This window comes from Molossus molossus, unplaced genomic scaffold, assembly GCF_014108415.1.
Source record: "Molossus molossus isolate mMolMol1 unplaced genomic scaffold, mMolMol1.p scaffold_m16_p_6, whole genome shotgun sequence".
NCBI classification, from domain to species: Eukaryota; Metazoa; Chordata; class Mammalia; order Chiroptera; family Molossidae; genus Molossus; species Molossus molossus.
The window spans coordinates 99,812,926-99,885,014 of record NW_023425399.1 but is presented as its reverse complement, the minus strand read 5'-3'; the positions used below and the strand labels follow the sequence as shown (position 1 = coordinate 99,885,014).

The 72,089-nt window shown below is 38.0% G+C and overlaps 2 protein-coding genes across 5 annotated transcripts in view; both read right to left on the bottom strand.

Annotated features, from left to right (window-relative positions):
• ELAC1 (elaC ribonuclease Z 1) overlaps window positions 1-4,237 on the bottom strand; it is a 16,568-nt gene extending 12,331 nt beyond the window's left edge. For 2 of the 3 annotated variants that reach the window (XM_036244826.1, XM_036244824.1), the window contains exon 1: window positions 4,170-4,237. The gene's annotated coding sequence lies outside the window, so the exon portion shown is untranslated. Of the gene's footprint in view, window positions 1-3,606; window positions 4,036-4,169 lie in introns of those variants that run through there. The other variant, XM_036244825.1, reaches the window with a different exon arrangement.
• A 7,315-nt stretch (window positions 4,238-11,552) lies between these two features.
• ME2 (malic enzyme 2) lies at window positions 11,553-68,781 on the bottom strand. Of its 2 annotated transcripts, XM_036245550.1 has the most exons (16): window positions 68,641-68,781; window positions 57,571-57,689; window positions 49,710-49,843; window positions 37,732-37,881; window positions 35,483-35,558; window positions 34,206-34,367; window positions 33,803-33,906; window positions 30,784-30,893; window positions 30,605-30,702; window positions 30,181-30,294; window positions 27,672-27,786; window positions 22,737-22,879; window positions 16,719-16,821; window positions 15,416-15,486; window positions 14,663-14,761; window positions 11,553-12,286 (listed from the first exon to the last, which is right to left on the bottom strand). In XM_036245550.1, the coding sequence occupies exons 2-16, from the start codon at window positions 57,676-57,678 to the stop codon at window positions 12,119-12,121; spliced, it is 1,755 nt and encodes a 584-aa protein (XP_036101443.1). In that variant the 5' UTR covers window positions 57,679-57,689; window positions 68,641-68,781; the 3' UTR covers window positions 11,553-12,118. The 2 variants fall into 2 exon arrangements, with proteins under 2 accessions (XP_036101443.1, XP_036101444.1); XM_036245551.1 differs by lacking the exons at window positions 49,710-49,843; window positions 57,571-57,689; window positions 68,641-68,781 and adding an exon at window positions 39,160-39,387.
• Between the last annotated feature and the right edge of the window lie 3,308 nt (window positions 68,782-72,089).

Genomic DNA, 72,089 nt, shown 5'->3' with positions numbered 1-72,089 from the left:
ATGTAACATTTAATAAACAGCACTGACATAATTGGCTATTTTTGCAGAAAAAGTAAAGCAAGATTCTTACTTTGCATTGTATATAAAAATACATTCCACATGGCTTCAAAATTTAAATGTAAAAGATCCAATAAGACACATTTAAAAATATTAGAACATGTATATAATTTGGGGTTTGGGAAAAGCCTTATTAGCAAGACAGGAAACTCATAAATTTCAAAAGGAATAGATGTTTTCACTATATAAAAACTTTCACATATCAAGACTCAAAGTCAAAGGACCAAAAAAACAAAACAAAACAAAAAAAAACCTGGAGAAAACTATTTGCACTGTATGATAAAGAGTTAATGCCCCTAAAAACATGTTTCATGCAAGTGCATTCAAAATATAAAAACAAAAACAAAGAACCCTGATACAATAGAAAAATGGATAGAAACAGTAAATTCAGAGACAAAATCTGAACAGCCAATAAGCATGAAAAGTGCTCAGACTCCAGGTATAGGAAATGCAAATTAAAGAAATGAACACCATTTTCCACACATCCACTGACAAATATTAATGCTAGCCAGTGCTAACCAGAACAAGAGAATATGGGCACTCATATTACTAGTGGTGGGGGTGTGAATTGCTATTACGTTTTGGGGGAGTAATCTGGCAATATATATTACCAATAATAATGCTGCTGCTAATAACAACACACTCTAACTCAGCAGTCCCTTTTTTGGGAATCTACCCTATGCAAATACTCTGTGTACAATGGTGTTTATTGCGGTACTTTTAAGGTGGCTAAAATTTGGAAGCAATTTGAAAAAAAAAATCAATAGAGAAACAATTGAATATTTTATTATGCTTTCATACCATGGACTATTTATTCTGCAACTAAGTCAGTCTGTAACTCTTGTCCTGGAGGGATGACAGTGAAAAAATTTACAAATGGCTATGGCATGATCTCATTTTTATAATGATGTCCAAAACCCCTACATTTATATGAGACAGAGAAAGTCTGGTATGGAGGATACACACCATATTGTTAATACCGGTCATCTCAGGGGTGATTAAAATGGTGCGGGGGGCAAAGATTATTTTTTCTTTTAAATCTTTGAACTATTTTTGGTTTCAATAAACAGCATTTGATTTAATTTTATAATTTCTTTAATATTGAATATTATTTAAAATGTGTCATAAGGATGCCCAACCAGGTGGCTCAGTTGGTTGAGGTGTTGTCCAATACACCAAAAAGGTGCAGGTCCAATTCTCTGTCAGGGCACATGCCTAGGTTGCGGGTTCTATCCCCAGTTGGGGTGTGTGGGGGAGGCGATGTTTCTCTCTCTACCCTCCTTCCTCTCTAAAATCACTGAAATGTACCCTCCAGTGAGGACTAAAAAAAAAAAAAGATTAAAAAAACTGTGTCATAAGGCTGAACATTCACTGTTCATAATCTTACTTTCCACTGGGGATACAGTCAGCTCCCCACACTCTTTACCTCTCACACACACCTTACATACACAGATAGTACATCTCTCCACCCCACACACAAGCCTTTAGGTTACTGCTAGTGTTCCTTCCATGTGTTACTCCATATTTTCACTTCCAAGATCAAACCTTCCTTTTATAATTAATCTGCAGACTGTTCTTACTGGATTGGCAGTTCGCAAAACAGGTAAGAATAAACAGAAAGTTAAAAATATTAAAAGCTAATAAATGCAGAAGGAATAATAGAATATAATCACCTTGCAATCCCTAACAAATAATGGATCTAGGCCAGAGGTATGTAACCCTGGAGCATAATAGAATAAGCTTTTAAAACATATCAATGATTGGGCTCCATCCCAGAACTATTAAATAGGAAATTCTGCAAAGTGAGACACGTGTTTTAGTATTTTTTTTTTAATCCTTCCCCTATGGACCTGGCCAGTTTTGCTCAGTGGTTAGAGTGTCAGCCCGTGGACCAGAGAGTCTCAGGTTCAGTTCCCGCTAAGGGCACGTACCTCTGTTGCAGTTTGTCCCTGGCCCCGGTTGGGGCTGTGTAGGTGGCGACCACTCAATGTGTCTCTCTCACATCAATGTTTCTCTCTCTTCCTCCATCTCTCCCTCCCGCTCATCTGAAGATAAGTGCAAAAATGTCCTTAGGTGAGGATAATAAATAAATAAATAAATAAAATCCTCCCCCTGTGATTCTAATGTGCAGTCAGATTTGAGAACCACTTAGTGAAAGAATAATGGAGAACAGAACTATAATGGGCTGACTTGAACTCAATGTTTTAAAAAACGTTTTATTATAAAAAATGTCGAACACATACAAAAGTAGATATTAGTATACTATATTGCCACACACCCATCCCCAAGCTTCAATAATTATCAACTAACTCCTGGCCAATTTTATTTAATCTATATTTCCTACTAATCATCCAAGAATACATGTTAAGTATTCAACCAAAAATACTTCTTAACTGTCTGGCTGTCTCTCTTCTTCTGATATTAACAGCCACTAATGATCAGTGCCAGGATCCATTATTTCATTAGGGGCTGCCAAAGGTGGCATTCTCTCACTCCTTCAGCAGTTATTAGCTGGCACCCTTCTGTAACTCCCTGGTCAATTATTTAGTTACCCTGTGGTAAAATTTATTATTATTATTATTATTTTTTATGCTCACCCAAGGATATGTTTATTGATTTTAGAGAGGGCTGAACTCACAACCTTTGAGTGCATGGGACAACACCCCAACCAACTGAACCACCCTACCAGGGCACCCTGTGGTACAATTGTAAGGAAGCCGTCCATTGATCAATCTTAACGCCACAAGACAGACAATACCTTATTTAACTCCTGATGTGATATTATATGAAGGACACAGAAACCCTATCAGGCCTTCTTGCCAAAAAGTAGAACCTCAATCCTTTAAGGCTGTAATCTAAATATCAGTTTACTAAAGGACACCACAAGGAGGGGAAAAGCCAAATCTTATATGTAGGAAACTTTACCAGACAAATGAATTGATTTCTTCAACAAGTAAAGGGGGGGGGGGGGCGATAAAAAGGGAGGGGACAGAGATTTTAAAACATGTGTAAGAGATGTTTGGACCCTGATTTGCAGAAACTGATAATGGCAGGAGAAAAAATGAGAAATGGGGAAATGTAACTGCTGAGTGGATAGATGATAATATGAAATGCTTATTAGACTGACTGATAATGGTTTTATGTTTTAAAAAGTTCTGTTTTATAAACAAGTATTTAACTGATGTAATGCTACATTTAAATTTGCTTTAAATAAACCAGAGGGGGTGAGGGTAATAAATCAAAGAAGACTGATTATGAGTTGGGAGTTCAGTACACTATCTTATTTTCCTATATGCTTGAAAGTTTCCATGATAAAAAGTTACAAACCAAATAATAACAAACCAAATAAGCACAACCCCTCCACTAGGTCGGGAAGTACTCAGAAATTAATTTATTTAATCAACGGTGCATGTTTTGTGACATGTACCGTTCATTCTAGGCACTAGGAATTTAAAGTAACCAAACCAGATTTGGTCCCCGTCTTCTCGGACAAAAACCAAACCACACAAACTAAAAACAGCCGCTTGCTTTCTCGGGCCGGGGCTCCACCTTGGACCAAGTGCACCTTCTGCCGGGAACACAGCACACGACAGCAGTCCCTCTGGGTCAGTGGCTCTCGGTCCCCGCTGCCTATCACAACCGCCAGGTGCTTCTGGAGCCTTGGCAAGGCTCCCTGAAGGGCTCTACGGGCTGCCGGGTGAGAACCGGTGTCCAGGCAGGCAGGGCCCGCCCGCGACCCCCGTGGCGCAGGCCGGGCAGACGCCGCCACCTCCATTTTACAGCAGACAGACCGCGGCCTGGGGAGATGTGCGAGTGGCCACCGCAGAGTCAGGGCCAGAGGCCAGGTCTCGGGCCACTGGCAGCCCCGGCTCTCTTCCAAGTCGGCGTCGTCTCCCAAAAGGATGGGTGGGCGGCGGCTGGAGCGCGGGGCCGAGGAAGCTCCCGCCCGCGGGGGTGGAGGAGGCGCGTGTTCGCTCCTGGGCTCCCCGGGCCTGGGTACTCGGCGCGGGGCCCGGGCCGCGAGCCGGGAGGAGGCGCGCGCCTCGCGGCGGGGGAGCCGCGGCGGCGCAGACCCTGGCCCGATCCCCTCCGGCGCTCCCTGCCCCACTCACCCACTCCCCGGGGCCCGCGGCCGGAGCCAAGGGAGGCGCAGGCCCACAGCGAGACCCAGCTGTCGGCCGGGCGGCGTCGGGCGCGGACGGAAGTGCGCCGCCGGCTGTGTCCACGCGCGGCCGCTCTAGGACGCGCCGGAGGTCCACGCTCGGTGGTGCCCAACCGGCCCTTGGGCGCCGGGAGCCGAGGCACCGGCTTGAGACGCTTTACCTGGCCTCCCAGTAGGTCCCACTCTTCCTTCCCTGCCAGCACCAGCTCGCTGGGTAGGACGGTGGCGGGAACCCGTGAGGACCGGGGCGCCACGAATGAAAATATTTACTGTTCTGTGTTTTCTGTTTGTTTTGTTTTCTGTTTCTTATTTTCAAACGAGAGTGTGGTCCCTCCTACTTGACTCATGCACATGTTTGGGTAATTTCTGTTCTTTCGTTGGCATGAATCTTTCAGCCACTAAACCTAAAAATTTAAGCTTGAGGTGCCCTAAGGAGGATCAGCAGTGATGTGCCTTTGAATCGGACTTTACAGCAGCATTATTGTTGACCCTGAGCCTCGGCTCTTCATCTACTTCCCCATTCCAAGAATACACGGGAGTCTGCTTAAAGCCCGAAGCTGCCTGTGCTGTACTCGCCGCAAGCAAGCAAACGAGCTCTCTCGGCACCACACTGCGTGTGCAAGCCCGGGCCTGCTGTGCGCAGAAACTGCACGGGGTGACACAAACCACCAGGGGTAAAAATCTCATTCGGGTTACATTCTAACATTGGGAAGAAGTATTTCAAGCTCATACGCAGCGCCAAATGCACTGATTTTTGCTCAACATACTCGAGGTGGTCAAATTATGCAGGAGCCAAAGATAAGCAATAGAGGTGCTGTATCTGTGGGTTTTTTTGGAAACTATCAGGGAGAGGAATCAAGAACACTTGTGCCCCATCCTCAACCCCACTCTACCCCACTGCTTTGCTCAATAAACCATTAAGTAATCTACTTTTTGGGCTCTTCAAAGCCTTTGTTTCTTTGAGTATTAATAGAGCTCCAACTTTGTGGATGTTATTTTTGATGCTGAGAGTATTTTTAAAATATGTCTGTAGCCCCTGATTTTAGGAGCATACACTGAGGTCGGGAAAAGCTGTATCAGGACACAATAAACTAACAATATGAGGAATAAATGAGAAGGCAAAAGGAGTGATAAGATTATGGAAAAAGGGGGATCATAGCCATGAGATTAGTTAAGGTAGGACTTGAGCTGGGTCTTGTAGGATAGATGAGACTTAATGTTGTAGTAATGGAAAAATAAGGTGGATTTAGTCTGATTTAGAATAGTATTAAACACTGGATTTAGCAAAAAACTTGAACTTTATTTATCCTAATACTTGCTTAGCTAAGAAGTGCCCAAAAGGACATAGATCATTCTACAGCCAGGTTCTCATCACAACTCAGCTCTGGATCGCCCACAGCTGTACCATCCATAGACCTGCCCATTCCAGAGGTTCATGGCTTGTTCCTGTCCATTCATCAAAGTTTCCTACAACTCCTTAGAGTTTATTCTATCTTTAGAGAATAGTGGATAGAACATTTTGTTCATTTAAAAATCTTTCCATTATGGGAAACTTTATACATACACAAAAGTTGAAAACATGTTTGGTGAACCTTTATGTATAATTATCACTTTTAGCAGTTAGTAATATCTGGTCCATCTTCTTTTACCTATAACTCATGCACCTTTAAAAGCAACAACAAAACCCTGGATTTTTATTTTTATGATTGATTTTAGAGAGAGGATTAATAAAATTATATAGGTTTCAGGTGTACAATTCTATAATACATCATCTATATATTCTATTATGTTTTCACCACCATGACCTTGTTTTTAAAGGCTTTTATATATTGGGCACTTTTATTTTTTTATCCTCACCCGAGGACATTTTTCCACTTTTTGTTCAGATAGAGTGGGAGGGAGTGAAGGAGAGAGAGAGAGAGAAACATCGAGGTGAAAGGGACACCTCGAGTGGCTGCCACCCACATGACCAACCAGGGCCGGGGACAAACTGCAACCTAGGTACGTGCCCTTAGCGGGAACCGAACCCAGGTCTCTCTGGACCGCAGGCTGATGCTCTAATCGCTGGGCCAAACTGGCCAGAGCTGTATTGGGCACTTTTAAAACTTGGTATTATTAAACCTTAAAACACACACACACACACACACACACACACACACACACACACCAGCCTACTTGATCCCATGGTAATATAAATAAATTCAATAACAAAGCAAAAAAAAAAAAAAAAGTCAGTCACATTTTAGACAGTTAAAAACAAGAAAAATAAAGTCATACCACATTTTTTAATGTATAGGAACATTTTATTAAGAAAATACACACATCTCATTACAATATATCACACAACTATCAAAAGAGAAAAAACAATTCACACCATTGTGAGGTTTTAAGACTAATTCCTGGAACCAACAGTAACAAGTAGATCTATACTCTACACAAGGCATTCCCTTAGACTAGTATTCCCTTAAGCAATTACTGCAAGACTATTCCATCTCTTGATACCAAGGTGAGAAAGGCTAAGCAGTGACTTTTGCTACGTGTGGGTACCTTGAGGTCAACAATTAATGCTTGGGATGATATCAAAGGGAACACAATATCAATTGCAAAAATATGATTTTAATTTCAGTTAATTTTAAAGGTCATTAGATAATAAATTAGGCAAAAACTTTATTTTGTCAATTATTTAGCTAAAATAGGTCTCCTCAGAAATTCTTCATTCCACACATACATATTACTACTTTCTAGCTGTTCTCACCATTTAATGGAAAACGTTACATATATGCATATAATGCAATAGATATCATTTAAAATATATCTTACAATTAAAATCCATATTGACATTGGCAGATTCTTGAAACCAATTTGCCCAAAATGACAGCAGTTGGTGGATCTGTAAAGATGACCAAATCAAAAGATGATGTCCTGGCTGGTTTGGCTCATCGGTTAGAGCATTAGTCCTCTGACGGAAAGGTCTCGAGTTTGATTCCCAATCATGGGCAGATACCTGGGTTGTAGGTTTGATCCTCTGGCCTGGTCAGGGTCATGCAGGAGGCAACTAAACAATGTGTCTCTCTCACATTGATATCTCTCTCTCTTCCTCTCCCTCCCTGCCACTGTGTCTTAAAAAAAATGTTAGTGAACTGGCAACTGAAAATCTGTTGTAATTTATCATATTCAAAAACAAATCTTTTGTGTTTACATGTAATACCAAAGTGCTGAAGACTAATGTTTTATATTGTATTTGAATTATAAATGAAAACAAAGTAAAAATCAAATGAACTGGTAAAACGCATTAAAAAGAACCTAAGGCTAATTTTATAGGAATAGGTGAAGATTTTAATCTGCAATAACAATTCTTGAAGATAAAACATTTACGATTCAGATAATATCATCTATCACAGAGGCAATTCTTCCCGGGACTGGTGCTGAGGTTAGGAGCCTGTGCTTTGCCACTCACCAGCTGAGAGCTTGGGCAGGCGTTTAACCTGTGCCTGGAGGCCTTCTCTCTCAAACAGGTCGAGTGACAGAGGGTGATTGTGAAGATGAAAAGTAATGATGCATGTAGAATACTTAGAACAATGAATAGGTGCCATGCATAAAATGCATATTCACTAACTATACATACCTAACATGTTGGTGATATTTCAGTGATTATTTAGGAATCCATGATTTGCTAGAATATACACTTAAAATTAGGAAAGGGAAAACATTTTTCTGCAGTTGAATTATCTTGAATATTTTAAATATTAAGGTTGTTACTTTAACATTTAGACACACATCAATATGCAAATCACAAATTGGTCAAGAGCCAAAGTAGATAATAAATCTATTCCATTTTCTATGAAGTTGCAATGTGCCTGCACCGTAACAGGTATGATCTTGTCAGGGAAGGAAAAAAGATACTGGTTCTATTTCATTCTTTAGGACAGTTTCTTTAAATGGAATCCAAATAGAAAGCATTGAGATTTATATTAATGTTCTCAAGTACCACGCATTAATGTTCTCAACAGAGCTGATTCCATTTTAGTAAATTCAACAGAACACTAGAGCTGTTCAACTGTATGAAAAAAATTATCTTTGAGGGATAATGAGTGGGTTTAGGAATGAAGCTAAAGAAGCATTTAAAAGAAGTTTTTTGTTTTGTTTTTTCCTTCCCTAAAATAAGGCTTTTCTTACTCCCCTACCATCTCCTTTGGGCTTTCTTAATTATCTGAGAGCAGTAAATAATGCTCCACACCCCTTAATAATTATTACGCTTTGGTCTTAATTTGTTAGTAACTCCTTTGCAAAGGAGAATGTAGAATCTTATTTCTCTAGAGGCTGATAATTTAGAGAAAGGAAAGACAAAGGATAAGGTTAAGTCACATCATGAGACAACCAAGAATAGAACAGAAACAAATATCCATTTGATAGCTCATCTTTTATAAATGAAAACTGGTTGCTAGATTTTACTTAGTAAGTACATTTAAAATCAATAATTTAGACTTGAACAGTATTTTAGTTATGCATTTTCAGAAAATGAAAGTTCTGTATTAATTTTTCTTCTTATAGACATCTTTTTAAAACTATATATAACAAAAAGAGATGGAACCAATTCTTTGTAAGAACACAATTTCAGGTATCTTTTTTCATGTACAGTACATACTTTGTGAGCACTGAACTTAAATTGTGTACCATACTCAGGACTCTGGGGCAATGCCATTCAGTGTGTTCTCTGTGCCAGCAGCTTGGGCATCCCCAGGGAGCTTGTGAGAAATGCAGAATCTCGGGCCCTACCCTAGACCCACTGCATCAGCAGGAGGAAAGAGTTTGCTCTCCAGGTGATTTAGATACCTGCTTTAAGGCAGTGACTGGGAGGACATGGGAAGTGTGTGCTGAGAATACACCTGCTAGGGCTCTGCCCCAGGTGGTCCAGGGAGCCTGGAAGGAGAGGGTAGAAGCCTCCCCATTTTTAAGAAGCTTCACAGTGATTTGAGTTAACTTTCTGGTTAAGAATCCATCCTTTAGAAAGGCTTTCACCAAAATTTTCAACACTTTTCTCATTATAGTCAATAAACCTTATCCTATTTTATCCAATTTGTTTCACGCTACAGGTGGTAGTACCAGATTAGAAAACTGTGTAGTCTCACTTTTCCCTATTAAATAATTTCTGGCAGACTAATCCGACAGAATTTTCCTCTTTACTCAAAAGAATGAAAATGACTCTCCAGTTCCTGTTTTTCAAAATAATTATCTTCTTGCTAGGTGAACGTTTCCATAGAAATCCAAATGTTTCCGTCTCTTTTCCAATTTGAGGCCATTATTCCGCCCGCCTCCCACCATGCTGAAAACTCGTGCCTATATTCTTAGTTTTAATATTCAAAATTTTTTTTAAATTTACATCCAATAATTACTACTTATTAAAACACTGGTTGGCAAATAACACATAATGAGAATAAGTAGCTTTTAACAGTATACATATAAAATTTATCTTATTTAAATAAGCTATAGGCTATTTAGCCTTGTTTTCCTTCCTTGAAATATTTTAATTTCCATAAGGACTATACTAGACATATTAATAAGTAAACATCTTAGTCAAATTACTAAGTAAAATTCGGCATATGTTCCTACCTTCAATAAGCATTAAGCAAAAATCAGGTTCGTATTTATTATACTTATAACGACAAAATAAAAATCATGATTTCATAGAGAATATTTTTGGGAATGATTGTGTTTTGACAAAGGCAATATGAAAAACATAAACCTTTAATATTTAATTAAAAGAAACAAATTGTGACCTAGTTGCTTATTTTATGAAGCAGATTTATAGAACAGACTTTGACTTTTACTCATCTGTTAAATGAATTAAGCAACTGCATCTTCCCACACTCTGAATGGCAATGCTATTTTGAGCATTCATATTTATTTATTTATTTTCTAATCCTCACCTGAGGACATTTTTGCATTCATCTTTAGATAGAGTGGGAGGGAAATGGTGAGGAAGAGAGAGAGAGAAACATGGATGTGAGAGTGAAGATCAACTGGTTGCCACCCACACAACCCCAACCAGGGCTGAGGACAAACTGCAACCGAGGTACGTGCCCTTAGGGGTAACCAAACCCGGGTCTCTCTGGTCCACAGGCCGACGCTCTAACTGCTGAGCCAAACTGGCCAGGGCATTTTTTGAGCATTCTTAAAATGCTGAATTATACTCAAAATTATTGTGAATTAATCTCTACCTAAAGGTAGAAGAAAAGATAAAAATAAAAACAAAGCCCTGCCCAGCCAGTGTGGCTCAGTGGTTGAGTGTTGACACATGCACCAAGAGGTTACCAGTTCAATTCCTGGTCAGGGCACATGCCCAGGTTGTGGGCCTGATCCCCAGAGGAGGGCATGCAGGAGGTGGCCAATTGATGTTCTCTGTCTTTCTTTCCCTTCCTCTCTCTCTAAAAATCAATAAAGAAATAAAAAATAAAAACACAAAGTCCTTTCTTTTTCTCCATAGAATATTATATTTAACATATCAAGGGCTGTGGGGAGAAATGTCAAATAATGTACATACTGATATGTAGCTGTGAATAATTTTTTGCTGTTAATATTCGAGAATAAGCATTTAAAATTTTTGTTTCTTCAAAGCAACCAAGTTAGATACATATATAGCAATACAACTACTTCTCAAATTGATTTGGGATTTCCTTTAGAACTCTCCAATATGCAAGCCACATAAAAAGCTGGTCTCACTAGCCAATTATTACCCATTTTACTGGGTTGAAAAATGGCATGAAAATGAACTATTCAAAATGGTCTGAACACCACCTTATTCATCCCCACTTAGCTCTAAATTAATTTTGGTGGTTTCAAAAAATTAAATCCATTTTTAATGGAGAAAGAATTGTCACTAATGATATTCAAAGGAATATCTTGTACGGCATTCCAAAATTATCTCAAATAAAAGAGCATTACTATTAGAATATGGGTACAACCTCTTCAGTTAAATATGACCCATTTAGATGTGAAACATAAGACTTATTTGTTAAAAGTCATATGATGTCAGTCATAATTTATGCATTAGGTATCCTATACCCTTTTCTTAAAATCATCTAGAAATTAAGAAGATGAAAGTATGTGTTTTTCATAATAAGAAAAGCTAAATTTCTACTTGGGCAATAAAATAGCATAATTGAAGCAATTAAACTTGTTATTACCTTTATTAAATAAAAAAGTTACACTATCATTTTTATACACTGTTAAAAACAATGACTTTTTTAATTAAAAAATTTTTAATGTTGACATTATTGCAGACTCGGCAACTATTTTTTTTTTTTTATTTGTCTAAAGGCAACGGTAGTTCTCACTTCTCTCTTACAATGTTATAATCAAGTCTTTAATTCCAGGAAATAAATAATATGGTAGATTTTTCATATTTCTCTAATGTATATACTAGAAAGGAATTTCAGAGCATGAAGAAGAAATAAAAGAATATTTTAAATAGACAGTTTGTCCTTAGAATTTGTTTAAATTTGGCTTTTTCCTCAAAATTCTGTGCTCATCTCCACAGAAGTCAGTTTGTATTTTAGCAGCCCTAAAAGGGCTGGGTGAGAGATATTACCAAACACCTTGGCAAGTGTTCATAAGAGCATCGGAGAAGACACTTACAAATGCATTTTTAACATCTCTTTGATGTGGTATGAGCTACAAAATGAAAGCATTATGGTTATTTGACAGCAGGGTGCTAGTGGCCATTAACAATGTCGCCAACACATCTACCCCAGACAGAAGTGTAGATTCACGGGGAAAAATAAGTCAAGCAGAGCAGTGAGAGAGGATAAAACTCAGAAAAAAAAACATAAATTTGAGAACATTATTTTTGTCTGAAAAAGGGTTCCCTGAAATATAGAAAGTATTTATTGGAGGGCGCTTCTACTCAGGTAGTGGGGGAGGGCTCGTTGCAGATTCTGGCCATTCATACATATCTGGCAGCAGCGAGTCATATTCACTTCGCCATATTCTTTCTCTAACATACTTGGCCTTGTCCTCAGGCTCTGGGTATCGAAAAGCCATTTTATTGGCATACAGGTATTCTGTAACCTGAAAAGTAAATAAGATTACTGTGTAGGCTCTGAGTATTAACCTATTTGAGAGAAAAAGTACTATTAAAACAGAAATGAATTTTTAAAATGGCATTTTTCTTTTTTTCAAAATAAAACATACCATTATTTTGACTCATTTCAAAACATTTTGAAATTATTGAAAGTTTTTAAAAGATGAAATAAAAATTATCTGCAATATTACCATAAATTTGACATGTTTAAAGCATCTCCTTGCCCTGAATTACTGGCATTTCCTTAACAGTTCAATCCAACAAACAATTTCAAGCTAAGTAGACCTACTTAGGTAACCTCCAGTCCATGTCCTTTCCCTCATAGTCCTACTGAAACTGTGTGTAGAAGATGCTACTTCTTAGTCATAGCCGACTGGAGTGGAGTGAAAACCTAACCCAAAGTGAGTCCAATGTTTTTGCTCCAGAATTAGGAGTAAGAGACATAAAAACTATTATAAAACAGTACCTAATCATAGACAAATATGGTCAGGAACATACTACAACTAATAGACTAAAATATTTTGTGCTAATAAAAAGAGTATTCTCAATCAACTGGTGGTGAGGCAACTGGTTAATTACTCAGAAAAAAGTTTCTCTGTCTCACACCATACACTAAAATAAATCTCAAAGGGATAACAAAGTTTTATGTTATTAGAAAACACAGGTAGATATTTATAAAATTTTGGAGTGGAAGAAGGCATTAACACTCATAAAAGGTGAGAAACAATCCATAAAATTAACAAATAATTTCTTGAAAATGGCACATCAAACACTTCCAAAAGTTAAAATTATTGACAAATGGGACAATACCTGCACCACAGCAAACAGAAGGATCACTACCCTTAATAAAGAGCTCTTTTAAATTAGTATTAGAAAGTAGATAGACAGATATAATATACAAACAAGCACAGGTCATGAAGAGGCAGTTCATGAAAAAAATATGGTTGTTCAATAAACACAAAATATTTTTCAACTATTAATAAAAGAAGTACTTAATCCTGGCCAGTGTGGTTCAGTGGTTGAGCATCGACCCATGCACCAAGAGGTCACTGGTTCGATTCCCAGTTAGGGCACATGCCCAGGTTGTGAGACCAATCCCCAGTGTGGGGCGGGGGAGCATGCAGGAGGCGGCCAATCGATGTTCTCATTCATTGATGTTTCTCTCTCTCTCTCCCTCTCCCTTCCTCTCACTCTGATATCAATAAAGAAAAAAATCATTTTAAAAAAAGTGCTTTAAATAAAAATAGATATAATTTTCTTTTTTTAAAATTGATTTTAGAGAGAGAGGAAGGGAGAGGGAGAGGGAGAAAGAGACAGAAACACTGAGGAGAGAGAACATCAATTGGCTGCCTCCTGCATGCCCCCGACTGGGGATTTGGCCTACAACCTGGGCATGTGCCCTGACCAGGAATCAAACCAGCGACGCTCAACCACTGAGCCACACCAGCTGGGCAATTTTCACCTATTAAATACACAAGATTTAAAAAATAATTCTAAGTATTGGCAAAGGTGTAGGAAAACAAATATACTCATATCTAACAGATACAATGTAAATCAGTACTTTTTTCTGAAGAAATATTTGGCAATATGTACCAGCAGCTTCAGCATGTTAATACCTTTCATCCTTATGATTAGAAATTCATCTTAAGGAAAAACAATCACAAATGCATATAAAGACTTATCTAAAGATATTCACTACAATATTATTTGTACCAAAATAAAAAAAACTTAAGGCCTGGGCAGTGTGGCTCAGCAGTAGAGCATCGACCGGTGGATCAATGAGTCACGGGTTCGATTCTGGCCAAGGGCAGGTACCTTGGTTGCAGTTTGTCCCTGGCCCTGGTTGGGGTCATGCGGGAGGCAACCAGTTGCTATGTCCCTCTCACGTTGATGTTTCTCTCCCTTTCTCTCCCTCCCACTCATCCGAAGATAGATAGAAAAATATCCTCAGGTGAGGATTAAAAACACAACAAAACAAAAAACACTTAAATGTCCAAAGAGAAATGATTAAACTAATTATGATATAATAACAAAAAGAATTTCATGTAGCATTAATGATCACACATGAGAATTACTATTGATTTACATGGGAAAAGGCTTACAATACATTAAGTGGAAAAAAACGCAGTGAGAAATCAATTATGAAAACAGGCACAGGGCATGTGTGTGCATGTGTTTGGAAGAAAAATGACAAGAAGGCAACAAACCCAAAATAATAGTGTGGGTTATATTCTGTTAGAATATGGGTGACCTAAAATATCTTCTTTGTACTAAATACTAAAAAAATTTCTCTAATAAACTTGTGTTACTTACACAAAAAAATGCCATTAAATTTATGTGAAGAGGTATAAACTATTACTTACTTTAATAGCAATGTTAATGGAAACTTCCTGAATATCATCAAGAGGTGGGTAAAGCCTCCCTTGAGCTAGCTCTTTCTCCGTCAATTGACTTGTCAGTGCCTAAAGAGAAAAATAGAACCTTATTTTTGTTTGTTTAAATAACACAATAATAAAGACCCAATGAAACAGAAAAAGGGTTGGGGAGCAGAAAATAATACAGGTACTATAATTTTCCTATTTCTAGCAGGAATACGCTTAAACTACTGCATAAATTAATTAAAACTACTAAACAATAAAGAAATAACCAGATTTAAAGATTCATTGACATATTCTACATAAATGTGGTATTGACATAATTACAACAGCTATTATGAAAATAGACATTAATATTTGTATTAATGTGAGCTTTTCAAAACTCATACTGCTAAACTTGGGGCTCCAATTATTCCAAATAAATCAGTAACTGTCATTACCAACTCACAAGGAGTTATAATTTATCTATGCTGCCACAATATGTTGCTTTCAGATACATATAATATAGGTACCATAGATGTGTTATAAATATGAAAGGATTCATAGCTTACTATCAAACATTTGAAAAATCATGATAAAAATAATTTTATGCAAAAGTAGATGGGCAAATCAAATGAGCAATGGATGAGTAATTTCTTTTACATTCATAAGGCAGAAATAATCCATTCTCTTTTTCTTTCTGCTTTTAATCTTTCTAATTCATCCTTTATAAAATAACCAAACAATATTAAAAACATTTACCTTTGCAGCTTCTAGGAAAACATGGTCACTAATATGCCGGGTGTTACAGAGAATAACAGCTAAAGCCACACCTAGAATACATTTTAAACAGTTTATTTAGTCAGGTCACTTTTCAAATTGTGAGCCAAATAAATTCCCAGATTTAAAGCAAGTCAATGGTAACCATGCCCCCCCAAACTTCGCCCGCCCCCAAAACCCCAAAGCAGCCAAGAAAAAAAAAGATATCTGAGAGTTAAAATCAAATGATTTTTGTTAACCATTATTATTCTTATTTACTAGAAAAAAATATTTTAAGGAATATCAAATAGCTTTTCCCAATTTAGTTTTTACATTTATCAGAATTACAAATGCATACAAGTCATTGACACTCATTATAAAAACTAATTCCCAGCACACCTCTAACCCTCCATTTCTTGCTCTATAGAGACAACTACTTTTAATTCTTTTAGCTGATTGTTTCAATTTATTTCTCTCTTAAATAGCTTGTTTATAGTTCTAACTGACTTCTGAGTTTTATTTTTTATTTATTTATTTTTTGACTTTTGAGTTTTAAGTATCACTGATTCCTTCCTGTAGGAAATAGTATTTCGCTTTCTTTCACATTTCCAGCCTCCTTTCCCTCCTTCCCAATATAGTTAGAGCATAATTTTGGTTGAATGAACATTCAGTGTTTATTATGACTTCATAAATACTATTCGCAGCTGAGATATCCATTAATACTACAGGGGTGGGCAGAAGTACATTTACAGTTGTGAGTATGCGAAACAGAGTTCATTCTTGTATTATTATTTATTTTGTTTGTTTGTTTGTTTGTTTTTTTATCCTCACCCGAGGACATTTTTCCATTTTTTTGTACAGATAGAGTGGGAGGGAGAGAGAGGAAGAGAGAGAAGGGAAACATCGACGTGAAGGGACACATCGAGTGGCTGCCACCCGCACGACCAACCAGGGCCGGGGACAAACTGCAACCGAGGTACATGCCCTTAGCGAACCCGGGTCTCTCCGGACCGCAGGCAGACGCTCCAACTGCTGAGCCAAACCGGCCAGGGCTATTTATTAATTATTGTATTACTTATTTGTAGCAAAACTGTAAACCTACGTTTGCGCTCCCCTGTGTGAATAAATAAATTTTCAGGGGAAATAGAGCAAGTTGGATCTGCTGAATTCCTTGAGTTTTCCTGTACATTTAAATCAAATCCTGTGAATTCTAGTGTTCATTTTAATCTTAAACTCTAAAGAATTTCATGAAGTATTTACATGTCATTAATTATTACCCTAAAACATAAATATCGGAAAGATTTACCTGGAAAAATATATACATTGTTTCCTTGACCTGGCGTGAACAGTCGCCCGTCACTTAGTTTCACTGGCCCGAATGGACTGCCACTGGCGAACAAACACCTTCCCTGTTAAGAAATGAAATAACTTCAATCTTGTTACTTTATGTGGACTAGAAAATTGAGGTAAACTCAAACAAGATTAAATCCTATAGTAAAGCAGACCAACATATTATTTGCAAACAGGAATAATTTACTATATATATAATCCTGTCATTAAAATCCTTATTAGAATAAAGTTTGTTTTATGCATGACATACATTCAAATAAAGTTGAAAAATGTCCATTAATAATTTTTTAAAAACCTTCCACTTCCACTTCCTTTAAAATTTTTTAAAAACTTAGATGGCGAATAAATACTATCCCAAATATTAAACATTGGTATAAACATCTGTGAATGAAGGGGAAAACATCAAAAATTAAACTGCTATCATTTACTGTATACCTGCTGACTCTGACTTGTTACCAGGGGCTCTCTAAGTGTTAACACAGTGAATTTAGCCTGCATAAAAACCTTATGAGGTTATCGTCATCTTGACTTCACTGATAAAATAAAGTGAGAAAACTAAGGTGTAGATATCTTGAAGTACACACACATCATGATCCAGATATTTAGAACTCCAAAGCCTATGGTCTTTTTCTGTTTTGCCATAATGCCTCCCTCCCAGTGAGGCAGTTTAGAAAGACGCACTGATACAATCACATTATCAATCCCAGGGAAAAAAAAATGGCACGTTGCCTTGTTAAAAAAAAAAAAAGTCTCCAAATTTGTTGTAATCATTAATTTTAGTACCATGTTCCATAATGGCATATAATAAATGTTCCTGGCATATTCTATAGTTCTAAGAGAAGTAGATGCCTGTGAAATTGAAAAGTATCTGAACATTAATTTATACAACACAAACCTTTACATATAATTTCCCCCCAACAAATACCATCCCTCTACCTTTCAAAGAGCAAGAAGAAAACAATAGTTGTCTAACGGGATAACCTATATTGCAATAATCAAGACATATATATGTATATATATCTATCTCCATCTCCTGTTTTACACAGCTCCTTGGATTAAGTTAAAAGACAATTTACAGAAAACTAAACAGCAGGATGAACAAACTGATATGGATACCGGACAGAATTATGTCTAATAATCTAAAATCCAAATTATACCAAGAGTGTAATATCCAAGTGTTATTCTTTGAAGTATAGCAGACCCTTGGCATTAGTGGATTTAACACTCAAGAATTTGACCCTTTGGATGATCTGAATCAGGTCCAGGATGTATATAATTACTACTTTTATAAGACATACTTTCAATTTCAAAATGATATAAGGTTTAAGTGTTGAAGCAAGTTAGCTACATGCTTAGTGGTGGGCTCACGTGACTAGCTTGGACCTACAACTACAACATTTTCTACAGATAGCTGTTATCATTCTCATCCTGCTCTAGGCATAACTCTGCTTGTGACAAGACTTTTGTTTCTTTGAACATTAACATTAGTTCCTGGTTAATGCCATACATGTTACCACAATAATAATGTGTATAATAATAAAGATTTAATGGGGGCACCATTAATTTAAATAGCTTCATAAAGTGGATTATATAATATAGTACTTTGTGGGAAAAGTGTTATGCCCTCATGATACCAGTACATTCGGAGATTTAGAAAGATCTTGGGAACGTTCACTAGAATAGCAACATTCTACAGCAGTTCATCTTCTCCAAGCCATCTTTTTTGTTCCCCTTTCATAATCTACCTATTGCTTAAATGTGGCCAGATCTTAATGATAACAAGCTTGTCATTCTGAAGTCCAAGTTGGCCTATTTTCAATCTATGGGATGGTGCTCAGTCCACTGAGCCACACTGGTTGTGCTTAGATGGCCTGTTCTTTGTTCTATAAGCAACTACTGCTTTCTCACTAAGCAGCAAGGGGGTCATCTCTCCACTGAAAACAAAAGGAGACTAACAATTTAAAGAGGTGACTGCAAATACATAAATATATGTCATTATTTTATGTAACACTAAGAAAGAAATTATATTAAACTATGATGCAATGCTTTTTATTTAAGATATAACACAATTTCAAAGTTATAAAAATTATGAAAAAAGTTTTATCTCAAAACTGGTGGAATACAGTAAATGAAACTAGATTCCTTGAGGAGTTTTTATTCATTCCAATAATGTACATCTATTACAATAATATTTATTCTTTCAAAAAATAAAATTCTTAAATGTTTGAGCAGTCTTCTAGTGACATACTACCACTGTTCAAAACATTAAACATTTTTCTGTATGTTGGAAATGCCAAAGTCATGATACATTGAGCATATTTATCCAATAGTTGTTGCATATGACTAAGATTTAATTCGGGGGGGGGGGGCAATTACCATTAGTTTTAAGTAGTAAAGACTGGTGAATAGGATGATCAATCAAGTTAAAAGCAATACCATGCTTTCGTACAAGGTAAGACAGTATACAAGAGATTGATTTTTATTTTAATATCCAAATGCTGGTTTTGAGGATGATTTCAAAAGAAAAGATTTCAATGATTATTATAATTGTTGGAAACCAATATTCCAGAGACTTTATTTTTACTAACACAGGGTGGCAACAGAGAAGCAAAAGGAAGTTTGAGAGACTATATGGCAAACTAAAAATTTTAACAATGAGAACAAGAGTGCATGCATGTTACATTCAACAGGCTCTGAGAGAGTTCTGCTTTGGCAATGCTCTTCTAGGCTGCTTCACACCAATTCTCCCTCAGACAACAATGAGAAAAACCAAATAAAATTTATTTAAAATAACTGGAAAGTATTATCCTAAGTGAAATAAGCCAGGCAGAAAAAGACAAATACCACATGATCTCACTTATATACGGAATATAATGAACATAACAGTCTGAGGAATACAGTAGACCCAGAAACATGGAAGTAGGGCACAGACTGACATCCCTCAGAAGAGGGGGTGGGGGGGTGGGAAGAGATAAACCACAGAACTTATATGCATGTATGCATGACCAATGGACATGGACAACTAAGCTGGGGACGGGGTGGGGCGGGGGTGGAGAGGGGGTGCCAATGGGGTAAAAAAGGTAAAATATCTGTAACAAAAAAAATAAATAAAAAATTTTATAAAAAAAAAAATTTTATTTAAAATATTTTTCAAAGAAGTAGGAGTGCTAACAAGATAGTGAGAGTTTGGAGGTGGGAGACATTTAAGATCCAAAAGAAGTTAAAAGTAAGATATGCCCCATTTGAAGCTTTCCCCATCAAAGTGACTGCTGATTTAAAAAATGAAATCTATGGCTGAAAGTCTAGCAACAAAGCTATCAGGAGTCTCACGATGTCAGAGAGAGAAAAGTAAAGTTCAGGGATGACTGTGGACGAGGGGTGCTGATAAACACGCCAAGGCTTTTGATTCATACCCAAAGAAGTGCACATCAGGAGAAAGGGCAAATGCTGGAAACAGACTAGGCCTCACGTGGACTGCATCCTGATTAGATTAGGACGAGCTAACCCCAGACTAAAAGCCACCAGAGGAAAAGGGAAAGCCCCTTTGGAGGAAGATAACTTCAGTCAGAGACTCAAATTATTGCTACAATTCTTCATCCACACTATCTAGAACTCAAAGAAATAAAAAATAAAACTAGGTTTACAAAAAGACAAGAACTGAATAACCGAGAAAAGAGAAAGGCAGATAATACAAATGAACTGACAGAGGATTAGATATTTGTTACTATTAGGCACTAACTTTAATTATGATTCATATATTCAAGAAATTAAATGACAAGATAGAAAATTTCAGCATGGAACTGCAATTCAAACAAAAGGATCAAACAAGTATTTAAAGATTATTGTTAAAATTGTTAATGATACGTGATTATGGCTTTTAAAAAAATCCTTAACTTTTGAGAGATACATTATAATATTTATAATGAAATGATCTGATGTCCTGTGATCTACTTCAAAATAATCTGGGGTGGGTAGAATGTAGAAAAAACAGATTGTTGAAGAGTTGACTTTTTTTTCAATCCTCACCCGAGGACATTTTTCTATTTATCTTCAGGTAGAGTGGGAGGGAGGGAGAGAGAGAAACATCTACATGAGAGGGACACATTAAGTGGTTGCCTCCCGCATGATCCTGACCAGGGCCAGGGACAAACCACAACCAAGATATGTGCCCTTGACCGGAATCAAACCCATGACTCTTTGGTCCATGTGCCAACACTCTAACCACTGAGCCAAACCAGCCAGGGCAAGAGTTGACTATTTTTGGAGCTAGGTATTGGTACATGAGAACTAATTATACTATTCTCTCTACTTTTATATATCTTTGAAATTTTTTTATAATAAAAAACATTTTTAATAGAGTGTAAACAAAAACATTTATCTCAGATTTATTAATTATTCTCAACGGCATTGCCTAACAATGATTATTGCTGGATACCACCATAAACAAGCCTTTAAAAATTACTTCCTAGAGCCACTTAAAGTTCACTAACAAGAACAATACAGAAAGTGGTTTCATTGTAGAGGTTACAAACTTATCCTACAGAAGAGTAGAGAAAAAGCCACTGTCCTAATCGTATATAAGCAGATACTCTGTAAGTAGCAGTGTCAAAGAATTTGAAAGAACTAAATCTTAAACAACTTGGATGAAAGTAAAACTTTGTTCCAGACAGCTGTCAGATGACTCAAAAAAAAAAAAAAAGGCTATTGTAAAGACAAAACTAGTAAAGACATCTTTAAAATAGTTCATAAGAATTATTTCATGAGATGGGTGGGTAAGAAAGATGTATTTATAACTGTTTATTTCTATAATATACAATTGTAATAAATTATTATAAAAAGAATCAAATCGAAATTCTACAAACAAAAATACAATAAAATTAAGAAACTAACAATGGATTAGCATAGCTAAAATGAAAATATACAAACTGGGAGATAAGTACAAAGAAAATCACCAGGCTGAAACACAATGAGCAAACAGGATGGTAGACATAGAAAACAGTGTAAGAGATATATGACATATGGTAAAAAGTCTAACATTCATATTATCGGAGTACTACAAGAGAAAAGAAAGAATGTGGTCAGGTCAAATCAGAGATATTGCCAAAATAACACCCCACCTCACCAAAGGACACAGATACAGAAGCTCTATAATCCTCAGATGGAATAAATACAAAGAAAACCACACCTAGTCCACTGTAGTAAAACTGCTTAAACCCAAGACAAAATGATAAATCAAAAGGAAAACAGAGGTCAGAAAATAATAGAATGATATCTTCAAAGTGCTGAAATAAAGTATTTACCAGATTTTATTTCTAGGCACAGTGAAAATATCCTTCAAAATGAAGGCAAAATAAAGACATTATCATGCAAATTCATCAGACAAATATTAAGGAAATTTCTTCTGGTAGAAAGTTCTTCTATTGATGATCCTAGACAGAGGCACAGAAATGCAGGACAAACGAATAGCAAAAGAAAATATTAAAATGTAGGTAAATCTAAATAAATAACTTTTGTTTAAAACATCATCTTTTGGGATTTAAAATAGACAATTAATATGTACAATAACTGCCCTGGATGGGCGGTTCAGTTGGATGGAGCATCGTCCCGTACACCAAAAGGTTATAGTTTTGATTCCCGGTCAGGAAGAGTACAGGAGGCAACTGCTAGATGTTTCTCTCTCACATCAATGTTTCTATTTCTCTCTCTCTAAAAATCAATAAACATATCCTTGGGTGAAGATTTTTTTAAAAAGTACAATAGCACAAAAGGCATAAAGGTGCTAAAAAATGAAATTATGAGGTCATTTCTTTCCAGAATTGTTACAAGCAATAATTAATACCAGAATTTGATGATCCATGGACACATGTTGTAGTCTCCAGAGTAACCATGAACATTATGCAAGAATGTATAACTAACAGACTAATAGAGGGAAAATAACAGACAACCAATTCATTCAATTATTACTGATTAATACCTGTGTAAGTGTATATGCTTCTTCAGCTGTGCACTCAGCCTTTGCTGTAGGATTACTTAATGCAAATATTATAGGCCTTTCATTGTTTTCAGCCATGGCTTTGATTACATTAGGAGTGAAAAGTCGGCCAGCTCCTGCAACTCCTGTAATAAGAAAGAGGAAAAACAGCCAACTTCATTACAGGTAAAATAAAGCAATTCTTATCAACAGCATTTCTACAATAGGCTTAACAACAAAAGTGAAGATTAACTGCATTACAACGATAGATTTTGCCTTGCTGAAAAAATGCTATCAGAACACAATCTCAAATATGAAAAGAAAAACAATAAAATCCTAAGTTTTCACTTAAAATATTTATTTTCCACCCCATGGACAGTAAATTGTGTATGGTGGGGGAGTATAAGACTATCTCCATCACTATGTCTAATTCAGATAAAACTTGCTACAATATGGATGAACCTTTAGGATATTATGATAAATAAAATAAGCCAATCATAAAAAGACAAATACTGCATGATTCCACTTATATGAATAACTAAAGTAGTCAAATTCATAGTATAGGAAGAAGAATGGTGCTTGGCAGGGGCTGGGGTAGGTAGCTGTTGGTTAATGGGGTAGAGAGTTTCCATTTTGCAAGATGATAAGAGTTCTGGAGATCGGTTGCACAACAATGTAAATGCACTAAATACTATTAAACTGTACACTTAGAAATGGTTATGATGACCAATTTTAAGTTATGTGCATTTTACCACAATTAAAACACTTTTTAAAGATGATAAAAACTTGCAACTCAAATGTTAAACCATTAAAGTCTATGGTACTTGTTACAAAATAATAGAAATTCAGAAGAAAAAAAAGATTTCTTTCTTGACTAGAGAAATCCACTTTCCTGATATAGTTCAATTTAATGAGTTTATTAAGCACCTACAATGTCTCAGACACTGTATTAGGCCATTAGGACATAAAAATGAGTATAATGCAGGCAACTTATAATTGAGTGAAAAACAACAAAGTAAACAAAAATAAAAAAACCTGTAACATGTGCTAAGTGTGCAGTGTTAAAGGAAGCACACCATGGAGGAAGAATACTTGGTCTATGGTGGGAATCTGGAGATAATTAAGTGAATCCTCCATAAAGTTTTTATCTAGTTCATCCAGTAAGAAGATTTATATTCAGCCCTGGCCAGGGTGGTTCAATGGTTAAGAGTGTCGGCCTGCGCACCAAAGGGTTGCAGGTTCAATTCCTAGTTAAGGGCACATACAGTCTGCCCTTGTTTATTGCAGTTAATCAGTTCCAGACTCTATAGTGATAAATAAATTTCCACGAAGTAGGATTTTTTATTTATATACAGGATCCTTTATATATATTCTTTATTTATATTTGAAAAAACCGCAATAGAGTGAAGCTGCGAAAGTTGAAGCACGAAGTGGCGAGGTATCTGGGTTGCAGGGTGCATGTAGAAGACAACCAACTGCTGTGTTTCTCTCACATTGATGTTTCTCTCTCTCCCTCTCCCTCCCTCCCTTCTACTCTCTCTAAAAATCAATGAAAAAAATATCTTATGTGAGGATTAGCCAAAAAATAGTTATATTTAATAGTCAAGATAGTTAATTTTTAATTCTGTTTTATAAACTGTTATGTAATATAGAAAGATACTGGACTTCTGGTCAAGGTGGCTGCGTAGGTAAACATGGTATCGGGTCCTCCCACAACCACATTAAAGTTACAACTAAACTACAGAACAACCATCATTCAAAACCACCTGAAATCGAGTTGAATGGAAGTCCTACAACTACGGGATTAAAGCAGCAGCCACATCGAGACTGGTAGGAGGGGCGGAGGGGCGGGTCCCACACCCACGTGTGGCAGATAAATATCAGGAGGACACCTCGGCTGGGAAGGTCCTCCCTGAGGACTGAGGGGTCCCCATCCCACACCAGATGCCCCGCTCAGGGTTCCAGTGCCAGGAAGAGAATCCCCATAACTTCTGGCTGGAAAACCAGCGGGAACTGAGGCCCAGGCAGCTCCTTAAAGGGCCTGCGCACGGACTTATCGGACTCTCTCCCTCTAAGCTTGGAGGGGAGGCAGCTCCAGGGGCCCAGAGACATACAGGGAAGAACTGAGCTGTTTGGCACTGGAGCGAGGGCTGGAGATGGGGGCTTTCTCCGGGAGAGACGTGCAGTCAGAGGCCTTTGTTCCTTTGGTGAGGCCTTCCCTGGGGCGGCAGACAGCCACCATATCTGGGACTCCAGCAACCTGGCTCACACTGGTAGCCCCGCCCTGGTGATTCCCTGAGGCCCCGCCCCACCCAACTTTCAGGCCCACCCAAGCTGTTGTCAGTTGCTTAACCATGGGATTGGCCTGTCTTGGATCCTGTTTCAGGTTTTCCTAAATTCTTTCAAACAAGCAGCATCTGGTCTCAGCTAGCCCCATACCTCTCGTTATGTAATACACAGAAAGAAACACAAGGAGGCAGCCAAAATGAGGAGACAAAGAAACAGGTCCCAGATGAAAAAACAGAACAAAACCCCAGGAAAAGAACTAGGTGAAATGGAGATAAGCAACCTAACAGATGCTGAGTTCAAAATACTGCTTATAAGGATGCTCAATGGACTTAGTGAGAACCTCAGCGAACTTAGTGAGGGCCTCAAGAGCATAAAATCGGACCAGTCAGAAATGAAGGAGGCACTAACTAAAGAATAATTTACACAGATTCAATAGTAGAGTAAGGTAAAGTTAAGAAGCAAACCGTCGATTTGGAATATAAGGAAGCAAAAAATACCCAATCAGAACAGCAAAAAGAAAAAAGAATCCAAAAAAATGAGGATAGTGTAAGGAGTGTCTGGGACAACTTCAAGTGTGCCAACATTCACATCTTGAGGGTGCCAGAAGGAGAAGAGAGAACAAGAAATCGAAAATATATTTGAAACAATAATGACAGAAAACTTCCCTAACTTGGTGAAGGAAACAGACATACAAGTCCAGGAAGCACAGAGTTCCAAACAAGATGAACTCAAAGAGGCCCACACCAAGACACATCATCATCAAAATGCAAAAGGTTCAAGACAAAGAGAGAATCTTAAAAGCAGCAAGAGAAAAGCAGTTAGTTACCTACAAGAAAGTTCCCATAAGACTGTCAGCTGGTTTCTCAAAAGAAACTTTGCAGGCCAGAAGGGAGTGGCAAGAAATATTCAGAGTGATGAAAAGCAAAAACCTACAACCAAGATTACACTATCCTGCAAAGCTATCATTCAGAATCGATGGACATATACAGTTTCCCAGATAAGAAAAAGCTAAAGGAGTTCATCACCATTAAACTAGTATCATATGAAATGTTGAAGGGTCTTCTTGAAGGTCAAAAATATGAACAATAAAATGGCAATAAATACATATCTATCAACAACTGAATCTACAAAGCAAATGAATAAGCAGAACAGAAACACTCAGATACAAAGAACTTTTTGTTGGTTGCCTGATGGGAGGGCATTTGGGGGGATGGGTGAAAAAGATGACGGGATTAAGAAGTACAAATTGGCTGTTAGACTGAGGAACCTCAAAGGGAAGGGGAGATAAGGGGGCAGGAAGAGATAAACCAAAGAACTTATATGCATATATGCATAACCAATGGACACAGACAACAGTGTGGGGAAAGGCAGGAGGGGGACGGGAGTGGGGAGGAGGGCGTCAATGGGGGAAAAATGAGGAACATCTGTAATACATTCAACAATGAAGATTAAAAAAAAAAGAAAAATACTGATTGGGCTGAAGACCAGTTTTAAAGCTAGCTATCACTCCTAGCTATATGAAATATTTACAAATATTGAGCAAGTTGCTTAACAACCCTGTGCCTGTTTTTTCTTACGTGAAAAAGGAAGTTATACTCAGCATTTCTCCATGTGGAGGTTCAGACATATTTTGAGGAGTACATGAATTCTAAAACAATTTAATTTTTTCTTTTTGTTTCCTTGACCCTACAGGGATGGAGTTAATGGACAGATTCTTAGACTAGATAATCTTTAAGATTTTTTCTTTCTCTAAAAATTATGAGTTCTAATCAATGAAGAAGCTAATAAAGAAATACTTTTCCTGACCATAGAAACTTACTGTTCGTGACTGTTTTTGCTATTTAGCATTCAATAGGGCCCCAATATGAAACAGATAAAATTAAAATTGTAGATTCAAATCTTACAGCTACATGGGAAATAAAACAGCTCCTCTTTTAAAGACTGCTACATTTTCTGCTGTGAACTGAATGCTATGTTGTCGTAGTCTCATGTCAGCTATGCAATGCCTGACTCAAAACAGACCAAAAGCTTTCAGCTTTGTTGTCAATGAAAATGTTTTCTTTTTTTGTTTGTTTGTTTGTTAATCCTCACCTGAGGATATTTTCCCATTGATTTTTAGATAGAGTGGACGGGAGGGAGGGATAGAGAAAGAGAAACATCCATGTGAGAGAGACACATCGATTGGTTGCCTCCCGTACAACCTCTACCAGGGCTGGGCAGCAAACCTACAACCCAGGTATGTGCCCTTGACCAGGAATCGAACCCATGACTCTCCCATTCCCAGGCCAATGCTCTAACCACTGATCTAAACCGGCCAGGGTGCCAATGAAGATCTTTGACTCTGCATAGGTTTTTCTTGGTATAATATGTCAAATGACCTTGGTCCTTTTTAGGTTTTGAGCCCAATAGTCATAACAACTCTAAAATCAAAGCATGATCAATCCCACAGCTTCTAGCACTTTAAAATACAAGCAACATACATTAACTGAATTATCTTTACACACTGTAATCAAAAAGCTATTACAAAAAAAATCATACATGCTAAAAGCTAGGTAATATATATTATTTCATTTTTAGTAATCCTGCATGTGAGTTATTACTGGCAACATACAGTTAAGTAAGAAAATGATCTGCAACAACTTTACTTACCAATTATAGCTGAAGGTTTAAGTATATTTACTGCATCTTCAAAACTATCAGGTATGTTCTCTGGGGCTGAGTGAGCAAATGGTTCCTGATGACTGTCTATTTTAGCTTTCCGCCCCTGAATTTTTACATAAAATACAGTATTTTTGGTAAATGCTTATTGAGGAGCAACTGAAAAGACATCATTATGAGTCACATATTGCTTCTACAATAGGAATTTATTTACATTTACTTTTCTCTTCAACCCATATCTTCTAATTCTATCTTCATAGTATCCACAAACCCAAGTATAAAACATAAATCAAATCTCCTTATAACCAGAAACTTTGTAATCCTTCTCAAAATCTCATTTACTCTGTGAAGTCTTCCTAAATTCATTATGGCATAAAGTGCTACAATCCCTTTTCTGGGCTTGATGCATTAAGGAATTCAGAATTTTTCATATTTTATAAATGTATTATGGCAATATGTGAAATATTACACATACCTCCCAATGGGTACCTCACAACTGGACAAAACTTATGAAAATTCACACCAAGTACAAAAGGTTGAGACTACAAGTAGCCTCTACGGTTTTGCTGCCAGGTAAGTTCAGGTCAGTCAGATCTGTTACAAAATGTATTTCAGAAAAAACTTTGGGATTTCAGAGCTTTTAGAATTTCAGAATTGCACTTGGACTACTAAGAGTTCATTAACAAGAGCAAGGAATTCTGGTTCAAGATGGCTGAAGGAACATGCTTTCCTCTCCAAATCCCCAGTCAAAAACTATATAAAGCAATTCCTTAGTAGTGTCACAGGAGAGGGACCAGTGACAAATGAGAACAACAATTTAAAGCAGGCAAAACATTGGACGAAAAACTAACCAGGCTGAGAAATCCATATTCTTATTTTAGCAAAAGAGAAGACATCCCCTACAAAGGTGAACTTTTCCATCAGAGCTCCAATATAACCCCAGATAAAACCAGCAAGGGCTGGGAAAAGCTGCGCACCATCATACGTTGGCTGGGAAGTTAACTAAAGGACTGAAATACAGCCTCACCAGACCAAGGCTCTCAGAATAATGGCTTCTTATGCTTGTCTGCAGGTGGTTCAACAGGAAAGTCTCAAAAAGGAGGGCAGTGTTTTGGGTCACCAGGAGAGACTAGAAGCTTAAAATCTGTAGGTCAAGCTACTTATAGACTAACAGGAAAATCCACTCTGCACCTGCAGATGAACAGGGGGCTAACTAATACTGTATTCATTCTAGACATGACTTATTACAAACATGATAAGCACAAATTTGACCAACATCACAAAAAGAAACACCAATCTATTGTGCACCAGTAAAAATACATATCCTCTCACCAGCCATCTAAATGTATGTCTTATATACCTTGCATCTTATATACAAACAAATACGGCAGAAATAGGTTACGTGAGAGGGAACGCAGTCAAATTTTTAAGAGCACAGGCTTCACAGGCTACTTGAGTATGAATCCTAATTCCATCACTTATAAGCTGATGACCTTGAAAGAGTCACCTGACCTTTATAAAGCTCAGTTTCCTCACTTGTAAAATTCCATAGGGTTTTTGAGAAGATTAAATGAAATAAAAAATGTAAAGTTTTAGCACAATGTCCTATATATTTTAAACAACTATTTTAAATTATGTATAAATGAAGCACTCAAGATTTTTTACTCACACACTTTAATTTTCCATTTTATCTTTTGATAAAATGTACCAATAGAATATTGGAATATTGGTACTAATTAAGAAGAAAAGATTGCAGAACTGTAGCAAAATTCATTGAGATAAGCTTGTTCCAAAGATGTAAATGACAAGTAACTGCTGTTATCATTATACAAGGCAAAACTACAACAGCACTGTGTACAGGGATAGGTTAAATTATGAAACAGTTTGCCTACATTTCAATGTGTTACAGAGTATAAGCTCTAAGGCATTTCTGAAGCTAATAAAATGACAATCAATGCTAGGAAGGAAGGCATGTCCAAAGGACACTAACTCAATCTGAGATAGAAGTTCTTGTTGTTCATGAATTGGCCTTAAGAATATGTGCCTTTTTCTGGGAAAAGGATCCATAGATTTCTATTAGATTGCTAAGGGGATTATGATCACCAAAGGGTTAATAAATTTTTGCTCAAATGTCAGATGTCCTGCTAACTATTTAATTAGAATATTCTGAGTTCCAATTAAAAACCTAGTCTTAGAAGGGGTAAGTACAATATTATTTGCATGATTATTTGATCCCTTAAGAGTCAGAGATCGAAGCAAGAAATAAATCTGGTGCCGAACATAGAGATTATGATTTGAATATGAAGCAAGAGTCTTTATAAAAGACAACAATTTTTAGACTGGAGGATTTCTGTTAAGAACTGTTGTAAGGTCCCCAACTAGTGCAATCTGGATAGTCCAGTGAGACACAAAGTTTTAAAAATCGGTAACATTTTTAAAATTAAACTAAAATATCATTATAACAACATTCTTCTGGTTCTTCAAATTTTAAATACTTTACCTTAAATAATAAACCAAACTTGTCAAGCATCCAAATTTTCTTTTGTGCCTCTTCTTCTGAGAGGCCACTTTCCACCATAGCCATAACTATAAGATTTGCAATTCCAAGAGCAGCCTGTCCAACAGAAAAAAATGTAAAAAGTAAAGACTAGAGTATAATGCAATGCGTGATTACTTTATATATTATTATTATTATTATATGTTAAGAGGAATATTTGGTTTATTCTTCCCTTACAAACCACACAAAAGTTGACTCTTTGTTGATATTCTCTAAGCATATTTTAAATCACCTATTTTACAATAGAAATCCTGAATTACAAGATTTCCCTATCTATCTCAACAAAAGCATAAGCTCTTTATGTCCCATTTTCCAATTCTAAAGAAGAATGTTGGTTTTAAAGTCAAAATAGCTTACGAAAACTTACCTCTCCTGCTCCAAGAAATAAGATTTTGTGTTCTGAGAGTGATTTGCCAATAACTTTTTGTGCAGCAAGAAGACCTGCGAGAGCTACTGCAGCTGTCCCTGCAAGAAAAAAAAAAAGGTCACATAAAAAAGGGTTTTAAAAGTAGAAATTAAAATCCTAAACTTCTCTTTTTGCTTTACCTTGAATATCATCATTGAAGGTACAGTATTTTTCTCGATATTTTCTCAAGAACCTGAATGCATTATGATTTCCAAAGTCTTCAAACTGAATAAGTGTGTTCCGTCCATATCTAAAAAACAGCAAAATCCATAATTGTTGTGTTGAAAAACCGCTACTAAACAGCTTTCCGGTCTAATATTCCTTATGAGAGCATTAAAAAAATAATATATTGTTAGTTCATTTAAGGCCTTCTGGCAATTTTCAGAGTCTGTGAAAGACTAGACTCAAAATGTAGAAATCGATTTCTCATTCCAAAAAATGTACAGGGTGCTTAAAATGAATGTAGTACCATGGTGCATGTATGGGACATCAATCTGCATAAACTATTTCCAAGTGCCTAGGAGGGTGCCCAGCACATATAAGCACTAAGTAACTTTCTAAAAATAAGAGATTTTGTCTCAGTCTCAAAAAGTATATATTGGTTATGTATATTCCCATTACATTAGCAGTTAAACAGCAACACAGGAAGTATATAAATAAAAGGTTAAAAAATAAGTGCCATATGAGTTCATGGGCATTCAGAAAGTTCATGGGCATTCAGAAAAATATGTCAATCATCTTGGTGAGTGAGATAATAAGGAACGATTTGAAAAGGATTTAGGACTTTATTTAGTCCCTGAAAGAACAACAAAAGAGATAAGAGGTAGGAAGCAAGATGTATTTTGGTGACCCTAGATTTTCAACAGTTTGGCTACATATTTCAGGGTTTATATGAAAAGATAAGGGAGAGCCCTGGCCAGTTTGGCTCAGCGGTTAGAGTGTCGGCCTGCGGTCTGGAGAGACCCGGGTTCGGTTCCCGCTAAGGGCACGTACTTCGGTTGCACTTTGCCCCCGGCCCTGGTTGGTCATGCGGGTGGCAGCCACTCGATGTGTCCCTTCACGTCGATGTTTCTGTCTGTCTCTCCCTTCCTCTCTCTCCCTCCCACTCTATCTGTACAAAAAATGGAAAAATATCCTTGGGTGAGGATAAAAAAAATAAAAATAAATAAAAAAAAAAGATAAGGGAGAAACTGGTTAAGGTCAGTGGGGCCAGATAAGGGAGAATCTGGAATGCCATCTTAGGGAATCGGGACTTTATTCAGTATCTGGTGTAGAATCACTGAAGGCTTCGGAGAAGAATTCATGTACGACTCCCCTGAGGAAGCACAGACTGCTGTGGGGGGAGATGAGAAAGGCAGGAGAAGCAGCTAGGAGGCTACTAGGGCATGACGACAAAAAGACCTGAAGCGAGCTACAGGAAGTAACAGGGACAATTATGAGACATTAGAATAAACAAACAGAATTTGACGACGAGGGCCAACTGGGATGGAAGGAAGAAGTTTGTGAAAACATCAAGGCAACCTGGATCACTAAGAAGGTACCATTTGATTGTCTAAGGTAGAAAAGTGGGGGAGATGGCAATTTCTACAATGATGAAAAGTTTGGTTTTGGATATGCCAATTTCGACTCTGAAAAGCAGTTCATTTTTTAATATATTCTATGTACCAGTAATTTATTATTATTATTACTATTTTTTCTTTATTAATTTTTAGAGAGGAAGGAAGAGGGAGAGAGAGATAGAAACATCGATGAGAGAGAACACTGACTGGCCGCCTCCTGCACGCCCTCCCACTGGGAATTGGGCCCACAACCTGGGCATGTGCCCTGACCAGGAATCAAACTGGCAACCTCTTAGTGCATGGGTCAACACTCAACTACGGAGCCACACTGGCCGGGCTACTATTATTTTTTTAAATATGTTTTTATTGATTTTTTAGAGAGAGAGGAAGAGAGGGAGAGAGAAAAAGAAACATCGATTTGAGAGAGAAATATCGATCAACTGCCTCCTGCACGCCCCCTTACTGGGTATTGGAGCCTGTAACCTGGGCAAGTACCCTGACCGGGAATCGAACGGGGACCTCTCAGTCCATAGGATGATGCTCATAGGATGACACTCAATCTACTAAGCTACACTGGCCAGACAATGTACCATTAATATAAAAGGTAGGGCAGGGCTAGGTTATAAAAGTAAAGAGTTTGGACTTTGTCATAAAAGTAAAAAGTTTAGACTTTACCCTATGTCAATAGAAAACCAATTAGAGATTTCAAACAAAAGAATAACATAATGAAGTACACATTTAAAAATAATTAATCTGGTTATAATGTAGAGATGAACTGGAAAGGAGAGAAAGGTTTAGAAAAATCCAGAAGAGAGATGAGAATCTGCAGAAAGCCTGTGGCAATGGAAAAGAGATCTATTTTGGAAGCATTTAAGTGGTACTACCAATTGGATTTGAGGACTGGAAAGGGAGAAAGAGTCAAAGATAACACCAAGATCAAAGGTTTGGCAATAGGGTGAAGGTTACTGCCATTAATAGAGGCTAAATACACAGATCAGCATTTTGGGAAGGGAAGGAGTTGTTTTGGACATGAATATGAAAGAGCAACAGGATGTCTGGATGGAGAATTACAGGTGTTAGGTATACAGGCCTCAGAGGGAGATGGGACTACACAGATGGGTTTTTATGGAAGTAGGAGTCACATGCCTAAGGATCACAGCTTACATGATTCAAAAAACAAAAATGTGAGCAAGAACCAGTGAAGATGACTAAAGGAAGAAAAAGGTGGGTGAAAGACCAAGTTGAGAAAATCTTAGTAGTTAAGAGAAGAGAGAATTTTGAGGGCGTAGGATTGGAAAACCTGGTCAGATGCTGCAGACAGATGGAGAAAGAGGAGGACCAAATGGTCAGCAAATTTAAAACATCAAAGTGACACAAGAGTTTCACTGGAATGATGGAAGTGAGCCTGGATGCCGGACAACTCAGGAAAGCAAGGCAGAGTAGGTGGGGCAGAACAATATCAGCACATCTGATCAGCAGGAAAGAACTCAAAATTTAAAATCCTACATATCTTCCTAAGAGATAAAGGAACAAATCAAAACTGATTTATTTTTTTCTTTAATTAAAGATGCTTTTATATACTCAAACTTTAAAAAAATACCTGTCAGTAATGGCCTTCATAAACTCATCAATCAGATCATCATAACGTTGTGATCGATCTCTTTTCTGATATAAGCCCATGTAAAATGGATCTTTTAACAGTGCCTATAAAATAGACCAAATGCAAAAATAAAATTGTTACATAACCAATTTAAATATATTCTTTAAAACAAAAATTGCAAGATAAATTACTAATATAGTTTTTTAAACCTTATTGCTCTACTTCAACTTTTAATAAGATAATTTACTATTACTTGTATGTATATTAAAAGCTGAGCTTAAGACAAAGAGTAACATCTAATCGCAAAAATTTCCCTTCTTATATTATCTTCAAAAGAGGAATGTAATAAAACATACTTTTTAATATGAAAGAAGGATCAGAGGAGGAAAATGGTTTTACTCACTGGATTATCAGTTCCTACGTCAATACACACAGGCAGGCATCTGTCAGGTCGTATCCCTGCACAAGCTGTATACAAACAAAGTTTTCCTACTGGAATTCCCATTCCATAGACACCCAGATCTCCAAGACCCAGAATTCTCTCTCCATCAGTCACCACAACAGCCTTAATTACAAAAAAAAAAAAAAAATTCAATTAATTAAAAGTTGTTAAAAATGGGACATTAAAGAAAAGTATTTTAAAAAGATTTTCTTGATATTTTTACACGCATTTTTAAAAATAAAATTGCTTCCTGACTAACTTCCAAAGTAAACCAACCAAGCATACTTAAAATTCTAGTATTTGTAGAATCTAGACACCAAAAAGAGAATTAATTAGATTTAATTTCCTGTCTTTAGTTTAGGAACAGACTGCTTCTGACTGGAGGATCAACTAAACATCTTCACAAAGATAAACGGGGAGTGGAGAACAAACATCTGATAAAGAGATTAACCATAAGAGCACAGTAAGAGTTTAGAAATAAACAATATAATACTCCAATATAATAACCTAGGCCAAACAAGACAAACCTTAGCAATGATGAAAGAGAAAAAGATCTAGAATAACAAATATATATACCTATAAGGTTTTAAGATAATACTGTGAGATTAATTATCTGATCAAATTTTTTTCTAGATCATTAGAATTACTGATTATTCAAAGATTTTTGTGAGGAAGATGTAATAAACACAAGATTACTGAACGTACTGAACACTAAAGCCTAACAGAAGATGTTAAGTCAGATTTTATTTTATGAGAGGCAGCCAGACTGACCAATGTTTGCTAAATTTGAAACTTTAAGAGTTTTATATTTGCTTAAGGATCTAAATCTATCTTAGATTCAGAAGGAAAAAGGCATAATAAATCTTCCCCACTGCTCACCAAATAAAAGTTTTTGTCATTTTAATGATATAGTATTATTAATTGGTTAATATTAAGTAAAATATAAAATATTAATACTAACTGAAATAGAAATCTAGAGAAGGCAGAAGACACCACTGGTACTGACAGTGAGCAAGCTCACCTTGTGTACTAGCTCTAATTTCTTTCCCAAAGTTGAACTTTACACCAGTAACCCATTTTGTAGTTATTACTATCATGATCTCCTCAGAGCACTAAATCTGCATGTATGTAAATGCAAAATAAATCAGAACAACAATGAAAAAATGTTCTTTGAAATTTAGAGGTAACTTACAAGGAAAGAAATAACATTGTGAAAAGGAAGGTTGTGCTATTAGTACCTTAACATGATTTTCTGGCCAGTTATCCACAATTGATCTAACATGACCTCTGTCTGAGATTGAAATAAATAATCCCCTGCAACAGAACAAAAACACCTTTGCATTTCACAACAGTTTTTTGTTTTTTTCTAAGTTTTGTTCATAATTGGAATATTTAGATATTTTAATAAAACAATAAGACACAGTATAATTTCAAAATAGATTTAGCTAAGTCACACTGGTTTATTTTCAAACATTTTCATCTACTTCAAACTGCAACTGCATTGCTCACATAGTAGTTGCAACAAAGATTATTATTAAATGATGTGACCATTTTTTGGAAGAAGAAAGGTATCCACATACCATTTTCAAATAAACCCAATGAGCCTCCAGTAAAAAGCAATATAAATATAAACCACCAATGCAGAAGAGCATAACAAGGCCAAATAAACTGCTAAAACTTACTGAAACTGAAAAATTAAAATTTGGAACAGTAAAGAAGAGAACTACAGTAGTTTCACATAAAAGATGTCATCCTATAGGTATTAGGAAAAAGTGAAAAGTTATTTCAAACATACAGTATACTGCTATCCAACTGAGATAATTAATCCAGATTTCAAAAAAGGAAGAGAGGAAGGAAAGAAGGAAGAAAGGGAGGAAGAAAGGAAGGAAAGAAAGGAAGGAAAATAAAAACAAAACATAGGTTTTACAGAATAGGTCAGGCAGAGATGAGGGCCAACAGGTCCCCAAGTGTCTTCAAACTGATTCTTACCTCTAAGCTTCTCACTGGTATCTTAACTTTGGCATTACTATTCTAGCTCAAACCAATTTAGTTAAACAGTTTTTTGACCATAAATGCATAATAGACTCATCTGATGAGCTTTTTAAAAATGCCCCATAGATTCTGATTTGACTGGCCTGGAGTTTAGATCAGATTTACTGACCATCTTCTATGTGAAAAACAAACAAAAAACCACTGCAGCAGTACACTACATAAATGATACACCGTATCTGCCCTCGCCCAAAAACCACATTCTTTATGTTTCACGTCTGTTCTCAACTCTGGGTACATGTCAGAATCACACCAGAAGCTTTTACGAAAACCAACACTTAGAACTCCAAACTAACTGAGTCAGGATCTTCACAGGTGGCCCAGGCATCAGTACTTTTTATGTTTCTCTTTGTCCTTTAATCTGGATTGAGAACCTCTGTTCTACATAAAAAAGAAACCAAGAAAGAGCTGAACAGTTGGATAATGTCACAGAAATGTTTCAGACACATTAACTGATGGAGCACATGGGATAGATCAGACAGTGTTCTCAAAGTGTCTTCCAGGGAATACCTGCAACACCACCACCAATGATGTTCATTAAATCTAGACCTCCAGACCTTTCTCTTTTTCATCGGAAGCTTGGGAATGAACAGGAGAGAAAAGTTGGCTGGGATCAACAGGTTAGGTGAGCCCCACAGGTGTTCCATATGCACATTAATGTTTTAAAGCCACTAGGCTAGATGAGGAGAGATTGAAGATAAATGCTATCATACATTGTTTGAATTTCTACATTTGTGTCAATTTGCAAGTAAAACATGGGAATTATATAAAGATTGAGAAAAATGGTAGATTAGAAGTAAAAATAGCATTTTCATAATGCATTTATACATTTACAAATAGTTGTCAGTCCTATCAGTTTCCTCATCTGATCTTTTCAGCAGCTCTTTCATAGGTACTGGTATTTTATGATGAGAAAACAGATTTAAAGGGATAAAGTAACTTATTCAAAGTCTTGAGTCAATGCCCATTCCAGTCTCTTCCCACTTGAAACATTTGGAGGTGCAAGAACTATGTGAAATTAAAATTTATAAAAGTTCATAAAAACAACAAACAACAGAAATGAAAGCTGACCAAAAATGAGAATCAATCTCTTAATTTGGCCAGATTGTCAAAACCATTAATGATAATTCTTGAGAATCTGCTACCAGGAGAAAAAAAAGAGTACTTTTTCTTTTGGTACAAAAACGTACAGTTCCTGTAACAATAATAATTTAAAGAAAGTTAAGAAAGAATGATGCTATTTTTACAAAAATAAAATATATGAAGGTGCTGGGTTTTTATGAACCCCTTTTTGTCCAAATTAAGCTTTTGTGAGGTAGGAAATGTGGTTGAGATAAGACTACCACAAATAAAATAGATATGTAATAAGTATCACGGAGTGATATTTTTCCCATGTACTAATTATCTTCAAATATATTTTTTTAAAAATAAGCCTTACTTAGGTCTTCTAAAGATGTGTCCATATTGGGAGCAGGCAAGACCAACTGTTGGTGTATATACAATTGGCAACAAATTTTCGATATCATCTTGCAGTATTCTGTAAAACAACTTCTCATTTCTTTCTTGTATTCCCATTATATAGATGTACCTGAAATAAGCATAGTAAATAATATCGACATGAGCCAGTATTACATTCAAAGTTTTGTTCTTTGAAAGTAAAATGTAACCATCTAAAATTGAGGACCACCCACATCCTGAAAAGCAAAACCCTAATTTATCATTATTTAACTCCTAGAGTAAAAACAAACAAAAATTAAAATGTATTTAAGTGATAGGTGATCATCATCATGATTAACATAATAACAACAGAAACAACTGCTAATTTTTACTGAGCCCTTAGTGAGGAAATGCAAAAATTACCATGAAGAACCCAACCTTAAGGAAATAATCTTCAAAGTGACTGACATTTAAATAAGGAAACAAAACAAAGTGGCACTCATTCAGATATTTCCTAAATACTATGTGCCAGGCACTATTCTAAACTCCAGGGATGTAAGAAGCAACTTCTTCCTCATGGAGTTTAAACATTATAAGGTCTATGAAGAACACAAAAGTAGCACAACAGAGACAATGATCAATTCATAAATACATACATAATGGCTTTTCAAGAATAAAGTTTATAAAACGGAAATGTTGGCTTGGATTAAAGCCAACATTTCCGTTTTTTATATATATATAAATAATATATATATATAACAGACACATTATTCTTTTCCCCAAACATGATTCTCCTACTGTTATCATATCAACAAATGGGCATTGCAGAGTCCATTCTTGATTTCTTTCTCTCCCACCCTCCCCAATCCCAATCTAGTAAATCATCAAGTTCTAAAGTCTATCTGCTAAGTATCTTTCAAATATATCTACTTCCTTCCTCCACCCCACCCAGTCCAAGGCACAACCATTTCTCACCGAGGCTATCATGAGAACTTTCTAACTAGTCTTTATACATGCAATCTATTCTTGTGCCCTAATCTATTCTTCTCTTAAAATCATAACTCTGAGCCCTGGCCAGTGTGGCTCAGTTGGTTGAGCATCATCCCATGCACCAAGAAGTCACAGGTTCAATTCCAGTTCAGGGCACATGCCCAGGTTGTGGTCTTGATTCCTAGTAAGGGGTGTGCAGGAGGAAGCAGATCGATATTACGCTCTTATTGATGATTCTATCTATCTCCCCCTTTCCCTTCCTTTCTCTAAAATCAATAAAAACATATTAAAAACAACTCTGACCATTTCTATTCTCCTTGAATCACTTCCAATCACCAGTTAAATAGGCTTATGCTCCTAAAATAGTTATCAAGACCTCGTTTCACCCTTGTCTTCATAATAAATTTACTTCAGTTCCTCAGTGCATCACAACTCTTACCTTGGGGTTGGTACTGATGAGGCACCCTTTGCCCGGAACACCCTATGCTCCTGCACACACAGTCCTATACTCATGCTCTCCGAAAGCAGCTCAGGGTGGAATGCTCTCTGGGTTCTTCTGCCCATTACCAATTCCTACCACATGTACAGGTATGTTAGGTTTCCTGCTTCCAGGTCCCATAACATCCTACTCCTCTTCTGTAACTCTCACTCCACTCCCTGACTTTCCGTCTTCCCTCCAGCCTAGACAAGATCATGAGTTAGGAACTATTACCTTATATACTTCCACAATTCCAGGAACTAACAAAGTACGTAGAATACAACTGATGTGCCAATATTCAGTAAATAAACAAGGAGAATGATTCTATTTAGAAGAGGAATAACAAGCATGCTCTTTCTCTCTCTTGAGCATGCCGTGCCTTTCCCCACCCCCTGCTTTCCCCAGGGCAACCTCCCTCTTTGGAGCACACCTACCCCCTTCCTCTTCTTTCCCCAGGTGCGTTCTCTCTGCCTTTCTTTTTCCTAAGGTCCAAGGGACCTTCTTTTGCCTCTGTTAACTCCTTTTCTGAGCTCATGCAGCCCATCTGGCTTACCTTTTCTATGCATGTGACTTTCAAAATAAACTTTCTTTTATAATTTGAGATCCTTGCAGACGAGGGAGAGGGAGAGGGAGAGGAAGGAGGAGAAGAAGGTTTTCTATATAGCTACCACAGGCAGAAATAATACCAATAGGTAGAAATTAAAGGGAAGGAGATTTCTCTTCAACATAGGGAAGAAAACTAACAATTAAGATTGAAAAGCTTTATGAAACAAATGTTAAGGAAAGAACAGATGATCTAACAGGCATGTGACAGACAGAAAGTTGGACCATTCCTGGATCTCCTTAATATTATCACTTTCGCTTTCATTTCACTTTAGTCACTCTCCTGAGTACCTCACATTGGATCCTGTGTCCTCAGTGAGGATTGTTATAGCTCAGAGATCTTGAACGCCATTATTTCACTCTGTGATCCTCTACCCTTTGACTCGATATACAGTGTCTTACTTCAATTCAGTTCTTCGAGAGTTCTCTAGCTCCATGGCCACTTCATTTTTTCCTATGCTGTTAGCCCCCTTCTGACTTCTCTTCTTTCCCCACTCTGGAGCCCATAATCAAGTCTCATTCTGAACAAATCTCTTACCATAATTATTATTTAGAAACAACGCTCCCCCCCACCCCCGTCTTTATCACTGCACTACTCTTCCTCAGTGTCTGTCTTTTCTACCTGTGAACTCCCTGAAGGCAAGAACTGGAATTTTTCAATTTTATATTTTCACAGCTTAGAACAGTGCCTGGCACATAACAGCCCTGAATTAATATTAGCTGAATGAATTAATGTAGCATCCCTGTCAGCCCAGCAGACCCCAAACCTAAAACAATGTTACATTTCTCCTTTTCTGTGGAAAAATAACATTGCTGGGAAGAATGACAGTAATATAAACAAGATCATGCCACTAGGCCTTCAGGGCCAACTCTCCTCTCATCCCTTTAACCTGTTCTTGTTCACCTTCACCTTGTGGGTAAATTGGCTCTTCCAAATATTTATCATTCTCCTTCACCAGCTCTCTTACAATGTTAGCCCTCTAAATCTTAACCACGACCTTCATGTTCAACATCATAAAAAAAAAATCAAGGTCATCAGGTATGATAAGATCCCACAACCTGTGCTCCATCACCTGTGTAGTTTATCCTTACTTATTCCTGTACTCTTTGCTCTAGCCTCAGAGAATGAGCTCTTCCTTTTTCCCTTCTTCAAGGCCAGCCTTTCTACCTCTGCACTTGACCCTAAGCCCTTTTCCTTTCTGTGGGGTCTTGTTCCATCAATTACACTTTCTCCTGGGCTCATTATATTCACACAGTGTGTTCAACTTCCTTCCAGCCTGAAATATACACACCTAAACTTGAGTCCTGCTTTACTTACTGTTCAAGACAAGTAATAAAAGGTGTTGGAGAGTTTGTGGAGAAAAAGTAACCCTCATACACTGCTGATGGGATTGTAAATTGGTACAGCTGCTATGAGAACAGTAAGTTCTCCCTCTTACCTAAACTCCTTGAAAGAGTCTGCCACTTCTTCCCCTCCCATTCATTTCCCAATTTATTACAGTCTCCTATTTGCCCCATCACAAAGAAATCACCAATAATCAATAATCTCCTATACTTAACAAACCCAAGAGATATACAATACAAGGTGGGGCAAAAGTAGGTTTACAGCTGTTCATATGGAAAATAATACAATAATAAATACAAGAATAAAGTGTTTTGCATACTCAAAACAGTAAACCTACTTTTAGCCCACCCTATATTTTTTAATTTTTATCAAATTTATTGTGGTGACATTAGTTAATAAAATTACACAGGTTTCAAGTGTACAATTTAATAACAAACCATCGGTATATTGCAGCGTATGTTCACCACTCAAACTCAAATTTCCTTGTCACCTTATATTGGACCCACTTTGCCCTTCCCATATTCCCCAACCTCTCTTTCCCTCTGGTAACCACTATACCATTTTCTGTATCTACGAGTTTTTGTTTGTTTGTTTGTTTGTTTGTTTGTCTTGTTTGTTCTTATGTTGCTTTCAGTTTTATAGCCCACATGAGTGAAATCATATGGTTCCTGACCTTTTCTGTCTGACTTATTTTGCTTTCTTAGCATAATATTCTCAAAATCCACCCATGCTGTCACAAATGGCAGTATTTTATCATTTTTTGGCTCAGTAATATTCTACTGTATATATGTACTACATCTGCTTTATACAATCATCTAGCAAAAACACTTCAGTTATGTCCATGTCTTGGCCACCATGAATAATGCTGCGATGCACATAAATGAGTACATATATCTTTATGAAAGTTTCAAACTTTGGAGTTAAAAGGATTGCTGGAGCATATGGTCATTCTACTCTTAATTTTTTTTTGAGAACCCTTCTTACAGTTTTCATAGCGGCTGTACCAATTTACAATCCCATCAGCAGTTTATGAGGGTTACTTTTTCTCCACAAACTCTCCAACACTTGTTTTTACTTGTCTTGTTGAATAGCAATTCTAACAGGTATGAGTTGGTACCTCATTGTGGTTTTTTGATTTGTATTTCCTAATAGTAAGTAAAGTTGAGCATCTTTTCATATATCTGTTGGACATTTCTATGTCTTCTTGAGAGAAGTTTCTGCCCATTTTTAATTAGTTTGTTTTTCTTTGTTGTTGAATTGTAGGAGTTTTTAAAATATACTTTGGAATATTAACACTTTATCATAGGTGTTTGCAAACATCTTCTCCCATTCAGTTGTCTTTCTGTTTTGTTGATGGGTTTATTTTGCTGTGCAGCTTTTTAGTTTGATATAGTCCCATTCATTTATTTTGCTTTTATTGCCCCTGCCTTTGAGGTCAAGTTCATAAAATCCTCCCTAAAACCAAAGTCTATAAGTTTAGTGCCTATGTTTTCTTCTATGTATTTTATTGTCTCAGGTCTTATATTTAAGTTTTTGGTTCATTTTTCCGTATGGTGCCAAATAGCAGTTTAATTTCATTCTTTTGCATGTGGCTGTCCAATTTTCCTAGCACTATTTATTAAAGAGGCTTTCTTTTCTTCATTGCATGTTTTTGGCTTCTTTGCCAAAAATTATTCGCCCATTTTTTTGTGGGTTTATTTCTGAGCTCTCAATTCTGTTCCACTGGCCTGTGTGTCTGTTTTTCTGCCAATACCATGGTGTTCTAATTACTGTCACTTTGTAATATAATTTGAAGTTAGGGACTGTCATACCTCTTGCTTTGTTTTTTCCTCTTAGGATTGCTTTGGCTATTTGGGATCTTTTGTGGATCCATATAAATCTGATGATTTTTTTGTTCTATTAGTTTTGAAAATCCCATTGCATTTTAAAATCCTTTGTATTTCTGTGGCAACTTCCATAGTAACTTCTTTTTCATTTCTCATTAAACCTGTACATTGCATTAAATCTGTATATTGCTTTAGGTAATAAGGCCACTTTAAGTATGCTGATTCTTCCAATCCAAGAATACAAAATATCTCTCCATTTCTTTGTGTCTTCTTCAATTTTTTAAAATAATGTCTTCTAGTTTTCAGTGTACAGGCTTGTCATATCCTTTGTTTATTCCTTGACATTTTATTATTTTTCTTGCAATTGCAAAAGGGATTTTTTTCATCCCTCCCCACCTTGAAATCTCATTGTTCATATATAGGAATACAATGGATTTTTGTACATCTGATTTTGTATCCTAAAACTTTGTGTTTATTGTTTCTAATAGTTTTTGGTGGAGTCTTTAGGGTTTATATATAAAGAATCACGTCGTCGCCCTGGCCGGTTTGGCTCAGCGGTTGGAGCGTCGGCCTGCGGTACAGAGAGACCAGGGTTCGGTTCCCGCTAAGGGTACGTACCTCGGTTGCAGTTTGTCCCCGGCCCTGGTTGGTCGTGCGGGTGGCAGCCACTCGATGTGTCCCTTCACATCGATGTTTCTCTCTCTCTCTCTTCCTCTCTCTCCCTCCCACTCTACCTGAACAAAAAAATGGAAAAATGTCCTCGGTTGAGGATTAAAAAAAAAAATCACGTCGTCTACAAAAAGTGGTAATTTTACTTCTTCATTCCCAATTTGGATTCCTTTTATTTCTTTCTCTTGCCCGATGGCTCTGGCTGGAACTTCCAGTATTATGTTGAATAACAGTGATGAAAGGGCACCCTTGTATTGTTGCTGATCTTAGAAGACAAGCTCTCAGTTTTTCATCATTGAGTATGATATTAGCTGAGGGTTTGTCATATATGGCCTTTATTATGTTGAGGTACTCTCTTTCCACACTCATTTTTGACAGTTTTAATCATAAATGGATGTTGTATTTATATGTCATACTGTCATATTTGTCAAATTCCTTTCTGCATCTATTGGTATGATCATATGATTTTTACTTTGTTAATGTGATATATCATATTTATTTATGTATGGTAAACCATCCATGTGCCCCTGGAATGACTCCCACTTCATCATGATGTATTATCTTTTTAATATACTGTTTGCTAGTATTTTCTTTAGGATGTTTGTATCTGTATTCATGAGAGATACTGACCTGTAGTTCTCTTTTTTGTGTGTTATTCTTGCCAGGTTTTGGTATCAGGGTTATGTTGGCCACATAAAATGAGTTAGGAAGTATTGCCTCTTCTTCAATTTTTTGGAGGAGTTTGAGAAAGATAGGTATTATATCTTCTCTGAATGTTTGGTAGAAATCTCTAGTGAAGCCATTTGGTCCTGAACTTTTATTCTTTGGGAGGTTTTTGACAATTGTTTCCATTTCTGTATTGTTGATCAGTCTATTTAGATTTTCCAGTTCTTCGTGATTCAGTCTAGCAGAGGTTTGTCAATTTTATTAATCTTTTCAAAGAATTAGTTCTTTGTTGCATTAATTTTTTGCATTGTCTTTTTGTTCTCCTATTTCATTTAATCCTCACGTGAGGATATTTTTCTATTATCATCAGAGAGGGGGGGGGAGGGAGGGAGAGAGAAAGAGGGAAAGAGAAAAACATTGATGTGAGAAGACACATCAACTGGTTGCCTCTGGCATGATCTGACCAGGGCTAGGGACGAACCGCAACCAAGGTACATGCCCTTGACTGGAATAGAACCTGTGCCTCTTTGTTCTGCGGGCCAACACTCTAACCACTGAGCCAAACCAGCCAGGGCTCTTTTGAAATTTTATGAGTTTATTTGAACCAAACCAATGACATATGCCAGGGAGCAAGATCTTAAATGCTCTTTGGGTCTAATTTTTATTATTTCCTTCTTTCTGCTGACTTTGGGCTTCATTTGTTCTTTTTCTAGTTCTTCAAGATGTAATGTTAGGCTGTTAATTTGGGATTATTTTTGTTTCTTGAGATAGATCTGTAATGATATAATCTTCCCTTTTATTACTACTTTTGCTGTATCCCCAAAGTTTTGACATGTCATACTGTCATTCTCATTCGTCTCTAATGTATCTTTTGCTGTTTTATTTCTTCTTTTACCCAGTCATTATTTAGTAGCATGTTGTTTAATCTCCACACATTTGTGTTTTTTGTCCAATTTCTTTTCACAGTTGACTTCCATTTGTAAAGCAATCATCAGAGAATATGCTCAGTATGATTTCAATCTTCTTAAATTTGTTGAGGCTAGTTTTGTATTCAAACGTGGTCTATCCTGTAGAATGTTCTGTGTGTACTAGATAAGAATGTATAATTTGGTGTTCTGGGGTAAAAGGCTCTGTAAATGTTGATTATGTCCAATTGGTCTAAAGTGTCATATAAGGCCAATATTTCCTTAGGATTTTGTTTGAATGATCTATCCATAGCTATCAATGGGGTATTTAGGTCCCCTACTATAACTGTGTTTTTGTCAGTTTCTTTCTCCCTTTAGTTCATTAATAGTTGAGATATATAGTAGTTGGTGTATATAAACATATATATGTATGTGTGTGTATATGCATCTTGATGTTACATCTTTTTTATTTTAGTACTTTTATTTATTTCTTTTTATTGTTAAAAGTATTACAGATGTCCCCCTTTTCCCCCCATTGACATCCTCCTTCCTGCTCCCACCCCACTCCTGCTTTCCCCAACCTAATGTTTGTGTCCATATAAGTTCTTTGGTTTATCTCTTCCCACCCCTCCCACATCCTTCTGAGGTTTGTTAGTCTGTCCTCAACTTCCATGACTCTGGATCTCTTTTGGTCAACAGTTTATTTTGTTCATTATGTTCCATAAATAAGTGAGATAACGAAGTACTTGTCTTTCTCTGACTGGCTTCTTTTGTTCAGCATAATACTCTTCTTGATGTTTTGTGCCCTTTAACATTATAAAATGTTCATCTTTGTCTCGTTACCTTCTTTTATTTTGAAATTTATTTTGTCAGACATAGGTACAACTACATCTGCTTTTCTCTGGATGCCATCTGCTTAGAGTATCATTTTCTACCTTTTCACTTTGAGTCTATATTTGTCCTTGCAGCTGAGATGTGTCGCCTGGAGGCCGAATAAAGTTGGGTTTTGTTTTTAATCCAATCCACCACTCTTGTGCCTTTGTATTGTTGAGTTCAATCCATTGACATTTAGGGTGATTATTAACATATGAGGATTTCCTATAGCCATTATGTCTTTTGTCTTTGGTCACAAATTATTCCTTTTTATGCTGCCAGTTCATTTCCAAATTGCAGTAGCTCTGTGTCTCCACTGCTTCTTTTCCCTTGAGTATCTGTTTATTATTATAGTTTGGTAATGTTCTGTGATTTTTTTCCCGTTTCCTCTTTTTATGTTATTTGTCTCAGTTCTAGGTGTTTGTGTGTGTGATTACCAGTAGATTTATGCAAAAGAAAGTTTCATATATACAGTAGTCCTTTTTCTATTGAATGCATCTTATCTCTATCCCTCTTTGCAAATTCAGACCTTTATCCTCTCCTGTTGTTTTTGTTGTCACAAATTATTCCTTTATATGCTGCTAGTTCATTTCCAAATTGCAGTAGTTATTGTCTTCTCTTTTTTAAGTGTTTTTACCTCCTTTAATCTTTATGTTATCAAGGGTACAATCCCTATTCTAAATAAAGGTCGCAATTTCTTGCAGTTTTGTATCCTTTTGTCTTTTTGTTTCAGGTAGAATAACCCCCTTCAATATTTCCTGTAATGCAGGTCTTGTGGTGATAAATTCCCTCAGCTTCTGCATGTTTAGAAAAGTCTTTATTTCTCCTTCATATCTAATGGATAACTTTGCAAGACATGTTATTCTTGGCTGGTAATTTCTCTTTCAATAGTTTGTATACTTGATTCCATTCTCTCCCAGCTTGCAGGAATTCTACTAGAAAACCCAATGACAATCTAATACAATTTCCTTTATAGATCAGCATCTTCTTTTCTCTGGATGCCTTGAGCATTCTTTCTTTATCATTATTATTTTACAGTTTTAATATAGTGTTACTTGCAGAAGGCCTTTTTGGATTGAGATAATTAGGTGTTCTGTTTGCTTCTTGGATTCGAGGATCCAGCTCTTTCCACAGGTTTGGGAAATTCTCACTGACTGTTTGAATGGGCTCTGTTCCCTTCTCCCTCTCTTCTCATTCTGTTATACCCATTATTCTCGCATTGCTTTTTTTTTGATGAAGTCAGTTCTTCAAGAGCTCTTTAATTTTTTCTTTCTTTTTTTTTACTCTTAAGTCTTTCTTCTTTCATTTGTGTCATTTACTGTATTTCTAGATTTCTATCTTTGATTATCACTAATTTTTTCCTCCATCTGGTCAACTCTATTTCCTAACTTTGCCAGTTCATTCTCTATCTCTGGTATTAAGTTCTTCAGCTCCAGAATTTTCATTTAGTTCTTTTTAAAAGTTTTAATCTCTTTGGTAAAGGACTCATTTTGTTCACTAATTTTATTTCTGAGTTCATTAAACTACCTACCTGAGTTTTCTCATATCTTGTTGTGTTTTTTCAGAACTGCAGTCTTGGATTTCTGTCAAATAGATCACTGATTTCCATGTCAAAAGTTTATTTTTCATTTTCTTTCTGAGCTGCCTTGGTTATTCATGGGATTTGATGGATTATTTCTCTGCCTAGGCATTTATGGGAATAAAAGCTTCTTTTTAAAAAAAGTGACACTACACCAATCAGAAAGAATATATGTACCCCTATGTTCATAGCAGCACTATTTACAATAGCTAAGATCTGGAAACAACCCAAGTGTCCATCAGTAGATGAGTGGATTAAAAAGCTGTGGTACATGTACACAATGGAATACTATGCGGCTGTGAAAAAGAAAGATCTCTTATCCTTTGAGATGGCATGGAAGGACCTGGAGAGTGTTATGCTAAGCGAAACAAGCCAAGCAGAGAAAGACAAATATCACATGATCCCACTTATTTGTGGAATATAATGAACTAAACAAACTGCTGAACAAAATTAACCCAGAGACATAGAGGTGGGATACAGACTGACAAGCCTCAGAGGAGGGGGGGTTTGTGGAGGAAGAGATAAACCACAGAACTTACGTGCATGTGTGCATGACCAATGAACAGAGACAACAAAGCTGGGGATGGGGTAGGGCCCGCTGCTAGCTCTGGGAAGGTGAGGGGATGCAGCCAGGCTCCATGGCTTTGTTTTCTGCCTGGCAATGGTGGCTGCTAGACCACAGTTGCCACATCTCCGTGTTCTGTCTTTGCCCCTATCACTGGGTTCAGTCGCAGTATGTGCTGACCACTCAGGCAGGAATGTTGATTTTCTCTCTCTCCTCAGGGCTGCAGACTGTGCATGCTGCTACCTGATTCCTCCCCTCTCCTGAGACCCACAGTGAGCTCCAGGCTGCATCCATGGCAGCCATCTCTGCTCTTCCTGCTTCCCTCCTTCTTTGTTCACTCTGATAGCCCACCTTCAAGTGTTATGATACACAGATCTCTCAGATGTGGTTGTGTGTTGAACAGGAAATCCTTTGTTGAATTATAACTGTTCAATTTGTAAATTCAAGGGCAGAGACTGGGGGCCCTCTAACAGTGCTATGCTTCTGACATCACTCCAAACAGAAATGTTTAATCCTGTATTTATACTAAGCCCTCTACCCAGAAGACCTTGCCCCTTTCTCATTTTGCTGGACACTGGTAACATATTATTTAAAATTCAGCTAGGCGCCTGGCCGGGTGGCTCACCAGTTGAGCATCGACCCATGCACCAGGTGGTTGTGGGTTCGATTCCCAGTCAGGATGGGCCCAATCCCCAGTGGGGGGCATGCAGGAGGTGGCCAATCGATGTTCTTTCTCATCAATGATTCTATCTCTCTCTCTCTCTCCATTCCTCTCTCTAAAGTCAATAAAAAAAATATTTTAAAATTCAGCTAGGCATCATTTCCTCCAGGGACTTTAACTAATTCCCCAAGGTAGATTAGGTGCCCATTTCTGAGCTTTCAGAATATACTCTGCATGTAACTTTTTTTCATTGTCCTGCATACTGTAGATTAGAGCACAGTGACAGATTCAGTACAACCATCTATTGTTCAGCTCCTAGAAGGCAGGTCTGGGCAGTACTGGACAGGCCATACATTCTGATATGCCTGGGTCAGGTTCAGTTACTCCTCTTTTTCACTCCCCAAAGTGTCCTGGATTGAAATATATAGTAGACGGTCACCCTATTTATCACCCGCTTTATATCCTCAGTGGCTAGTACAGCAGCACACACAAAGCAGGTGATCAACAAAAGCTGTTGAATAGAATGGATACAAAGTAGATGATAAGCCTTTGCTTCCAACATTCCATTCAAACCTGAAATGCTTTGTGATTTCAAGCATAAAAAAACTAATTCCTGCTAAATTTTACAATAGGGAAAACAAGTGAAGTATTCACTCCAAATATATATATATATAAAAGTATCATTATAAAAATAAGTGAACTGTCTAAAACACAAACTTCTCTACGAGACTGTATGTTTCTCATGCCATAATAACCACAATACTCCCAATTTTTCTGCCGAGAACATCAACAAAAATTAAACATTTCATCAATTCTTACTTTTCCAAAGGGCAATTTAATTTTTTCATGTTTCTATGGAATCGTAAGGCTTGAATATCTTGTGTCTCTATTTTGGGAGGTAGAAGTCCTTGAAGACCAAGCATTTGTCGTTCTCGTAATGTAAAGGCCATTCCCTAAAAAGGAGAAATAAAAAGATTAAAAATTATTACTTACTGGTGTAGCAGTAGTGATGTCCCAGAAGACACAATTTAAACATAATTTTTTAAAAAATCAGTGAGATATCATTTTGCTCAGACTGTCGGCAATTTATAAGATTGATCATATCTAATATTGGAGAGGGTGTGGTAAAAGAGTTACTCTCACATACCATTGCTGGAAATGTAAACTGATTTAGGCTTTTGGGAAGACAATTTTAAAGTAACATTAACTTTTTAATTATATACACTCTATCATAAAGCAATTCTACCTCTAGAATGTCATCCTAAATAAATATACATACATAAAGAGGCATACCGAGAGATTTGTTCTAGCGCTGTTTCTAGTTCTCTTGGCTATTACAAATAAAAATTCCATCAATTATGGAACAGTTAAGGAACCTATGGTATTTCTACACCATGAAACACCATCACCCTTAAACGTATAACTCTGTTTGTCATAGAAAGACCTCCCAGACATGCAGTTAAGAGAAAACAAAGCAAGCTGCATATCAAAACACACTTACTGTAAACTGTTATGTTTAGAAAATCCCTATAAAGAACATATACACAAATGCATCATACATTAGAAATGAAATCAACAGAATATAGTTTAAAAGAACATAAACCAAATTGATAAGAGAGGCTACCCCCACTAGAAAGGAGTGAGGCCGAGCAGAAGGAGGAAGGAAGAAATGATACTCGAGAAAAAATTAACCTATATCCTAAGAAAATCTTCAATTTCTGGTATTCAACTGTGGGTTCAATTCTTTGAATCAAAGTGATGTCAGTGAAAATGCCAGAGCAAGGACTTCCAAAAATCACTTCCTCCATAAAAGCAGTAAGAACACTGGCCAAATGATCAGAATTAACTGTTTTCAGAATTCTGGAAATGAACCAGAGGCTTTAGCAATAGGGAGCATTTATTCAAGAAAAACTGCTGAATTTCATCAAGAGTAGCAAGCTTCATGGCATTTTAACTTGCCTATCTACTCTCTCCTCACCAACTCCACAGCAGCCTGGAAAACAGCAATCACCATATAATAACCACTTTGAAAACCAGAGTCTGGAATCCGCAGAAGTGGGTGGAAGGGGGTTGGAAATTCTTCTAAAGACACAGGGAACTGTTATTATTTGACCACTCTGGTGGTTCCCTGGAACAGCCCTTTTGCAAAGCTGTCTTTAACTCGATTTGGAGCTCACCCAGTGTGAATAGCCTTTTTCCTCAGAAGAGCTTGTTAAAAAGAGTAAGAGGCAATTATTTAACATGGCAGCTCCCTAAGGTGGTGAGTAACAGATGAGGCAAACAACAGACTAACCAAAAAGCTGAAAAGGAAAATCTAAGGAACCAGATGTCCATGGAGGGACTTTGAAAACCTTGAACATATTCCTAAGAATGTAGAAGGTCATGTGCATGAGCTGTATTCATGTCTGGAAAAGACTTGAGAAGACTCCAAGTTCCACCTCTGGCTAAAGTTGAGGCTCTATGTTAGTAGGAAGTGAGGCCTGAGACCTAGTTGTAAACTGCCTGGCTGAGCACTGAAGGTATGCCCCAACCCATACACATAGTCACTTGGCAAACTTATTGAGAATGTCAATAAAGAGATAGAAAATATAAAAAGGAACCAAACAGAAATTCTGGAGTTGGAAGTACAATAACTGAAATTTAGAAATTCACCAGAAGAGCTAAATGAGATTCAACCAAGTGAAAGAATCAGCAAACTTTAAGACAGATCAGCTGAGATTATCCTGCCTGAGAAACAAGAAAACACAGTGGATAAATATGAAGAGCGCCTCAGAGACCTGTGGGATACCATCAAGAGTGCCAACATATGCATAACGTGAGTCCCAGAAAGCGAGGGGAGAAAAAGAATATCTAAAGAAATAATGACTAAAAGCTTTTCAAATTTGATCAGAAACATTAACCCACACATCCAAGCAGCTCAACATCACCTATGAGAAAAAACTTGGAGATCTACATCTATACACATCATATTCAAACAGAAAGCAGAGATAAAAGGCTCAACAGACATATAGGGGATCCTCAAGCAGAGTAACATCTAGTTCCTTATCAGAAACCATGAAAGCCATAAGGCAGTGGGATGACATACTCAAAGTGCTGAAAAATAGCCTGTAAAATTGTATACTACAATTTTTAAAGTAATTTTTAAGAGTATAATGGCAAAATAAAAATAGATGATATATTGGGGTGGTAGAAATGTGATTTTCCTTCTTTTAGTTGTCATAACATTATCTGTATAAACAACAAGAATTATAAGAAATATTTAAATTAGTTTTTCTCTTAGAGAACTAGCTGGGGAAATTAATAACAAACAAAAACCCTCTCAAGAACTGAGAAAACCACAGCTCCAGATACAAACCAGGAAGTGAAAACTTCCCAGAGGAAAAGATGCAAAGCTGTTACAAAACGTATTAGGAAAATTACTCAAATGAGCACGGGGAAAGGAGAAATTCAGCCTTTCACTTGTATAACCCCTTGAATGTTTCAAAATGCTACTATTAACTACATTATTTAAGTGAGAAAGCTGAAACCTAGAGAGGTTAAATGACTTTCCTAAGTTTCCTGGCTGGTGAACAGCAGAGCTCAAATTAGCATCTAAGTATAAGGACTTCTAAAAAATATATTAAAAATTTCATATTCATTTCATATTCAAGTTCATACAAACAGAAACAGACTACTGGTTGCCAGAGGCTAAGGAAGGGAAGGGGAAAACAAGGAGTGACTGCTTAATGGGTACTGGGTTCCATTTCAGTAATGAAAAGTTTTGGAAGTAGATAGTGGCAATGTATGCACAATATTGCATGTACTTGATTCACCGAATTGCACATTTTTAAATAGTTAAAACTGTAAATTGTATATTATGTTTACTTTACCATAACGAAAGTTTTACAGACATATTAACAGGTAAACCTTCAGTAGATGGTGATTACAGACATACATTTAAAAGGATTAAGAATTCAGTACTGCCTTGTTTTTTTCCTGGTACACTTTGCATTGTTTTTTGTTTTGTTTAGTTTTTTCCTTTTTTAAACTTATCTTTATTGTTGAAAGTACTACAGATGTCCCCCATTTCTGGCCCAATTGACCACCTCCTCCTTGCTCCCACCCCCCTTTTGCCTTCCCACACTATTATCTGTGTCCATTGGTTATGCATATATGCATATAAGTTCTTTGGTTTATCTCTTCCTGCCCCCTTATCTCCCCTTCCCTTTGAGGTTCCTCAGTCTAACAGCCAATTTGTACTTCTTAATCCCGTCATCTTTTTCACCCATCCCCCCAAATGCCCTCCCATCAGGCAACCAACAAAAAGTTCTTTGTATCTGAGTGTTTCTGTTCTGCTTATTCATTTGCTTTGTAGATTCAGTTGTTGAAAGATACGTATTTATTGCCATTTTATTGTTCATATTTTTGACCTTCAAGAAGACCCTTCAACATTTCATATGATACTACTTTAATGGTGATGAACTCCTTTAGCTTTTTCTTATCTGGGAAACTGTATATGTCCATCGATTCTAAATGATAGCTTTGTAGGATAGTGTAATCTTGGTTGTAGATCCTGGCTTTTCAACACTTTGAATATTCTTGCCACTCCCTTCTGGCCTGCAAAGTTTCTTTTGAGAAACCAGCTGACAGTCTTATGGGAACTTTCTTGTAGGTAACTAACTGCTTTTCTTCTGCTGCCTTTAAGATTCTCTCTTTGTGTTTAACCTTCTGCATTTTTATTATGTGTCTTGGTGTGGGCCTCTTTGGGTTCATCTTGCTTGGGACTCTGTGCTTCCTGGACTTGTATGTCTGTTTCCTTCACCAAGTTAGGGAAGATTTCTGTCATTATTGTTTCAAATAGGTTTTGAATTTCTTGATCTCTCTCTTCTCCTTCTGGCACCCCCATGATGTGAAAGTTGGTACACTTGAAATTGTTCCAGAGGCTCCTTACGCTATCCTCATTTTTTAAAATTATTTTTTCTTTTTGCTGTTCTGATTGGGTGTTTTTTGGTTCCTTCCAAATCAATTATTAGCTTCTTGGCTTTACATACTCTATTTATTCCCTATAAATTATTCCTTATTTCAGTGCATCCTTCATTTCAAACTGTTTTTTTTTAATGTTGCTGATGTTCTCATTAACTTCCTTGAAGTTCCCACTAAGTTTCTTGAGCAACCTTATAATCAGTGTTTTGAACTCTGCAACTGATTGATTGCTTATCTCCATTTTGTTTAGTTCTTTTGCTGCAGTTTTGTTCTATTCTTTCATTTGGAACATGTTTCTTTGTCTCCTCATTTTGGCTGCTTCCTTGTGTTTGTTTCTATGTATTATGTAGAGCTGCTATGTCTACTATGCTTCATAGGGTGGCCTATTGTAGTAGATGTCTTGTAGAATACAGTGGCACAGCCTCCCTGATCACACTAGCTGGGTACTCAAGGTGCACCTCTAGTGTGGACTGTATACCCTTCTGTTGTAATTGAATCTTGATTGCTGTTGGCACATCAATGGGAAGGATTTATTCAGGTTGGTCAGCTGCAAGAACTGGCTGTGCCCACTGACCACTGGCCTCTGACTACCTTAAAGGATCAGCTGTGCAGGGTTTCACCACACAGAACAAGACTTACTTCAGCAGGGCTCTGATACCCACTGAGTCTACTCCTTGAGTGTGTCACATGTGGAGGTTGTTGGGTGGTGGTGCTCTGACGTGGTCTGAAGCTGTCCACTGGGTGCTAGCTCTGGGGCAAGGTCAGCCACTGCCTGTGTTCTACCTGGGGGCACTAGGTATAAGCTACAAAGCGATCTGAGCTACTTCTTGCACTGGGCTTGGAGGTGCCCAGACAAAGCCTAGCTGTGAACCAAGGTTGGCTGCTTCTAGTGCCAGGCCTGGGGCCACTTAGCAAAAGGTATGTCTCTGGCACTTTTCAAGTCGCCTCCCCAACGCTTCAGCCCAGAAGGCGCAAGTCTGAGTAAGTCCGTGCACGGGCCCTTTAAGAGGAACTACCTGGGACTCCAGAAGCCTCAGCCTCCCTCAGCCTGAGATCCTGCTGGTTTTTACACCCAGAAGTTATGGGGACTTCTTTTCCTGGCACTGGAACCTAAGCTGGAGGGGCCTGTTGTGGGAAGGGTCCCCTCACTCCCCACAGAGGACCTTCACAGCTGAGGTATCGGTCCTGATTTTTATCCACCACACGTGGGGGTGGACCAGCCTGTCTGCACCGCCACCTCTCCGACCCGTCTCCATGTGGCTTCTATTTTCATTTTGTAGTTGTGGGACTTCAATTCAGCTGGATTTCAGGCGGTTCTGAATGATGACTGTTCTGTAGTGCAGTTGTAATTTTGATGTGGCTGTGGGAGGAGGTGGGTACTACATTTACCCTCATTGCTATTGCCGCCATCTTGACCAGAAAGTCAGTACTGCCTTTAATTACTACTTTATTAATCACAGTAGCAACATACTCTTAAAACAGTACTCATAAACATTTTAAAAATTATTAATTCAGTCTACAATGTCTGAAGAATGAACCTGACTTCTTTTTAAAAAAATTTTTTTTTCCCTTTATTGATTTTAGAGAGAGAAGAAGTGAGAGGGAGAGACAGAAATATAGAAGAAAGAGAACATCAATTGACTGCCTCCTGCATGCCCCACACTGGGGATCGGGCCCACAACCTGGGCACGTGTCCTGACTGAAAATCGAACCAGCGACCTCTTGGTGCATTGCTCAACCACTGAGCAACACCAGCCAGATTGAACCTGACTTCTTTCCACGGTAAGCCCCCAAGGAGTTTGTGACCTCAGATTGAGAATCACTAGTCTATGCTCCTCCTTAAACATACAACCACAACAAAACAACTCTTCTTGATGCGTAAGGGATTCCCAGAAGTGGTCCTTCAATGAGGTAACCGTACAAGATGCTATTCACCCATAGAGATTTCAGAATGCCAGATCATTAGATTTTATTTTACACTGTAATGCATTTATACTATTTTCCTCCTTAAAATTCATTTCTCACAATGTACTTTATAAATTTCTTATAACCCTCACAAAGTAGGTTTTATATAGTTTCTATAATAAAATAAAACCAACACATTTATCAAATGTTTACTATACCCATGGCATTATAAAAGATATAAAGAAATTTTGAATGGTCCCTGCCCAAAAGGAACCTGAAATATAGTTAAAAAAATTAAAGTCATGAAAATGTAAATACTATCAATCATTTCAATGGTAGCTGAAGATATGAATAGAAGCACAAAACAACATAAAGATTATTTGCCACCAGAATAGGAAGATAAAAACTACTACAGGGAGCCATTATTCCAGTCTATGGTGGTGTGAAAAGGCTCAACAGATCTGGATTTTGAATGAGTTGTACATTGAAGAGCAAGTAAGATTTGTGGAGATGCGGCAGAAACAAGAGAAGATTAGAATATTCCTCATTAAACTTCATTTATTTCACTAACTGCTTGCTGAATTCTCATTCTGGCCAGGTACCAAAAATACAAAGATAAGATGCTCTGTGTGACCCTTAGTCAAATTCCTCTTTGTAGGAGTAGGCCCCAAACCCCTCAAAACATATCATACTATCCAATTATTTATCCCCCCACCACATATTGGAAAACAAATGGGATTGGCAATTTTTTTACTGTTGTTTTAAAATAAACCACACCTTGCCCTGGCCAGTGGTTAGAGCGTCAGCTCACATACTGAAGGGTTGAGGGTGTGTTTCCTGGTCAAGGGCATGATCTGGATTGCAGGTTCGATCCCCTGCCCCAGTTGGGGCGTATGTGGGAGGCAACCAATCCATGTGTCTCCCTCATTTCGATGCCTCTGTCTCTCCCTCCTTCCCTCCCTTCCACAATCTCTAAAAATCAATGGGAAAAAAAAAAATATCCTCAGGTGAAGAGTAAGAAAAAAATAAAATAAAATAAACATCACCTTAATCTGAATGTACCATTCTCAAAAGGTAAATTTCATATATTGCAATAAACCCATGTGTTGCAATAAACTTATGCATCCTCTTCCAAGCTTTCTGTAAGAAATCTCCTTCCACAATTATGTTTACTCACTATATAGCTTACTTACTATTGCTTCTAAAAAAATAGAGAAACTGCCCACTGAACCCAGCATGGATAAGGAATAAAGGCACTACTATATCTCAATATTGCCAAGCACTTCTGCCCCAAGACTGTAAAGAGGGTCGGAGGTCCCTCTTTTGAAGCAGTAGTGTGATTAATGGGCACTGTTGCTTGGGTGTAATGATGTGTGTTTAAAAAGCTGCACAAAGGTGGGGTAGACACTAGATAAAATTTCATCTTATAATTCTGACCCCATCTTCCAAGGGCTTGACTGATTTGGTCCAGGATGAGTACCTGATCTAAACTGGGTAAAACTCAATATCCCACACCTAGCCAAAAATCCTGGCCAGACTGCTATTCTGTAGATTTTTCTGGGTTAGAACTAAGAATAAAGTCATTCCTTTCCTGGTGGTAGTTGTGAGGGGTGAATTTTGAGAGGTATATAGCAGCCATGATTCTTGCCATATGGAGAAAAGTGAAAAGCTCATGCAGAAAAAGCAAATACCTCTGAATAGTTTTAGTATAAAGCTACAAAATAGAAACATTTCACTTTATCAGTCTAAAATCCATCAAATTAAACTGTTAACGGGACAAGAGAAAAGGTATGTTGGTAGTAATGTTACTAACCTTGTTTGTCCTTGGGTTCAACATAAGTGGCTTGCCTTTCTCTTTCGTGTGTATATGCCGGCAAGCCAGAGTACAAGGAGTGGCAACTATTCTCAACCGCGACAACATCTTTTTTTCACCTGAGAAAAACAAAGCAAATACAGTCAGACTTTGGCTCTCAACATCTCCCATCTTGAACAAAATGTCTCAGTTGTCGAGATAAACTTTGGTTCTCGACTTAACAACCCTTTCATGCTGATACCTGTATGGCCAGTCACGCAGGAGACAAAGGAGAGAATGTGAGAGTATGAGTCTGTTTACAGCCAAACCTTTCATGGTTAACGTCTCAGGAAGCTGGGCTGTGAATATTTTCTAATGGGAAAAATGATTCGGTTTTTTAACAAATCAGTTCTTGAAATGCCTTCCGGAATGAATTAAGTTAGAGAACTAAGGTTCAATTGTAAACCAATGCTGAGAGACATATTATAGAACTGCATGTACATCAGGTATCAGTTTTGGAAAACAGATTTAGAAAGCTTAACTTTACACATGTAAAAAATCTTTTTCGAAATACACTTATGTTTCTATAGACTGTACCGACTGCAAAAAGGGTAACGAACAATAGGTAAAGGCAAAGATTTACTTCTGACAACACTCTAAGTCCTTGGATAATCATTGTTGCTACTCCTAGGTATGTACTATAGTGTGCTTAAACACTTGCCCTTTTTCTAATCCACACAAGTGTGGCAAGGTATGTATCTCCCACTTATGAGAGAAAGGAATTGAGAGGTTAAGAAACAAGGTAGCCTTGGCTGGGTTGCTCAGTTGGTTGCAGCATCATCCTGTACACTGAAAGGTTGTGGGTTAGATTCCTGGTCAGAGCACATACCTAGACTGTAAATTCAATCCCGGGCTGGGGCATATACAAGAGGCAATTTATCAATGTTTCTCTAAAACCAACAAAAATACATCCTTGAGCGAGGATTTAACAATTTTAAAACTTTCCCTGGCCGATTTGGCTCAGCTGTTAGAGCGTTGGCCTGCGGTCCAAAAAGACCCGGGTTCGGTTCCCGCTAAGGGCATGTACCTCGGTTGCAGTTTGTCCCTGGCCTGGTTGGTCGTGCAGGTGGCAGCCACTCGATGTGTCTCTCTCTCTCTCTCTCCCCCTCCCGCTCTGTCTGAACAAAAAATGGAAAAATGTCCTCGGGTGAGGATAAAAAAATAAAAAAATAAATTTTAAATCTTAAAAAGAAAAAATAAAGAAACAAAATGACATTTAATAAAGAATGAAGTGAGTTCCACATAAATGACTGGGAGTTTAGCTTGAAGGTGAAAAAGTGAACACTAATACACACATTCAGAGGAAGAGAAGCTATAAATTTTAACCCACTATAGTTAATGTTTAAATGTAATGTATTAAAATTTTTGTTTTCATTTATTTTTTTAAAATATGTTTTTATTGATTTTTTTTAGAGAGAGGGGAAGGGAGAGGAAGAGAGAGAGAGGAACATCCATTGGCTGTCTCCTGCACACCCTCTACTGGGGATCAAGCCTGCAATCCCAGCATGTGCTCTGACCAAGAATTGAATCACTGACTTCTTGATGTATGGGTCAACACAAAATCCATTGAGCCACACCAGCCAGGCAAACTTTTTTGTTTTTAGAAAACCTGTTATTTAATGTTAAAAATTAATTCAAATTGGATAGAAAACATATTTTTGTCTTTTTTGGGGGGGGTACGTGCCCCTAGCGGGAACCGAACCCGGGACTCTCTGGTGTGCAGGCCGATGCTCTAACCCCTGTGCCAAACCGGCCAGGGCCATATGTTTGTCTTTACATCCATCCCAAACATGGAAAACTGTATATAATACATTAAACCTTCAATATTCACTTATGATAATACAATAGATTCTTCTGCATATCAGTTCTCCCACCAAAAATCCATTGCAATTCCTATTATCTTAATCCCTAGAAATCATTGCAATTGTCATGCAATAAGTTTCTAAATGGAATTTCTATTTGTTGAGAAATCTGGGATCTTTATATGGGGCTGCAGCAAAACCATTTACACGCTGGGATTTTTTGAAGTTAATTTTTAGGTGAAATTCATATAACATAAAAATAACCATTTTGAAGTAAACAATTTAAAGAGATCTAGAAAATCTATGCTGTTGTACAACCATCACCTCTATCTAGTTCCAAAACTTTTTCATTATTCCAGAAGGAAACATCACACCCATTAAGCTGTTTTCCTCCCTCCTCCAGTGCTTTCTGTCTTTATCGATTTAACTATTCTGGATACTTCATATAAATGTGGTAACTAAATATAGCCACAAAAACAGGAAATCATATGCACATCAAGAATCACAAGAGATAAGGGCAAGGGGTGAAGGACAGGACAGATGTGGTTTAAGGGTAGAGACTTGCAACAAGCAGTAAATAAGTTGTAAAGATCTAATACACAGTATAGTGAATGTGGACAACAATATCGTATTACAATCATCAAGCTTGCTACGAGACTACAACTTAATTATTCCAACCAGTAAAACGAAATGATAATTATGCAGTGACAGAGGTGCTAATTATCGATACAAGGGCAATCATATTACAATGTATAAATGTATTAACATGTACACCTTACATTTACACAGTGTTATATGTCAAATGTATTTCATGAGACATACCATAAAATAACTGCTTTTGTTTAAAAAATGTTAATATCATGAAGGACATGTTAAAAAAACAAATATTCAACAGAGTAAAACTGAAGATTCTAACTGGCTTTATTAAATGATTCACTAATCAGGCAGTATCCCACCCAGCAAAAAAAAAAAGGAGCTCTGAGGAGCTGTACTAAGTGAAAAGTTTTTAAAGGCTGAAAGGAGGTGGGACAAGCAAGCCATAAAGAAAAGAAAGGATCGTTTCAGGCAAGATTTCCTTTCTTTGGGGAAAGTGCAGAGTGGTCTAAAATGCAGATCACCTCACTAGTGCTAATTGGGAAATGTCATATTGGCTGGTTAAAGGGCACATTCCTGGAAGAGATTGAAACTGCAATTAAATCTTGGTTTGCTGTCCTGAGGGCAAGTGACTCTATGTGTGGTCTGCTTATTTATTAATTTTTTTAAAACAATTTCCCCCATTTTGATCAGATCCTCAGCCTGAGAGACTGGTGATTAAAATTGAAGGCATTTGGGCCCTAGCCAGTTTGGCTCAGGGGTTGGAGTGTTGGTCTGTAGACCAGAGAGTCCTGGGTTTGGTTCCTGCTAGGGGCATGTACCAAAAAAAAAATAAATAAATAAAATTGAAGGCATTTGGCTCTGGCCAATTTGGCTCAGCGATTAGAGTGCTGGCCTAAGGACCGAAGTGTCTTGGGTCCAATTCTCAGTCAAGGGCATGTATCTGAGTTGCAGATTCAATCCCTGGCCCCAGTCAGGGTTGTGCTGGGGGGGGGGGGGGCACGGCAGTGGTGGTTAATTAATGTCTCTCACATAGATGTTTCTCTTTCTCCCTTCCACTCTTATCTTGAAATCAATGGAAAAATATCCTTGGGTGAGGATTAACCCATATATATATGTGTGTATATATATGTATATATATATATATATTTAAGGCATTTGCACCTTAAACTACAGAGCTACTACTCTGTAGTTTTCACAGCTTTAATTGATTATCTGTGTGATTTATTTTTGTTTTCTGATTCTCTATGGATCATGACTTCAGGTTCATGATTTTTAAGTTGGTCATTCTCTTCATTTATTTTCGGATGTTCTAGTCTTAGGAAGATCATTTGCTTGCTGGTGAGCCACTGAGAACATGCATTTAAAGCCTCTGAGAATATAGCATGCCAGATGATTACTATGATACCATGAGCAGGATAATTCCCACTGTCTGCAGTGCACTTTGGAGTCACATCATAGCTAGATGTTTGAGGAAACTAGAAGTCAGGATCCAGTCCAGTTTACAAGTATATAACAAAACCTCAAAGGCAATCAACGGGATTAGAAACTAGTATCTACATAAGTACCAACATAATTTTTCTTTCTACAGTTACCCCCATTTTTTTTTAACCAAAGACAATCACAGTAAAACTAATTTGTTTGCATTAAACTTGGCTTAATGCAGCTAAAATAGTGATTGATCATAAAATCTCTTTCTTTTTTTTTTTTATCCTCATCCGAAGACATTTTTCCACTTTTTTATTCAGATAGAGCGGGAGGGAGAGAGAAACATCGACGTGAAAGGGACACATCGAGTGGCTGCCACCCCTATGACCCTACCAGGGCCAGGGACCAACTGCAACCAAAGTACATGCCCTTAGCGGGAACCGAACCCGGGCCTCTGTGGACCGCAGGCCGACGCTCTAACCGCTGAGCCAAACCGGCCAGGGCATAAAATCTCTTTCTAAGACTGCTGTCTGGATCCTTTCATAAGGAATCTCAGACTGAACCCTCTTTTTTTTTTTTTTCAATATGTTTTTATTGATTTTTGTGTGTGTGTTTTTTTTTGGTATGTGCCTCTAGCAGGAACCGAACCCGGGACTCTCTGGTCCACAGGCCAACACTCCAATCGCTGAGCCTAACGGGCTAGGGCTTTTTTTTTTTTAAAGAGAAAGAGCTAGAGACACCAACAAGAGAAAAACATTGATTGGCTGCCTACTGCATGCCCCCTATTTTGGATCAAGCCCAAAACCCAGGCATGTCCTGACCGGTTATCTAACTGGTGACCTCTTGGTGCAACTAACTAACCAACTAAGCCACATCTGCTGGGCTCAGACTGAACTCTTAAAGGCAATGACCAGCCATCAGATTTTACCTGCAATACTATTTCAGTCAAAGCCTGGATAATATAGCTATTCTTTTGGATCTCAAATAAATGTTAGTTTTTTCTCTCTCTCTCAGCATGTGCTTGGGTGAAAAGAAAAAAAAAAAAAAGAAAGCCCTAACATCTAACTGGACTGTTCATCCAACAGAGGATTTGCAATTAAAAAAAATTACCAGGAAGTGAAGGAGAAAACATTTGTTGTGGGCAACTACCACAAAATTCTGGATCAGACCTATATGATCTATACCTTCATTATTCCTTAATTTAGTTTCTCTCTCTCTTACAAATAACATACAGGCAAAGCATTCACTATAACAGTTATTGTTTCCTTTTTCCCCTTAAATTTCTGCCTGCAATTGGGGGCCAGAAGAACTGAGTCTGTAAGTAGAGAGAAACATGGTTTTTCCTTTAAGAAGTTAACTGAAGATCAATATTCTGATATGTGAAATCTTCTCTTTTCCGCTCTGCTTAAAATTTTGCTTCTGCCCTGGCTGGTTTGGCTCAGTGGTCAGAGCATTGGCCTGTGGACCAGAAAGTCCCGAGTTTGGTTCCCGCTAAGGGCATGTACCTTGGTTGCAGTTTATTCCTGGCCCCGGTTGGGGTCATGTGGGTGGCAACCACTCGATGTGTCTCTCTCACATGGATGTTTCTCTCTCTTTCTTCCTCCCTCTCTCCCTCCAGCTCTATCTGAAGATAAATGAAAAAAAAATGTCCTCAGTTGAGGATAAAAAAATTTTTTTGCTTTTATCAAATACTGAATTTAGTCTGTATAATAAAGATAACACTACCTGTCAAATCTACCTCATAGATGTGATGATCATATGAAAGAATATATGCAAAAAAGTATTATAAAAACTTAAAGAGCAGTGTTATATCACTCAAATTATTACTTTATTACTAAGTGATAGAAATAAAATAAAATATAAAAGAACAACTGACACTTGAACAACACATCTAAATCCACAATGGGTTTAAATCTGTGTATAAGTGGACTCACACAGTTCAAACCAGCACTGTTCAAGGGTCAACTGTATTTCTGACTCATGGTTGAGCACCTGCTTGTGTGGAAGGCCAACTTAAGTTATACATGGATATTTGACTGTGTGCTAGTCAGCGCCCCTAATCAGGTTATTCAAGAGTCAACTATAAGTTTAATAGTGTCTTTAGAACAAGCAGGCATAAGTAAAAAAATAATAATAATAACTTAAGGAAAAGAAACAATCCCTGCCAAAACTAGAACCAAGGACTGAGAGACAGATGGGCTTAAGATCAGCTGGTGGCAACAAGATAAAATAGGAGTGAGGGGGGTGGGAAATCATACCCATCTCCTTTTTATACAGATATGATGGGAAAGAGAACTGAAAAAATGGGTGAAATAAAAACAGGAAACAAAAGAAGGTGGAGCTTCTCATTTTGAAAAATATGTAAAATCAAGCTGTTTACTTGAGAGTTTCTTGGAATATTGAGATATACCTGTAGTTTCTCCCCCTGATGCATCATTCTTAGTGCCTTGCCCTGGGAAGCAGTAGAACTTACTCTCTGGGTGCTGTTTATAAATTTGAGTGGGGCTCCAATTGCTAGGCCATTACCTGACTACTATCCCTGGCCCCCTCCCTGCCTGAGAGTAGAAAAAAGATCAAAATTAGAGAGAGGTCATGAATTGCTGCAATAAGCACAAACTCTGCAGTCAGACAGATCAAAATTTGAATCTGGACTCAGGTAATAACCAGTTGGAATTAGTTGTGTCACCCAAGCAATCCCAAATGCTCTGTGAATTGGTCTGTGACCAAATGAGAAAAATTATAACAATGTTACACAGTTTTTCATAACACTAAATTTGTCTCTGTTTTCATGTTGTAATTATGATGTTCCTACCTTATTGGTGGCAACAATATCCTTTCTTTTACAAAAGGATGTGGATGATAGATTGTAGTAATTTTTAAAAAGGTCTTTAACCTTAACAGAATTAAAAGTCAGTGATCTTATGTCTGGTCCCAATTGTCTCCTATACACAAACTTCTTTTTTTACTTGCCCATGAAGCCCAAAAGTGAACTACTGACTTAGAAGTCTCACTTTCTCATCAATAAAACAGGAGATGGGAAACTCTTTTGCAGAGGTGGTGTATAGTGATGATGATATATAGAAAGCATCAAGCCTTTAGAGTTTTATCATCATCATAAAAAGCTTGACTACTTGACTTGACGGTTTATTCAATAAAATTCATATCCAGGCAGTCCAGCACAATCATCAACAGCAAGCCCTGGCTGGTTTGGCTCAGTGGTCAGAGCGTCAGCCCATGGACCAAAGAGTCAGGGATTTGACCCTGGCCCCAGGAGGGGTCGTACAGGAAGCAACCAATTGATGTGTCTCTCTCATCTCTCTCTCTCTCTCTCTCTCTCCCTCCCACTCTATCTAAAAGAATCAATGGAGTCTGGCCAGTGTGGCTCAGTGGTTGAGTGTCGACTCATGCACCAAGAGGTTGCCAGTTCAATTCCCAGTCAGGACACATGCCCAGGTTGTGGGCCCAATCCCCAGTGGGGGGCATGCTGGAGGTGGCCAATCGATGTTCTCTCTTATCGATGTTTCTATGTCTCTCTCCCTCTCACTTCCTCTCTCTCTAAAATCAATAAAGGAAATAAAAAATTAAAAAAAAAATCAATGGAAAAATATACTCAGGTAAGGATTAAAAAAATTAATTAATTTTTTAAAAAAAGCATGCTCTAGAATCAGGCTGCTGGATTTAAATCCTGGCTTTGCCACTGCTAGCTCTGTGATCTTGAGTAAATCAGAGTAAGTTACTATCTCATCACTCAAATGGGGAGTATAAACAGGACCTACCAAATAGGGCTTTTATAAGACTTAAATGAGATAATTCATGTAATATGCTTATCACAGTGCCCTCTAAGTGCTCTATACTTGTTACCTAAGCATCATTGTTAATATTGTAATAGGTGCCTATTACTAAATGCCTATTCATTTCTTTCTTTTTTTTTTTTTTTATCCTCACCTGGGACATTTTCCCATGTTTTGTTCAGATAGAGTGGGAGGGAGAGAGAGGAAGAGAAACATCGACGTGAAAGGGATACATCAAGTGGCTGCCACCCAGACGACCAACCAGGGCCATGGACAAACTGCAACAGAGGTACTTGCCCTTAGCGGAAACTGAACCCAGGTCTCTCTGGACCGCAGACCGATGTTCTAACCACTGATCCAAACTGGCCAGGGCAATGCCTATTCGTTTCTGCATCAACACATTCTAACCTGAAATCCTTATTAAGAGGCTATGAGGGCCCTGGCTGGTGTTGCCAAGTGGTTAGAGCACTGGCCTGTAAACAGAAGAATTAAAGGTTCAATTCCCAGTCAAGGGCACATACCTCTGTTGCAGGTTTGATCTCCAGGGGGTCAGGGCATGTATGAGAGGCAACCAATTGATGTGTCTCTCTCACATCGATGTTTCTCTCTCTCTCTCCCCCCCTTCCTTCCATCCCTTCCACTCTGTACCAAAGGAAAAAAAAAAGAGAGAGGGAGAGAGAGAGATGGGCTATGAGGCCCGGCTGGTATGGCTGAACGTCCTCCCATGCACCAAGAGGTCATTTGTTTGATTCCCGGTCAGGGCACATGCCCTGGTTGCAGGCTCAATCCCCAGTGGGGGTCGTGCAGGAGGCAGCAGATCAGTTCTCTCTCATTGATGTTTCTATCTCTCTCTTCCTCTCCCTTTCTCTAAATAATCAATAAAAAATCCTATTAAAAAAAAGAGGCTATGAGGATAATCAGGGGTAACATTTATTTAAACTATTTTAAATTAAATCTTTAGGTCAAGAACGAGAATTTGGATAACATACAGATCTAGGTATCATCAAATGTCATCCTAAACAATATCTAGAGAATCAATAGCTTTCATTACTTTTGAAATTTATACATATTGATCAATGGAGGTATAATATAGTTATATGATCAAAACAATGACTTTCAATTAAAATAGTTAGCTTTTAATAACATCAAATATAATTTTTATATTTAGCATATATTTATTCCGATAACATTGATCTTTAGTATACAAACTATGGGTGTTAGTATTATTTATGTTTTAAAATATGACTAAGTTTTTCTGAAATTCAGCAACATAAATTACAATTTATTTTAGTTTATATAATAGGAGTTGATTTACAAAAGAAATGATCAAATGATGAGTTTTTCTTTATGCATTTTTAATGTGCTTTCATAACAAATATTTAAAAAGATAAAAACATTATACATAAACACCATTATGCATTTCACCTGATGAAATCCATTAGTTCTTTCTCGGGAATAACTATTGAGCAAGAGTATGTTGTTATTTTTTTAAATATGTTTTTATTGATTTTTTTTGAGGGAGAGAGGGAGAGATGGAAACATCGATGTAAGAAACATTGATTGTCTGCCTCCTGCCCTTCCACTACTGGGGATTGGGTCGGAAACCTGGGCCCTGACCAGGAATTCAACCAGGACCTCTCAGTCCATGGGTCCATGCTCAATCCACTGGGCCACACCAGCCCTGCTGAGCAAGAGTATGTATTAATTCTCAGGAGAATGAAGAACTTCCCTAACATTTCCTATTAACACATGGTAAGGTTATATCAGCATTTCTGGTCTCTATGTCTAACTTTTAAGTCTTTGTGTGTGTGTGTAAACACTTTTTCTTTATTAATTTTAGAGGGAGAGGAAGGGAGAGGGAGAGAGAAATGGAAACATCGATGAGAGAGAACATCGATTAGCGGCCTCCCGCGTGCCTCCCACTGGGGTTGGGGCCCACAACCTGGGCCTGTGCCCTGACCAGGAATCCAACCCGTGATCTCTTGGGGCATGGGTCCACGCTCAACCAGTGAGCCACACTGGCCGAGCTAACTTTTAAGTCTTTATAACTACCATAAAACTGTTGGACACAAGTTATAAAATCAAAGCTCACAGTTGATTACTTAAATGTCCAATATTGGAAAATAGAGTTAAGCTGGTTTTTGTTTTTTGCATTTCTGCAAACCATGTAACAGCAACATGTAACTCAACTAGTTATAGTAGTTATACAATAGATTATATTTATCTATCTTTAGCATGTGTGTGTGTGTATATATATACATGAAACTATATATATTTGTATATATATGAAACAATTGTATCTTCTCTAACTTCCAGAATGTTTGGCAACTACAGATCAAAACTTGTTAAGTATAATATTGCCATTAGTTTTTACGAGCTAGAGCTATTAAGTTAGGTTGCTGGGTTTGAATGCAGGCTTTGCCATTTAACATCTGTGATCTTGGCAAGTTACTTAACCTTCCTTAGCCTCGGTTTCTTCATTTGTAAACTGGACAGAATAACAGTACTATCTCAAAACTTAATTTGGAGATAATTCATGTAGAGAGCAGTGCCTGGCCCATAACTAACAATATATGCTTCTGTTATCATCATCGATTGCAACACTAAAAGTAACAAGGCTATTAAATGTTTTACTTAGAAGTGATTGCCGGAAGTTTTCGGAAGGTAAATCAGATATGAAATCATTTCTGTAACGAAGCACTTCTGTTAAGATTTATGATTTTGATTAACTTTTCATCACAAGGCAACGCATATTTTCTAGAATTATCTTCGGAACCAAGAAAGAAAGTCAAATCCGAGACCACGAAGGCAACAATACACAAGCAGAGATGGTTATTACCCGCTTCAAACACCTGTCAATTCTGATCCACAGATGCCATTTCATTGAATGGACAGAACCGGTCCAATCTTAGCACTTTCTAGGCTGCAACAAACTTCCATTAAGGGAAGAACAAACACAAACACAAAAATGCCTAACTCTCATCATTAATTCATACCTGCAGAAATCGAGATCTATTTGCCAGAGAGGTTTAGAGTTCCCAAATCGGTCTTGAAAGGGCGCGGGAGGCGAGGAGAGGAGAGATGCTCGCGTTTTGGGGGCCACAGGGCCTCACTCCACGGCGGGAAAAGAATCGCCCTGGGACCGGTGAGTGGAGAACCAGGGAGGTCACGCCTCCAAACCGGGCGCCGGGGAAGAGGGCGGACAGTCGAACCGCGGTTCCGCGATCTGACCGCTCCCCCCGCCCTCAGCCCCACCCGCCAAGTAGGGACCATGCCGGCCGAACACGCGGAAGCGGCGACGGATCGGCAGCCGGCTCCCGGGGCCAGGCGGCCGGAGGCCGACGCCCGCTCTCCGGCCAGAGCGGCCCCGGCCCCGCCGCCCAGGCCGCCCGCAGCTGCGCGCCGCGGAGCCTTACCCGATGTCCCGCTCCGCGACAGGTGGTGCTGCTGGCAAAGAGATCGCGGGCCTGCCGCCCACCAGGCGATGATCAGCTCCTGCCCGGCCCGGCCCCGCCCGCCCCTTCTCCGAGCCACCCCGAGCCACACCAGCTCAGGTTCGAACTAGCAGGAGCAGCCAGTCACCGCCGGAGGCAACCAGTCAAGTAACGCTGTGCGAGGGAGGGATCCGGGAGAAGGACCGGCAGGCCCATGGGCGGAGACTGACGGGCGCGCGGACCAATACGGAGGCAGGAAGTCGGCCCTGAGGGGCGAGGCCCCGCCCCTGACCTTCGCGGCCCGCGCGTTCTGTTCGTGCACGGCAGAACCTTCCATCCTTCAAGTCACTGTTTCGAGGGCCAGTGTGCGCCCGTGTGGACGCGGTCCCTAGGAATGTGAGAGGGGCCGTGTAGATCAGGAGGAGTCTGAAGACACAGGTGACACCCGTCACTCCGCACAAGAAACCGAGGGCGGCTTACCGCTGACTTCGCATCCCCCGGACAAGGGGGTTGTCGCTGGTGATGGCAGTGCGTTCGCGCGAGAAGAGGCTCTGCGCAGGCGCGGGCGGGGCCGGGGGATGTTGTCGGGTACCAGTATCCCAGCGCAGCTAGAGGAGGCCTGGGGAAGGGACCATCCTGGACAGCCAGTGGAGGGTAGGAAAGGATGGAGGATTTAGGAGGTGGATACAGGTCAGGTAATGGAGAAGTAGAAGAGGGAGGACTCAGGAAATGCAAAGCTGCCACACTTTAGGAATGCTTTCTGTTCCTAGCCATTTTTTGTGGCTAGGACTCTATCTTTTGTAGATTTCTTTGTGTCTCACTGCTGCTGGCACACTTACTGGCTGGTAGGGAATTTACAAATGGTCCCTAGCATCACAGTCAATGCGATGTTCAATGTTCTCTCAGAAGAGCAATAGAACACTAAATTGTCACCTTGGAAGAAGCAGGGCCCTAGCCAGGTAGCTCAGTTGGTTGGAGCGTCCACACCATGTGCCAAGTTTGTGGGTTTGAACCCCAGCACATACAAGAGTCAACCAATGAATGAGTAGAACAACAAATCAGTCTTTCTCTCTCTCTCTCTCTCTCTCTCTCTCTCTCTCTCTCTCTTCCCCTCTCTCAGAATCAATAAAAATAAAAAGTTTTTTAAAAGGCTCTGGCCTGTTTGGCTCTGCGGTTAGAGGTCGGCCTGCAGTCCAGAGAGACCCGGGTTCGGTTCCCGCTAAGGGCATGTACCTCGGTTGCAGTTTGTCCCCAGCCCTGGTTGGGTCATGTGGGAGGCACGACTCAATGTTCCCTTTCACGTTGATGTTTCTCTCTCTCTCTCTTCCTCTCTCTCTCTCTCTCTTCCTCTCCCACTATATTTGAGCAAAAAATGGAAAAATGTCCTCGAATGAGGATAAAAAAAAAAAGTTTTTAGAAAGAAAGCAGCAGGAACCATAACTTAATACATCTATACCTACCTATGGTTATGATATTAGAAGATATTCCTTACCCTTTTTTCAGAAAATGTTATCACAAAAAAGTCTTTAGGTTTGTGTACTTTTATGGTAATGATAATTTTTAAATAAACATGTAAAGGATAAAAAAGAGGGAAGGCAAATGGAATAATTAAATTGGAAGTGATCGAAATGTAAGACAAAACTGAGAGGAGGTAAAGAAAAATAAATTGTCCCATCCTAAAGACTTTGACAGCTATTTAAAATCTGGAGCAACACTGCCAGTCCGAGGATGGAAGGGTGGGGCAAGTTTGTGAACATTGTAGTTAGATGATAAATGATAGGTATGGCTGCTATAACCACTGCAGCAAAAGAGGGAATATAAATTAGCATGGCCTACAATAACCTTGCATGCCAGAAATTGTCAAGATGCAGCAAGCTGAATGAGAACTTAAAATATCACATTATAAATGTTTAATTGATAAAGGTAAAAGTATTTTGCCTTTGAAAGACAGTTTGTCCTACATTAGAGTAATTCCAGGTTGAAGGGTTGTAGAGAGCTATCATGAATGGGATTTATTTTGGTTTAATTGAGGTCAATTCATTCCGTAAATGAAATCTGTTAATGTCAAGGAGGCAAACACTGCTATTTGGCTGGTCCACCCATTCACTTGTTATTCTTAGTCACTATGGTTGTTCAGTGACCAAGCCTCTCCTCCGTTTTCTGTTGATTTGGACCTTGGCACCTTGTTTTGCATGATCCCCCTTTTTATATACATCCTTTCAGGAAGAGCTTGTGTCTTCTTTCTGGCTCAGCATTGTTTGTATTGTCTGTTTTGACAACTCAACAAGGCCTGGTGAACTACATTCTGGGTACAGAGGAGGGCACTAAGGAACAAGCCTACAAGGAAGTCACTGGATCCACAACCTGTTTCAGGGGCATTTACTCCAAAACAAACAGCAATGCACAATGCAAATGGTTTAGTTTATATATTAACTGGGATGGATATAAAATTCATGCAGTGGGGTGTGTAAAGTATCTCACTCAAGCTTGATGAAGTTTTTTATATGCAAACACCTGTGTAGTCATTATCCACACTAAGCTATAGAAAGTTCCTTGTGCCTCTTTTTACCCCCACACCCCTTAAAGCTAACTACTTTACTGACTAATGCTGGTAGCTCCAGCAGGGATGGGGAACCTTTCTTCTGCCAAGGGCCATTTGGATATTTATAACATCATTCTTGGGCCATACAAAATTATCAACTTAAAAATTAGCCTGCTATTTTTGGTCAGGCTCATTTGCTGAGGCGTGTGATGTCCACTGGTATTGATTTCACAGGCCTTATACAGCCCAAGGGCCAGACATTCCCCACCCCTGCTAGGGGAAAGACATGGGTATGGATCAGTTTGTGTGAGTCTTGCTTTGTAACGAGTTAAGACTGATTTCTCAGGCTTTGTCTACAGTTTGGCTGGTTCACCTGTGAAGTGGGAGGAGCCTTGAAGGGCAGGCTTCTGGAGCATACCTGGCCATGTGACTTCTCTGTAAAACTCTTTCATGAGCAGAGTTTAAAGTGGTATGTATGCCAGTTATCTCAGGATGAGCACACAGTCACCCTTCTTTCTCAAACTCCAAGGAAGATGCATGGAAAAACTTTCATATCAATTGCCATGAAGATAAAGCAGCTTTATTTTATCCAAATACCATAATGTGTTTACTTCAGGAAAATCCATATTATTGAGTTTCAGAGAATTATGGAAGGTCATACTTGTTAGATTGTTGGATTTAGGTTGATCCATCATCTATAGCAAAAGCAGATAGACTGTGCTGATCACATATTTAGATTTATATAACTCCATCTGCCTTAGAATAGAAAACATTAATAATGAATGCTGACTGTGCCACGGGAATTATCCTCCAATAAATTAGGGTCATTAATAATGCAGACTCTTAAAAAATACAAGAGAAAGTAAACAGTATATCTAAGAGCATTTGT

Excerpts from the sequence above, each read along its gene's own strand:
- ME2 (XM_036245550.1), bottom strand. The coding sequence starts at position 57,678 with ATGTTGTCGCGGTTGAGAATAGTTGCCACTCCTTGTACTCTGGCTTGC. Across the intron at positions 34,368-35,482 it reads GGCCAGAAAATCATGTTAAG|GCTGTTGTGGTGACTGATGG; the intron begins GTACTAATAGCA and ends TTTGTAATTAAG. Across the intron at positions 30,703-30,783 it reads CTTCAATGATGATATTCAAG|GGACAGCTGCAGTAGCTCTC; the intron begins GTAAAGCAAAAA and ends TTTTTCTTGCAG.